The 60,948-nt window shown below is 36.8% G+C and overlaps 1 protein-coding gene across 1 annotated transcript; it reads right to left on the bottom strand.

The window, feature by feature from the left end:
- Positions 1–13,130: 13,130 nt before the first annotated feature.
- LOC145031798 (uncharacterized) lies at positions 13,131–16,983 on the bottom strand. The gene is made up of 6 exons (XM_078980430.1): positions 16,847–16,983; positions 16,645–16,756; positions 15,292–15,789; positions 14,887–15,018; positions 13,964–14,604; positions 13,131–13,869 (listed from the first exon to the last, which is right to left on the bottom strand). Exons 2-6 carry the CDS (start codon positions 16,754–16,756, stop codon positions 13,246–13,248), a joined length of 2,007 nt encoding a protein of 668 aa, XP_078836556.1. The 5' UTR covers positions 16,847–16,983; the 3' UTR covers positions 13,131–13,245.
- Between the last annotated feature and the right edge of the window lie 43,965 nt (positions 16,984–60,948).

Raw genomic sequence — 60,948 nt, 5'->3', positions numbered from 1 at the left:
TATGGGACCCACACCCTACAGTGAAGGGTCAACAATCCACGACTGTTATAGTTGAAGGAGGAAACCTGACCTACAGTATGCTCGCTCTTGCGATGTTCCTCCTTCATGGCCTCCTGTTGGGCCTCCCAAATCCTCTCCAATAGTGGAGTCACACCCGTCATCCTCATACAGATATCCCTAATCGGTGCCGCCTTGCGGTTAAGTGCGTCGGCCACGACATTGGCCTTCCCCGGGTGGTAGAGGATCTCACAATCATAATCCTTTACCACATCAAGCCATCGATACTGCCTCATATTTAGATTTGGCTGATCCATGAGATACCTCAGGCTCTTGTGGTCCGTGTAAATGGTACAACAAACCCCATAGAGGTAATGGCACCAAATCTTGAGGGCGAAAACAACAGCCCCAGCTTTAAGTCGTGTGTCGGATAGTTCACATCGTGAGGCTTCAACTGCCTCGAAGCGTAAGAAATAAATGCCCTCTCTGCATCAATACCGCACCCAAACCTGAGATGGATGCATCGCAGTATACTATAAAATCCTCCATGTCCTCTGGCAGGGCTAAGATTGGTGCCTAGCACAATCTCTGTCTCAACGTCTCAAACGCGACCTGTTGCTTAGGCCCCCAGTGAAAGATAGATTTTAGGACTCGCTGTGGTCATTACGAGTTTGTGGTGATGCTATTTGGGCTCACCAATGATCCATCCACGTTCATAGACCTCATGAACCGCGTGTACCGACCGATGTTGGATTGGTATGTAATAGTATTCATTGATGACATCTTGGTTTACTCCAAGACTCAGGAGCAGCACGAGGAGCACCTGAGAGAGGTGCTAGAGACACTGAGGAGTGAGAGACTTTTTGCGAAGTTCTCCAAGTGTGAGTTCTGGTTGCACCAGCTGCAGTTTCTTGGGCACTTCGTCAATCAGAAGGGTATTTTAGTAGATCTGGCCAAGATAAAGGCTATGATGCAATGGGAGATTTCGAGGTCTTTAACTGAGATTCGGAGTTTCCTGGGTCTAGTAGGGTATTACAATAGATTTATCTAGGACTTCTCCAAGATTGCTGTTTCGTTGACCTGACTTACCTAGAAGTCGGTAGTTTTTTGGTGGGCACCTGAGCAGTAGGCAGCCTTTGAGACACTCAGGTAGCGATTGTGCGAAGCACCGATTCTGACATTTCCAAAGGGAGTTGATGACTTCGTAGTTAATATTATGCCTCAATCACCGGTATGGGTGCAGTTTTGATGCAGAGGGGTCATGTGATAGCTTATGTGTCGAGGAAATTGAAGCCTCACGAGGCTAACTATCTGCATGATTTAGAGCTAGGGGTTGTGGTTTTCACCATCAAGATTTGGCGGCATTACCTCTATGGGGTCCTTTATACCATTTACACCGACAATAAGAGTTTGAGGTACCTTATGGATCAACCGAATCTAAACATGAGGCAGCGTCGGTGGTTAGATGTGGTTAGAGATTATGATTATGAGATCCTTTATCACCTAGGAAAGGCCAATGTAGTGGCCGATGCTCTGATCCGCAAGGCAGTAGTGGCCTCGATCCGAGACATCTGTTTGAGGATGACAGTGATTACTCCATTGCTAGTGCAGATTCAAGAGGCGCAGGTCGAGGGCCTGAGGGAGGAGCGCCGAAAGTGCGAGCGGATTATAGGCTAGGTGGCCTCCTTCGATTATGAAAACCGGGAACTGATGACCTTGCATGGGAGGTTCTGGGTGCTGTACTGGGGTGGAGTGCGGTAGATATTGATGGATGAGGCCCACAAGTTCCGGTTCTCCATCCTTCCGGGAGTGACGAAGATGTACATAGATCTTCGACCTTGTTACTAGTGGCCCTGCATGAAGCGAGACGTACCTTGGTAAGTGGAGAGATGCCTGGCCTGCAGAAAGGTTAAAACAAAGCACCAAAGGCCTAATGATAAGGTGCAATCATTAGACATTCCCGTGTGGAAATGGGAGGATATATCCATGGATTTCATCACTAAGCTTCCTAGGACCGCATGTGGAGTCAATTCGATATGGGTCGTCGTGCATCAGTTAACCAATAGTGCTCACTTCATAGTGATCCAGGAGAGCATCCCGGCTGAGAAGTTGGTCGGGATTTATGTGCGAGAGGTAGTGGCATGTCATGGAGTGCCTGTCTCGGTGGTGTCAGACCGAGATGTCCATTTTACTTCCAGATTTTGGAAGCAGTTTCACAACGAAATGGATACTCATCTCCACTTCAACACCGCTTTCCACCCCCAGATGGATGGACAAAGCGAGAGGACGATTCAGACTCTTGAGGACAAGCTTCGTGCATGCGTTTTGGATTTCGGTGGCAGTTGGGATACGTTTCTTCCGTTAGCATAGTTTTCGTATAACAACAGTTACCACGCCAATATAGACCGACCTCCCTTCGAGATGCTCTACGGGAGGAAATGTAGAACCCCAATTTGTTAGGGGTGAAGTCGGTCAGAGGGTCATGGGGAGTACGGAGGTAGTACTCAAGACCACGGAGCGGATCTAGTAGGTCCGAAGCATTCTACAGACTGCTCAGAGTTGGCAGAAGAGTTACGCTGACAAGAAATGTTTGGATTTAGAGTTTCAGGTGGGCGACATGGTCCTCCTGAAAGTGTCATCATGGAAGGGTTTTATCAGATTTCGGAAGCGGGGCAAGCTAGGCCTCAGGTTTATTGGTCTGTTTAGGGTTTTGGCCTGGGTGGGTCGGGTTGCTTACTGGTTAGATCTCCTAACAGAGCTCAGTCAGATATCTCAAATCTTGGATCTAGGGAGGGTTCCATGGCATAAAGGTGAAAACATTATGACCATGGAAGCCCCATGCAAGCATATGAGCAAGTTTATGGTCTTTTTGGCCCCAAAAGACTATGAATGGAAGGAAAACTCGAAACTTTATGGGTACAACAGATGTTAAGACCCTAGATCTAGGTTTGTATGTGTGGATTTGAGACTCTAAGGCCTTTTGGACAAGATCCATGTCTTATAGGAATTAGGGTTTGGTCTAAACCCTTTTTGAAGAGTTATGGATGGGTAAAGTTGGAAACTTTACCCTTAGAAAGGCCTTTCCAGTGGGAAAACGAACTAAGAACCTTGGATCCAGAAGATAGGGGATTAATCCATTAAGTTGGCCAAACAGACAGAAGGGCTCGTCGAGTCCATAAGGGAACTCGGCGAGTCGTGTCTTATTGTCGTGATTTTAGTTAAGTAGAACTCGATGAGTATATAGAGGTACTCGACGAGTGGATGAGCCAAGTTGCAACTGAACAGCTCGATAGAACTCGATGAGTCGAAAGGTTGACTCGGCGAGTTGGTCAACCCAAAATGTTGACTTTGACCAGAGTGTTGAATTTGACCAAGGGTAAAATGGTCATTTTACCCTATGAAGAGTTATTAGTTTTTGATTAAGTGTTATTATGGAAATTATAACCAGAGAGTTGCTGGAGCAGTAGAGAGGGATTCCTCACTTAGGTTTTTAGCAGTCAGTCATACGAGGTGAGTTTTCCTTCAGTAGGAATGGGCCGAAGGCACCAATGTCGGCCCGTTTATGTATGTAAGTATATGTTGGGCTTAGGCCCGATTCCAGGGTTAGCTTGATGCATCTTATATGTTCCGGACTTCGGTCCGATGCCGGGGTGGTCCCGAGAAGAGTATATGTATACTTGTTGTCTTTGTGATTCATGCATGTTATGTGTTATGTATTTCGGGGCAAGCCCGATGCCGGGGTCAGCCCGATGCAAAATTAGCTTATATGTGTTATGTGTATTGGACTTCATTATGATGCCAGGGAAAGCCTGAGGAAATCTGTTATGTTTATATGTTGTATGCTTATGTGTTATGTGTTTGTCGTTATGATATCTATTCCGGACTGCGGTCCGATGCCGGGCGGGGACCGATGCAGTAGACGAGGCCCAATATGTGTTATTGTATGTTATATGATAGTTTAGAGGAGCTTACTAAGCTTCATGCTTACAGTTTTCAGTTTTGGTTTTAGGTACTTCCACTAGCAAGGGGAAGGGCTCGGGATGATCGCATGGCACACACCGCAGTTTCAGCCTGGGATTGTTTTAGACTCTAATATTTTCTTACTTGATTTTTATACAGTATTTGACATGATGTTTTGAGATACATGGTTATTGGTTTTCTTTATGTTGATGGATGAATTATGGTTTTATTAATGATTTTAAAAACAAAAATTTTGGACTGTATTTATAGGATGTTACAGAAGAAGTTATACATATAATATTATCAAAGGCAAGTTACAATATTCAATTTGCTGACTTTTTTTAATATATTATATATGTCTATCATATATATGCGTACTCAGAAATATTTTTAACCTATTTTGGATGTCGAAAGTATTTTTGTCACGGTTCTAGTCCGTGGACCATTTTATTTACGAATGTTAAATTCATTGAAATGACCATTTTGCCTCTCTCGCTTCTGCTTCTGCTTCTCATCTTCATCTCCATCTCCACAAGAAAACCATTTATTCTATCCTAGAATTATATATTTTTAAAGTAGTCTGAGCCTTTGGATCATCTCAACTTCTAATCGTGTCCGTTTAAATTGCCCTATTTTTAACAGAAGGTAACTCCCTGCTATAATTTTGAGATCCAGGTACTTAGTTGGGTAATCAACCACAGAGCAGAGATATGGCGACACAAAAAAGAGATAGGATGTATTTTATTTGATCTTGAATTGAAGGAATTAGGGCTGAAGAATTGGTTACTACATCCAATTGTTTTTTCTTTATGCAATCAAACAAAAATTCTATATTTGTAATGAGTCGAGATCTATGCAAATAGAGTTGTGAGAAGGGCTGTAATGGCCGTAGACTCAGTGGAGAAAGTCGTATTGGAGCAGACTGATGGTGCATTGTGTCGACCTAGAGGATGGATGGTAGTGATGGTGCTTCAGAGGTATAACTAAGATTAAGAGTCCAGATGGAATATTAAAACAATGGGGCAATTTCCATCTGATATTTGTATAACTTACACCATGTAGCAACAAAATCAAGATAAAAAGATTGCACACATCACTAAACCTTTCTATAGTTATCATTGAATAGAAGATTCCATTAACCAATTACCTCTTTGATAGGTAGCAAAAGTAATACATTGGAAAACTGATATTTCGTGTACAATGTTTGGACGCCTCTTAAAGAAATGGAGGAAAATATAATGAAATGAAATGGAACTCAGGAACATATTTCACCTGTATTCTACTTTCATTCCCTTTCATTTCACTCCTTAAATTAACTCGAAAACAGGGTGTTAGTCAAGACATTACAAGTGAGTGTATGAGTAAGTATAAGTGTGTTTTGACCGCGAGAAAAGCCTTTTCCAAAAGAAACATCAAAGTGATGAAAGCAATTTAAAATTTGGGGATAACCCTGAAGATTCAAGCTAGGGTAAATAGCACAAAAGACATTCAGTTTACACCAAAATTCTAATTTGAAATTTTTTTGTTTAAATTTGATACCATGTTTTCCAATTTGTTACAATTCTGACCACTTGACCGATCAACCAGGTTACATGCTGATGTGGCATGATGACGTGTCAATTTTGATGATATGACATGCTGACGTTTCAAAATTAAAATTTTGTTTTTCTACAAAAAACACTAAGTTTTTTTTTTTTTTTTTTTTTTTTTTTTTTTTCGATTTTGACATTAAGTTTAATTTTTTCTTTTAATTTTGGCACTATTTTGTGTTGTTCTAAATCGAACATCATTTTTTCCAATTTTATTCGATGTTAACAATTTTCTATTTGAAACCATTTAAATATATTTTTTAATACATTTAAACCGTATAAATACATTTTTTTCAATTAAAAACCATAGTTTTGTATAAATACAAATGGAAAAATAGTATATATATGCGGTTTCAAATGGAAAATGGTCAAAATTGAACAAAATTTGATAAATGATGTTTGATTTGGGAACAAAAAAACATAGGGATAATGTCATAAAAAGCCTTAATTTTGTATAAAAAAAAAGTCGGTTTTACCCTCCGGCGGGTTTTTGTGTTGTTAATGCCGCATACTTGTCTCACCTTTTGCGTTTATGCCAAATACTCGGTTGCAAGAGGGTTTACCGGTTACCCCTCTACTTACCCATTAACTTTTCCCCCCGTTTCTTAACCCAATTTACCAAACGATGAAGATGGGTTTGTGAAGAAGAACATCACGAAAACAAAATCAGATTTCTTCACGAAAACAAAATCAGATTTCTACACCAAATGACAATGTCAAAATCAAATTCAAGCTGGAGTGGCACATCAAGAAGGAAAAATCGGGAGAAAATCTGATGTACCCGTGGTGATATTTGCCCTATTTATGTTTCACGCACTCCAGAAAACCCAGGATGAAAGTTTTGTGGCTGCCCTAATTACTAGGTAATTGTTGTGATGTTTGCCCTAATTATGCTCTCTCTACTATCGTCCCTTCTTTATGTAATTTTATTCTTCTTTTTGTAGGATGAAGAAGGTGGTTGTGGTCATTTCAAATGGGTTGATGAAGACGAAGACGAATTTAGGGCTTTTAAGAAGCAATAAAACCTTCAACATAAAGATATCGAATCTGTGATGTTACTTAAACTGATTGTAGGGCTGCTAGTGAGTATTTTGGTATGTCTTGTTGTTGTGGTTATTAAGATGTAAGTTAGATGAAATGATAACAAGTTTGTAGTGTGGTTTATTACATTGGTAGATGTACTGAATATGTAAAAGTTTGAATTGGTAGATGTACTGAATATGTAAAAGTTTGAATGGTGCAATAGTATAAAAGTTTGTATGGCTATTATCTATTTTATGAATGCTTTTGTGAAAATGGTAATTACACATTCGGCAGAACACAAATGCAAAGTAAGATGCATAAAATGGTAATAAAATGTGCCAATAATGGTAAACATGTTCACCATAACACAAATGCAAAGTAAGATGCATAAAATGGTAATCAAATGTGCCAATAATGGTAAACATGTTCACCATAACACAAATGCAAAGTAAGATGCATAAAATGGTAATCAAATGTGCCAATAATGGTAAACATGTTCACCATAACAAAAATGGGAAGTAAGATGCATAAATGGTTATCAAAGTTGACAATACTGGTAAACATATTCAACATAACATAAATGAAAAGTAAGATTCTTATATGGTAATAAAAATTGACAACAATGGATAACACATTCATCATAACACAAATAAAAGGGGGTGTATTAATTGCATAAGGTTTTTTACATTTCACTAATACGCAATAGCCATCCAATTGTATCCAAAAGCCTAAATAAATTATCAAAAAAGGCAACCAAGTTTATAACATAAAACAAGTGGATGTATGCTACATTTAGTGGATGGAATGACAATAATATTTAGCAAAAGGGGTTTCATCTGCCTATGTTTACCCTCCCCACTACACCCCCAAAACACTTAACCAACTACTCCAACCTAACTGGATAGCTAGCAAATGAACCACCTCCATTTTTTTCAAGCACCGTCTTCTTCAACTTCTGCAAAATGATCCTTTCAGAGGGTTTTCAACCTTGTCAATCGAGGGACATCATCAGGACCTTCATCATCACCTCCTTCTTCTTGTTCACCTTCATCATCACCCAAGTGACCATCATCACATCATTCTTCTTGTTCACCACCGCCATTAACCTCAATAACAGCATCATCAACAATACCATCAACATCATCAATAATAGCCTCATCAACAATACCATCAACATCATCAATAATAGCCTCATCAACAATACCATCAATGTCATCAATAATAGCATCATCAACAATACCATCAACATCATGAATAATAGCATCATCATCATTATCAGATGGATGATCCAATACATCTTCCATATCTTGATATTGATAATTACATAAATAAATTAAATTGGAGAATAATAATGAAAAACAATAAAAAAAGTAATTTCTTACCAACTCAACGGGTGGCATGTCATCTAGTTCCAGTTCTACCCCTTCCATACCTTCAATTTCTTCCATGCTATATCCTGATTCCAACATCGATGCAATTTGTTCAACATCCAATTTTACCTTATCTACAAGGACACCATCATCTTTTCCATCATTAAACTCAACATCAGCCCTATAATCTAATTGAGTAGCATCATAGGTTTCTGATTGTTGTTGAAAACTACCCTCCCCTAATATTTCGTCCAACCCCTGCTCAACCTCATCAAGTACTTTGTGTAGATCTAAACCAACCCTTGGAAGAAAAACATCTTCTTTTCCAACATCAACCACTTCAACTTCTTCAGCAATATGACCATCTTCAACAATAACATAATTAACATCACCAGTCTAAATATCATCACCATGACCCCCGGTCTCAATACCACCACCTTCCCCAATCTGAATACCATCACCATGATCCCCAGTCTCAATACTATCACCATGATCCTCATTCTGAATACAATCACCTTCCCCAATCTGAATACCATCAACACGAAGTTCTTTTTGAGTTGCAGAAACATTTTCTTTCTGAGTTGAAGTAGCCTCTTTTTTGGACCTTGATGCTTTTAAAACCTTGGAACTTGATGCTTCTTTCTTTGACTTTTTTTTTCATATTTGGAGGCTGAGTGGATTGAGAAGCTCTTAATGATTCATCAAATTCAGTAGCCTCTTTTTTGGACCTTGATGCTTTTAAAACCTTGGAACTTGATGCTTCTTTCTTTGACTTGTTTTTCTGCATTGGAGGCTGACTGGATTGAGAAGCTCTTAATGACTCATCATATTTAGTTAACAATGGATCTTTCCTTGGTTTGCCTCTTTTCTTTGGTGGCAAGGGTACTACTGGTTTTTTCTCATTCTTAAAACTTTTTTGATTATGGCCATACTCTAAGCACTTCCCACATCTTACTGTTCTTGGTACAAATACCCTTGTTGATGAAAACCTCCCCTCTTGTTCACGAGCATGCCTCTTCCTTTTGGTAGTAGGCCTACCTGGCATTCTCCTAGCCAAAGGAGGCAATGGCTTTATGAATCCAGTTTGGCTCCAAAGATTACTCCCATTCACTGGTTTGATATTAGAGGAGTAAGACTTTTTAAAATTTTCCTTTGAAAAGTACCCATCAATATATACATCCGGTGTTTGATTGATGTAGTTGATGGCTGCATTTGCATGTACACATGGGATCCCAGACAAATCCCATAATCTGCAACTGCAAGCCCTGCTATCCAAGTCCACCATATAGCTGTCACATCCTCTTCTAGCTTCAAAAACATGTCCTTGACTATGAACTACAACCCATAACTTACATAAATTGTTATAGTAAGTAAGAATAATAAAAGGAAACAACAAATGTTAAATTTCTTTTATGCATACCTCATATTTTTCCCAAACAACTGCATTTTCCTAAGTATAGCAGGACAAACATTTGATTTCCATTTAACATTTTCCTCTGTCATGTGGGAAAACCTATCCATTATATATATATATATATATATATATATATATATATATATATCCTAATCTCCTCAAGCATTGTGATAAGGGGTGTTTTTTCCTAGCATCAACAATGATTGAGTTGAAACACTCTGAGATTCCATTCTCAACTGCTTCACACGCATAACCCCTATTAAAGTAAGTTCTACACCATGTTTTTGGTTGTCTTGACATCAAGTAATCATATGAAGATTGGCTCAACTTCTTGATGGTTTCCATGTGCCCCATAAAGTCACTTTCTACACAACTCATTGATGCAACCCAAAATAATTTCTTGAACTCCAACCCTGTGTATGCTTTCTTGAAATTGGCATAAACATGCCTGGCACATTGCCTGTGCTCAACATCTCAAAGTATATCTTTTATAGCTTCAACCAATCCCTACAAGACAAGAACATTCAAGTCAATATTCATCCCTTTTAAATTGTATTAACATTTATATAAAATGGAGCATTGAAAACAAACCTTATGTTGGTTAGATATCACCACCAATCCTCTGTCATCATGAAGGTGTACACTCTCTCTAAGAAGCTCAATAAACCAAGTCCAGTTAGGCTTGTTTTCAACATCAACAACAACCCATGCTATAGGATATACCTGGTTATTAGCATCTCTACCAATGGCAGTCAACAACTCACCCTTCACCTGTCCTTTTAGGAAGCATCCATCCAAACCAATTACTCCTCTACACCCTAATTTCCATCCATCACTTAGAGCTTTGAAACCTACGTAAAATCTGTGGAAGTAGTTCTACCCATCTGGATTGATAGTGACACTAACTTTGCATGTTGAACCTGGGTTGGACCTTAATAATTCATCAGCATAATCCCATACCCTAGCATAATGTTCAGTTAGTTTTCCTTCAATCAACTTAGTGGCCCATTTTTTTTGCCCTATTGACTTGCCTAATGGATACTACACATCTCAACCTTTGTTTAATGTCAGCAATCATGTCCCTAAGTTTCATCTTAGGTGTGTTTGCAATTTCAGTAATGTAATGCCTACCTATCCATTCAGGGGAAACAAGACTTCCAAATTTGAACTTCCTACTACAACGATGCTCTCCAACCAAATTTTTAACTTGAAATTATTTTTCATTGTACATCCATCCAGCATACAATCTGAAAGGACAATCATTCATCTATGTCCTCTTCCCACATCTTGCAACTAGTCTAGTTTTATCACATTTTTCAAAGTATATCTGATATCCATTTGACACCCCATAATTTTGAATACAAAACTTAATTTGTGCAGGAGACTCAAACATATCACCTACCTTAGGTTCCATATGATCCCATGGTGTGTTTGGATCATGAATTATGTATTTATTCTTCACCGCCTCTTGTTCACCTTCTTCATCACTTTGCCATTGATTAGCTTGATAAACTTGTGCTCTGATTTCATCAGCCATGCTTGAATTCCTTAAGTTTTCATCACTAAGTAGAACATTGAGAAAGACGTCCCTACATTTATCAAGCGCAGTCACGAACTCATGCTCTAGTTCGTGATCCATATAAATACCATGGAGCTCATAATCCATCTCATTTAGTCCAGAGAAGGGCTCGTATATACTAGCAAAGAGTTCTTTGAAAACGTCATCCATTGAAGCCATTACAGTTACCTGCAAAATCAAAAAGATTTTACAAACAAAATCAAAGAATTTTAAATAGATAATTGCTTTAATCATGGATTTGAGAAACTTACTGGTTCAACAACTCAACGAGACTATCACCCAACTATCTTCCTGCTAGAACAACGATGCCAACAGTGTAGACCTAATCCTCTTCAAATACCCAAATTTCGTGATGATTCCCTTCCAAAAGCCCAAGATTTTTCTTTGTAGACTACGATTTACGTAGATTGAGTTGACGCTTCGGAGAGAGGGTGTGGAGCACTATGTCTAACGTTTACCAAACGGGGTTAATTTCTTCGTTGGTTAAGAAACGCGGGGAAAAGTTGAGGGGTAAGTAGAGGGGTAACCGGTAAACCCTCTTGCAACCGGGTATTTGGCATAAACACAAAAGGTGACACAAGTATGAGACATTAATGACACAAAAACCCGCCAGAGGGTAAAACCGACTTTTTTTTATTACAAAAATTAAGGCTTTTTATGACATTATCCCAAAAACATAGTGTCAAAGTTGAAAGAAAAAAATAAACTTAGTGTCAAAATCGAAAAAAAGTGAAAACTTATTGTTTTTGTGGATAAAAAATTTAATTTTGACACATTAGCATATCATATCAGCAAGCCAAGTCATCAAAACTGACACGTCATCATGTCACGTCAGCATGTAACCTGGTTGACTGGTCAAGTAGTCAAATTTGTAACAAATTGGAAAACACAATATCAAATTTGTGATAAAAAAACAATGTCAAATTAGAATTTTAGTGTAAACTGAGTGTTTTTTTGGCTATTTACTCTTCAAGCTATTTGCCAAAATTTAAAGAAATCAGAGGTATGGTTTACATTATGAACCCTTGTTGTGGTTTTCTAAGAATTGAGCTCAAATGGGTATTGAATCTTGGATCCTTGTTGAAATTATTTGATGGCATATATTAATTTTACATACAGTTAATTTAGTGTGTAGTGATCAATCACTGTTTGTTGAAAAGTTTGTTGGAATCCTAAGTCGATGAGGACTTGGAGACCAAGCAATCTAATTTATGGAAAATTTAGTTTATGGCAAGTTGGTCATAAGTTTCCTATTCTAATACAAGTTGGTTTGTTAGTTTTTCCATTTAATAAAAGATTGAATTTTGATTACTTTTTTGTTTTGCGTTCTCATTTTGTAAACTAGAATTGGTATCAGAGCGAGGTGAAGACGGTGCCGGTTTGAGAGTCGGTTTCAAGAATACCGTAGCTTTTTGCTGTGGGGCAGACGCAGCGGGAACCGGGTTCGTTTTAAGGGGGTGTAGATTGTTTTTGATTACGAGTTGAAGCATCTCAACAGCAGCCTCAATTTTTCTTGATCAGGCTGGTTCTAAGGTAGAGAGAGATCAACCGGAGACGCAAAATAAACGAACGAGAAGACGTCAAAGCGAGTGGCTTTGATTCGGTTCGTTTTGCAGGTGACGGAAGACGGTAAATGTGGTCGTGACCTAGTCTTGTTGTTAGGTGGAAAGTTGCTCTCAGAACAAGCTTGATAAAGAGGTCGGGGTGGTGAAAAGAGATAATAGGATGTTGATCGGGGTTGAAGAATTCTCTAGAAATACTTAGAGATTTGGGGGTGATTGTTGGAATCCTAAGTCGATGAGGACTTGGAGACCACACAATCTAATTTATGGAAGTTTAGTTTATGGCAAGTTGGTCATAAGTTTCCTAGTTTAATACAAGTTGGTTTGTTAGTCTATATATACCTATCTATAATCGAGTTTATGATTATTAGAATAGATTGTAAAACATCGGTTTTGAGTTAGTTTTTCCATTTAATCAAAGAGTGAATTTTGATTACTTTTCTGTTTTGCGTTCTCATTTTGTAAACTAGAAAGTTATATGGGATGGTAAGAAAAGTTATATGGGATGGTAAGAAAAGTCGTGGCCAATGTGAGGAATTTATTTATTTGATTAAAGTGGGTTTTTGGGCTCTCATATCATTCATGGAGAATCTCTCCATTTCTTGTCTCCCTATGATGTGAATCTAAACAAAGCCATTGCAACAAACATGAGTGAATCATATTACAATTAAAAGTTTAAACTTACAACAGTTACAACATTTTCGAAGTACATCTTGAAATGAAAAACATTGTGAATGGGAACAAACGGCGATTAGTTTTCATAGTAAAGAATATGTTTCTTGGGCCGGAAGAGGTACCTAGAAGCATATGTTGAGAAAAAGACGTCTTTTAACAGAGAAAACTGAAGCGAAACATATAGGATGACTGGCAAGGCAGAAAAAAACGCGATAAGGATCGGTATCCATTTCAGTTTGTTGTGGTATAGCACGAAGAAGCTAACACTAAAAGCAATCATCATGGTTGTTATGGAGAGGAAAAGTGTTGCTAGACCTAACATCAGCTTTTTGGGTAATGACTCCTGGAAATCACGTTCGGCATAACGTGATGTGAGTATGGATAAGAACATGAGGATCGAAGCTGATGAAGAGAACAAAGAAATGGCATCTGCCACTGCGAAAGTGATGAAGGGTAAATTTTTAGAAAAAATGGGGATGCCATCATTCTGATCATAGCCACCTGGAACTGTGAAAGCTGCAGCAAATACAATGGTGGCAATAAGTGCGGCAACCACCATACATTGACTAGCTGTATCTTTCATCCAATCTTCACCTTGTTTGACTAAATCTTTGTGTTCCTTGGTGAATAACTCGTGTGGTGTTAATCCATCTTTGTTCCTACGTTCCCGATAAGAAGGAGGGATCATCTCCTCCACTTCCTGTGACAACGTGTTTTATGTCAATGTTAGATGAAATGAAGTGATGTAAGTGGAAAAAGAAAGAAAGATAGTGTGGGGAAGAAAACATATATACCTTGAACCATAATAGTTCTCGTTGCATTTGAAAAGCAACTCCAGACACATCCTCAAGTCGCTTTTTCTTAGCACTCTTCCCAACTAGGTGCAACATGTTGTTCTCATTTGTATCTTTAAGGGGAGTTATGAGATCCTTCATTGAGCCTATCTCGTACAATAAGTTGTAGATACCCTCATGACGATGTTTGACAGCAGTGTGAAATATGCTTTGATTGTCATCATTTAGTTTCCATATTATATCAGGATATAGACGGATGAGCTCAATAACAAATCTAGTATTCCCCATTTCAGCAGCAATAAACAGTATTCGGGAAGAGTACTTTGGTCTTGCATTTTCCTGCAAGGCTACATTCGTATTGTTTGTAGTTATAGCAGCATGCTCTTTGTTTATGATCCCACTTCCATCGTGCTTTGTGGAAGTATTTTGTGAAATTTTTTGTAGTAGATGTAGAGTTTTTTCTGTGTCAGAAGCTGGCTTGTCATCTTTCTTAACGGGATCAGGGTGCCCTCTGATTATGTTATCAATTTCATTCGTAGGCTTCTCCGCAATTGCTCCCCAAATAATATTTAGTAGTTCCAATGCATTAGCTTTACTTTCCGTTTTAGAAGGTCCCACCTTTGGATGAATGCAAGTCCAAACTGAAAGCAACAATGGGAAAAGAATCCGAAGATGGGCTTAGCTAATTTCAGTTATCAGAGCCTACCAGATATTTACAAGTTAAAAAATGATGGATAAAGTTGGGTTATAGACTTCAGTTACTCTGGATAAATATAGAGGAATATTGTTATTACTAGCAAATTTCTGGCATATCACATGGTTTAGACTTTAGAATTAATATGTTTATTGGTGGTCTTAACCTAACCGATCAAAAATAAGAGAACAGAAAATTTTATAAAAAGAAAAGGAGTTGAGATGCTTACCCCACTCGATAGTTTTCCTGATGATATTAGATTCTGTTTCAGCAAATACATTTGTCTTTGGAGCCAAAGCTCCAAGTGCACTCCCACTAGAAGCAAGTTTTGAGTGCTCTTTCACAATATCCAATGCGATATCTAAAACAAATTCAATAGTCACTTTGTTAGCTAGGGAATATTACTGCTATACAACGAAGCATAACGCTCGTTGGCTTTATATCAATCCGGAAATAAATCATCAAATCTAGTTCAAGAAAGTTAAAACTCATGGTTGATATTAGTTGTGTAAACAGTAAACCTACCCCGTTAAGCTAATTTTCAGCAAGTTTAAGATATATAAAAAGGATTATTGCCATAAACAACATAGAGAATTTGTAGGTGTAATAACTACATACATGCTAAAACACCTACCAAACATATCAGTCTCCACACATTTGAGAAGAAGCCAACTACGGGTCTCATCTGTCCAGCAATCGTCACGCAACTTCTGGGAATATCCATACAAACACTTCACCATCTCATAATGGCCAAACAAGGCTGCCATATACAGTGGTGTCATTCCTCTACTACCAGTGATTGCCACCAAAGCCCTGTTGCTTTTAACCATAATCTCAACTATTTTAACGTTGCCAGCTGCAGCAGCTAAACACAGGGCAGTGTTGGAACTGCTATTTTTAAGTTCCAGGTCCTCCTTTTTCATCTTAGTGATCAGATTTTCCACAAATTCTTCAACCTTTTTGGTGCTTATTGCAGATGCAGCAACATGAAGTGCTGTTTCATTATTTGCAGTGATACTATACCTAACCAACTCTGGCCTTTCATCAAGAATCTTTTTAGCAGCTTTCCAATCACCTCTGATTGATGCTTCATATAGAGGGACAGCGATTGCAATATAATCTTTTCTGGTTCCTTTATAATAAAATCCAATGCAAAGTTAGCACCAATTCATCCAGGGACAATATTTGTAATATTCTTTTAACTTTTCAACATGATATATTAAGCATCAGTTATAGTTGCATACAACTACTTTGAATCCTTCAATTTGGTTTAACACATTAAAATTAAGCACAGTATAATTTTGATTTTAATTACTTGTTGGTGTCTTTGAATATTGAAATAACATTATATAGAGTAAATTACACAAATCTGCTTGTTTCGTCTGTATGTCCTTTTTTTTTTTTTTTTTTTTTCACTTAGTTTTAAACGTGACTTATCCCTACCAAACGTGAAATGACTATGTTGCGTTTACAAATTGAGAAAGTAAATATCATCCAACTTTTCTTTCATACCCATCTTACCAATTTGTTTTTAAAATTTTATTTATTTATTTTTAATATATTTTGAAAAAGACTGAAAACCAAAATAGATCTCATTTTTTTTTAAACGAGGTTGAAAAAAAATAATAAATAAAAAGAAAAAAGAAACTGATAAAGGCAATATACTCATTTCAGGTTTGGTCGGAATGAAAAACAAAACAAAGATATGAAACTAAGATTGGGTCAAACTTTGTGTGATTTACTCTATTAGATATGACAACTGAAAATCAATTCATCTAAATGTAGACTATCTAGGAAACAGCAATGGCGTTCCACTGTTGATTTTAGCCTTGTTTGCAAAATTTGCTAATTTTCCCGAAGGAAACGGAAAGGTAGGTATAAACACTTATCTCAACCATGGTCAAGCGTGGGGCACTAGTGCAAAGGAATAATGTGGTGTTAAATAGCAGTAGACGAAGTAAAGAGTAAAATGGGTAGCAGAATTTACCGGTGAGTAGATCTGGAATAGGTTTTGTAGGATGATTTGAACCAACCGAAATACTGATATCCTGCGGATCAGGGGTTAAGGTTGGGGCTAAATGTCCATCTATTTGCGCCATCTGCACAGGGACAACATTCATGATTATAACCCTACAAATTCCTTTACGCCATGAATAGAAAAACAGAGGATTTCGTGCAACTAACAATACCTCTGCGTCAGCGAGCGATTAGTACGTATGAATGAATGAATTTGACAGAAGACTTGAGATTGATTATTTGAACATGCAAACTACGATTTATATACACCTTACCTTGCATTAGTCAAGGTTGTAAGTCTTTAAAAATTAATTCTTCTGCCAATCAATAAATATGGACAACTAGCTGTTTCCAAAAAAAGAAACTAAAAAACAATATATATATATATATATATATATATATATATATATATATATATATATATATATATATATATATATATATATATATATATATATATATATGGGTTCAATTGAGAAAAATAAAAAAAGGTTAAGAATGGGGGAATCATTCTCAGTCACTCATTTAATCTAAAACATAAAAGACACGGTGACAAACTTATAAATATCGTAATAACCTTCAATCTCAAATACGTAACTATAGAGAATTCGATAACTGTTCGTACATCATCAAAAATTTTCCTCTAACCTTCAATAATCATCAAGATTTTTTCAACTAAACTGGAATTTCTTCGCTGTTCATGAAATTGGAATCGGAGTTTTGGACTCGCAATCACAGTCGACATTGAGGGACTTAGAATCGGTACTCATAGGTTCCCAATCGGATTTTCGGAAATCAAAATCAAATTGAGAAATCGATCAGAGATAGGATGTCGCATCTGAAGTCGAAATCGGAAGTATATGATGATTTGGAATTGATAACTTGATGTTTTTAACATTTTTAAAATAGTTAACTTGTTTGCACTCCAACTGTTTGATGAAATGCATAAACTAAATTACCACATTATATTCACATATGAATATGTTTTCTCACCTAAATCAGTATATGATTATTAAAAACACAAAACAAATATGCAAGTCTGTATGTTATTCATATGTGAATAACATATAAAAATTATATATATTTGTCAAAATACCTTCAATATTCATAAGTGAATATACCTTGTAATATTCATATGTGAATATACTGTGTAATATTGATAAGTGAATATATCATCTAATATTCACAAGTGAATATATTATGTAATATTCACATGTGATATACCATGTAATACTATGTAATATTCACATATGAAATATCATTTAATACTCATAAGTGAATATACCATATAATATTCACAAGTGAATATACTATGTTAATATTCACAAGTGAATTCATCATCCAATATTAAAATATGAATATACTATATTTATTATATGCTATATTCATATATGAATGATACTTAAATTGTAAAAAAAAAAAATCATACTTTTTATTCATAAGTGAATAACGAATGTACTGTAATAAAACCTGATGCATTGTTATTCATTTATGAATAAAGATAGTTGAAAATATAAAAAAAATAAAATTTTTATTGTATCTTAAAACTATATCAATATAGATGTCTATTTGTAGAGAATAAAAAATCATAAATTTTGGTATATTTAAAATCATTTTTTGATAAAAATAGCTTATAAAAATTAAAAAAAAAAACGAAAAAAACTATGTTTTTGTATATATTAAGGTAATGATTAGCATAGTTTAAGGAAATATGTTATGTCGAAAAACACATGTGCATTCGTTTCTCATTTCCGCCGGTACGTTGGAGCCTTTTGCGGCAAAAATAAATGATTGGCTGAGAATGATTCCCCTATTTTCAACCTTTTTTTTTCTCAATTGAACCCTCCCCTATATATATATATATATATATATATATATATATATATATATATATATATATATATATATATATATATATATATATATATATATATATATATATATATATATATATATATATATATATAGAGAGAGAGAGAGAGAGAGAGAGAGAGAGAGAGATGTTCAAATGTGGATTAAAAAATATTGTGTGAATGTAGGAATTAATATGAGCCAAGTATTATTTAATTTTAATAAATAATTAATTAAAACATCTATCCTTTAGTTTAGGCAATTACTTTGTTTAAAAACCTATTGCCTCTTTCATCCACATTCACAATATGCCTCCAGTCTCGTTCAATCGACGTGTGATGAAGGATTCCGCGAGATTAGATGATCCAACTCACCAAATTCCTAAACGAAAATGGATCTCCATTCACTGTCAACATCTACCCCTTCATAAGCCTCTACATCGACTCTAATTTTTCGGTGTAATACACATTCTTCGATGGAAACGCAACTTTGCTGAACGACGGCGGCACCACCTACACAAATATGTTTGATGTCAACTACGATACCCTCGTCTGGGCCATACAAAAGAATGGATTCACAAATATGGGAATCATAGTGGGTGAAATTGGCTGTCCGAGTGATGGAGATCGAAACGGTAATAATCAATTAGCTCAATGGTTTATGCAAGGATTCTACGAGATGCCCTTAATACACAGAAAAAGAACGAATTTTATCCCACCTGCTCGAATTTTCATCACCAAAACCCTACAGTATGATGTCCCTCACTGTCTCTCTCATTCTTTCTCACAATTACACGTTCTCATCGATTCCAATACGCAATCGATTCCCCCATTTAGTTTTGATTGGAAATTCAACTGGGTTTCCATAAATGTTGTTCCTTTGGAGAGAAGATGGTGTTCCTATCATAAGAAGTTGCAAAATTTGTACAACTTCTTTTGATTTATTTCAGTTTATTCTTTTGATTTATTTCAGTTTCTAATTTTTTTTTTCTAGATTCTGTAACTGAATCTTTGAATTCCAATTCTATTGGAATGGAATCACGAATTCCAATTATGTTGGAATGGAATATGTATATTTTCTCACTGATTTATGCATGTTCTACAATTCTTGGTTATTGGTTTTGGTGCAATTCATAAGTCCGCATATTTTCCAAAGTAATTTAGCTTTTTATTTTTTATTTTTTTATTTTTCATTTGCTAATGCATTATTGGATTCTAAACTACAATTTGGTTTTGTTTTCACAGAAGTTAATGCCTGAAGAACGGACCACAAAATTGAAAGTGATTCTAAGCAACATTATTATTTTAGAATGTATTAGTGTCTTTGTTAGATTTTGATGTTTTCTTTCCCGATTTGAAAGTTTTTTTTAGTTTTATTCTTTAACAATAAATGTAATTGTTAGTAATTGTACCCGTATTTTATAAGAATTAATATAATTTTTGTTATTATTCTTCAACTCATGGTTCAAAATTTTGTAATTTTTCAAAATGTTCATTCAATCAGAATATGTATTCTGTCCGAATATCATTCTATCAGAATCAGATCATTTATGATTGAAAAAATATGTTCGATTTGAATTAACTAAAAAAAATCATAAGTTTTAAATTTAATAAATCAATTATCACTTGAAATCCGATAATTTTCATTTTTAAATATAATTTAATTTAGGAAAAATGCTTGGACCACAAAGGATCCTTACATCCACATAATAGTTACAATCCACATTATAACCTAACCATATATATATATATATATATATATATATATATATATATATATATATATATATATATATATATATATATATATATATATATATATATATATATATATATATATTTACAAGTGCATGGTGAATAGTAACTCTTTACTATTGGCTAATTTTTTTTCTATTTTCTTTTTGTCTATTTTGTGTTATTTATCTATTTATCCAATTACATAATATACTAATTCTAAACCCTATATGTCTGATTTCACCGCCACTTTAACCAGTCACAATGGGATTAGTGTGCGTATCACCACTTTATCAAATATTTATTCAGTTTCATCCGCTAAATCGATCTACCTTCCATCACTGGTCACCCAAATCGACTCTCTTCTGTACTTAACCGATCATCAACCATCCGGGCTCGACGTCCCACCAGTGGAGACGAGGCTGACGATCGTCCCACCCCCATGCATGCGACACTTCATTCGACTTCTCTTTGAGGTTGATGGCTACTGCCTACCTCACCAAAACACTTCAAGTAAGTCGATCACCTCCTCGCCTCTTTTCTTTTCTAATCAGAATCTACGTACCACCTCCATCGATTGTCGAGGTTTATTTGGTCTTCAATCGACAAAGCGGTTTTGTTTGGTATTTCATGTTTTCCCAAAGTCGTTTTGGTTTTTCTTGGAAATATACGAATGCCTTCGAAGGAAAGGGAATACGATAGAGGAGGTGGAAAAGAAGTCGGAAACAGAAGGGGTTGACTGTAAAAGGAATGCAGTGACTGCAAAAGGAATTAAAGTCCATTAACAAAATTTATCTTCATATATTCTATATCTTAGTTCATATAATGCTAAAAAACCCTAACTCTTCAATAACCTTTTTTCAGCATGGACTACCCAGTGGTCTCTACAATGACTGAAGATGAAGGTTTTCAACTATTCCACCTATTTTCCTCAAATTCTTAATTATATGTTCATGTTTGTTTTTTGTTTTGATTTTTATAGCTCAACATCACCAATGGAACTATCTGATGCCACATGAATCTTGAAATTGACGATCAAAAAATGTTTTAAGAGTTTGAATACAGTTTTTTAATTGATTTTTAGACTCGGTACAATGATATTGGATAGGGATGGCAAAAAAACCCGAACCCGACGGGGAAACCCGAAACCCGATCATTTCGGATCGGGTAACGGGTCGTTATCGGGTTTTTTATCGGGTTCGGGGCAGGGAGTGGGTTATCCTCGCCCCGACCCGCCCCGCCCCGATTATATATATATATATATATATATATATATATATATATATATATATATATATATATATATATGTTCAAAAAAATTTGCTGTTAATTGTACACGTTCAAATATAAAATACTTATCGTAGACAATTTTTTAGTTATTAACAATCTAGTGTTAATTATCATTTTTATGTGTTTTGACGTATTAAACAAAACTTAAATCAAATAATTTTTTATATAACGTCCAGTTTATTTTATTAAAGTGATGCATCATGTTTTTAATTTAAAAGAGTTGCTAGAACATGTATATTTTATAAAATATTGGGGTACCCTAAAAGAGAATAAAGATTTCGTTATCAGTTGTTGTAAACCTGATAAGATACCCGAAACCCGACGGGGAAACCCGAAACCCAATGGGGCGCCCCGATAAGATACCTGAAAGTTATCGGGGCGGGTTTGGGAATCCATGCCCCGCCCCGAACCTGCCCCATTGCCATTCCTAATATTGGAACTTTTTTCTATAGAATTGCTGGTTCTCGGTAGTTCCCCTCTCTTTGTAGCAATTTTATTTTGCTCTATTGAATGGTATCCTTGTGTTGTCTTGGTGTAGATATTCTTTTGTAATTAACACGCCCCCCACCCCTTCGATTTGGAGTTGAAAAAAGGAAGCTGCTTTTATATCCATTGATATCGATTTTGTGTCAGCTTCTTTATTCCAGTCTACCCCTTTGATCGACTTTCGTCTGACATACACGGGTTCATAATTTTTTTTTGTTATCATTGCAATGACGATCCAAATTTTCTTTTGAAATCAAGGGAAGAAGTTCCCAGTGTTATCTCCCACCTTTAGTACGGTTAATGTTGGTTGGACTAACAATAAGTGGGGAGTTTTGCAGCATACAAACTCTTTCGAAGAGAATAAGGTGTGGCTGAAGGCGTTAGGAAGGAAGCAAATTGATGAGAAAAAAACATTTAATATGACACTATGTTATCCGATAAGACCTAGGTTGAATTTCAGCTCAAAACTCACTTCATAACTAAGGTAAATACTATCTTTGATTTTTTTTTTTTTTTTGCTACAGTAAAACTATTCTTCTGAAATTGTGAAGTGTTCTTATATCTAATGAGTTATGATTTCTAAAATTATGATATCTGATATATTGAAATTAGTTTTTTTTATATCATTAGTTTTTCAATTTCTAGTGACTTCTGGACTTAATCTGAATTTCTTTGATATGGTGAAGTTAGTTTTCAAAAGTCATATGCTTTGTGATTTCTGATGATTTATATTTCTGAAATTAGTTTTCTGAATTGTTTATTTTTTGTAGTGAGATTAGTTTTCTGAATGCATAAATTTTCTGATGTATGATGACTTTTCTGAGTGTATAACTTTTGTGATATTGTAAAACAAAGAAGTAACTTTCTGCTATCTCCCATTCCGACCTTATAAGGCTTTGTTATTCTAAAGTTAGAATAGTATTGAGGTAACTTCTGATAGGTGTTCATTTTCTTTTTCTGATTTCTAATTGAATACTTATTTGGTTCATTAGTCTAAAATTACGATGTTTTATTATGTAACGACCTAATTTTACAAAGAAAATTTTCATCTTTCAATAATCAAACCATTTACATAAACCATAAATTTCCAAAAACATCTGTTTTCAAATTACATTCATTATCTTATTTTAAAAAACATCAGAGCGTCCCAAAACACACTAGTAGAGGAGAGATAGAGTGTACGTCGCGCCATCACGCTTTGCCCTTGGCCTTGGGCTCAAATGTACCTGAAACAAATCCACAAACGGTAAGCTTGAAAGCTTAGTGAGTTTCCCAGAGCACACCCACACACAAATGCGTATAGCATATCATACTAGCTAAACGACTATCCAAAACACATAAACCATGCATGCCAATCACATAAGGAAACCCTGGAAACCCTCCAGGTCTTACTCTGTGTTCCATGGGAACCCCACATGGTCTTTGCCCAATGCCTCGGGAACCCCCCAAGGTCTTTGACCTAGGATGCCAAGGAAACCCTCCATGGTGTTACACCTAAGTGCCTCGGGAACCCCCTGAGGTCTTACATACAAACACAATCACATAGCATATCGAATCACAGAATGTCTAACACATGTATCATAATCACATAATGGGTTGGCCTTGGTGCCTTAGACCCATTAGCATGGTGAGGAGACTCACCTTAGTCTGTTGAATACAAACACTACCCTCCTAACAGTCTGTAATCTCCCGAGCTGAATAATAATAATAGTAATATAATCAATGTTAGGAATTTAAATTAACCAAGGGGAAACCCAACCTCCAAACCCCTCCCCAAGGCCCAAATACCCTTTCCTTATTAGTGACCCCCAAAGTCCAAGTCCAGTATCCTTAATGGGCCTCTTGGCCCAATAAGGCCCAACCATTGCATCCATTGCCCATACAAATGAAAAAGCCAATAACTCACAAAATACAACCAAGCCCTATAACCAAATGAGACCTACAGGCTTAAAGGCCCAAAATAGATTAAGGCACAACAGTGCTACGTACGCTCGGCGTACCATCCTAGTACGTGCAACGTACTGAGGGTTTGGGGACTACACACTGCATATAACGGGCTACGCCCAACTTACGACCGGATTAAGCACTTCCTCTATTAAGTGCTTAATGCTCGATTCTTTCACTTCCAAAAGTCAGATCTAGGCTTCTTAAAACGTCATAAGGAATAAAGTTGCCAACTTTATGCCCTTGCATGCCTCGTAAACTTCCAACACCTCCATTAAGACCTTTCCAAGGTCTTTAACCCATGGATGAGACTAATACATCCACCAAGACTCCATTTTTATGCTTCTAAATGACCAAGGGACCCCAGATCTATCATTCCCATCTCATGGAGTTGCTTAACTCACCAAAAGAGGTCCAAAACCAACCAAAGGGACAAAACTAGAAAACCCTAGCTAGATCTAAGGATTTAGATGGAAAGGTGCATGCTTTTTACCTCCAGAAGCCTTGCAAGATGACCACAATGCAGATTCTTGAGGCACCAAACTGTCCCAAGCTTGCCTAGCAACTCTCCTTCTTGAAAGGACTCCAAAATGGCCACCAAAACCTTCTTCTTAGGCTCAAACTCTCACTGTCACACTAACTTAGCTGAAAGTAGACGAAATGGGGCTAAAGAGGCTGGTAGGGTTTGTTCCAAGAGGTTAAAAGGTGTTTAAATAGGTAATCAAGTCCGGATTTAGGGTTTTGGCCTTCAAATGTGTACGCCCGACATACCCTTACCTACGCCCCGCGTACGTGAGATGTCCGCACGATCACTTATGTAGAGTACGCTAAGCATACCCATAAGTATGTCGAGCGTACTCTAAAGGACCAGGACCATTTGTGCTAAAGTTGGAAATCATGGAGGGTTTTCAAGTCATACCTGATTTAGGTCGTTACAACTCCCCCCCCCCACTTGGACTAGACTTTGTCCTCGAAGTCCGCAGATGTAAATAGAACAGGATAAAATTCCCGCATCTCCTCCTCTGATTCCTAAGTCCATTTAGAGCCCTTTCGGTGCTGCCAATGCACCTTCACCAATTTCACCTCCTTGTTTCAAAGACTCTTCGTCTTACTATCTAAAATGGAGACCGACCTCTCAACAAAATTCAGGCTCCCATCCACCTAAATGTCATCCATGGATATAATCGTGGACTTGTCAACAACACACTTCTGAAGCTGAAACACGTGGAAGGTGTTGTGAATCTGACTAACTGCCTCTGGCAGCTCTAATCGATATGCCACCTTGCCCACTTGAGCCGTGATCCTAAACGGGCCTATGAACCGAGTCCCCAATTTTCCCCGCTTCCGAAACCTGATAATCCCTTTCCAGGGAAACACCTTCAGCAGTACAAAATCCCCCACCTGAAACTTGAGATCCAAGTGCCATCGGTCAGCATAAATTTTCTGATGGCTCTGTGCGACTCGAAACTGGTCATTTACCTGCTGAATCAAGCCGGTGGTCTTGAGCACCACCTCAGTGCTCCCCATGACTTGATGCCCAGCCTCGTCGCAACACACCGGGGTCCTGCACCTCCATCCATATAACATCTCGAATGGAGCCCAATCAATAATGGTATGATAACTGTTATTATACTAAAACCCTGCCAGTGGGAGGCACGTATCCCAACTCCCTCCAAAATCTAGCACACACGCTCACAACATGTCCTCTAGTGTCCGGATCATCCTCTCACTCTGACCGTCAGTCTGAGGGTGATATGTCGTACTGAAATGCAGCTGAGTGCCTATTTCCTTGTGGAACTTCTTCCAAAACTTGTATGTAAACCAAACACCCCTATCAGAAACCAACGACACCGGCACCCCGTGCCTTGCCAACACTTCTCGAACATAAATGTCCGCCAACTATTCCGCGGATATACTCTCGGAGATCGAAACGAAGTGGGCACTCTTTGTCACTCTGTCCACGATAACCCATATGGAATCCATGCCCCTTGCCGTCCTTGGTTGCTTCGTAATGAAATCCATAGTGATCTCTTCCCACTTCCACATGGGAATAGGTAACAGTTGAACCTTTCCATGAGGTCACTGATGCTCAACATTAACCTTCCTGCAGGTCAAGCACCACTCTATAAACTAGGTGATCTCCCGCTTCATGCAGGGCCACTCTATAGAAAACTCGGGGACCCCATCGTCTTGTGGCTCAATGCATTGGCCACCATATTGGCCTTCTATGGATGGCATAAGATCTCGTAAATATAATCCTTCAGAACATATAACCATCTCCTCTTCCGCATATTGAGGTTCTGCTGATCCATCAAATACTTTAGACTCTTCTGATCAGTATAAATTGTGAACTGCACACCATACAAATAGTGCCTCCAGATCTTGAGGGTAAACACCACCGCCCCCAGCTCCAAGTAATGCGTGGGGTAGTTCGCCTTGTGAGGCTTCAACTGCCTTGAGGCGTAAGCAATCACATGCCCCCTATGCATCAATAGCACCCAACCCTGAAATCGATGCATCACAGTACACCACTAAATCATCTAACCCATCAGGTAGTGCTAGAATCATAGCCTCGCATATCCTCCGTCTCAGTGTCTCAAATGCCATCTACTGATCCTCATCCCATCAAAAGGTCACATTCTTCTTGGTCAAGCGGGTCCATGACACAACGATCTTGGAGAAATCCTAGATAAATCTTCGATAGTAGCCCGCTAAACCCAAGAAGCTACGAATCTCTGAGGCATTCCTCGGTACCTCCCATCGCATCACAGCTTCCACCTTGGCTGGGTCGATCGAAATTCCCTCCTGATTGATGACATACCCCAAAAACTATACTTCCCGCAGCCAAAAATCACATTTGGAGAACGTCGCATAAAGTTTCTACACCCTCAGGGTGTCCAATACCTCCCTCAAATACCTCCCTCAGGGTGTCCAATACCTCCCTCAGGGTGTCCAATCCTTGCGAGACTCTCTCACCATGAATAATCAGTTCTTCCCCCTTTGGGGTTCGAACCCGGATCAACTGATGCTCACAATCAGTCATGGCCCTGTTGGCCCCCAACCAGTCCATCCCAACAATCACCTTCAATCCTCGCAATGGTATGGGGACTAAATCAATGCGAAACCTTTCGCCTTGCACATTCAGGACACAGTCGAGATATACCCTTGCAGCACTCATAGTGCGATCATGTGAAATCTCCACCTCGAGCGGGGTATCCAAAGTCCCTGATGTGTCTTGGAATTTCTTGTTAAGTGCAAGAGACACGAAAGATCGGGTAGCACTCAAATCAAACAAAACATGTGCCGACATACCATTGACCAAAAAGGTCCCTATACATCATAATACATACATACATATATATATATATATATATATATATATATATATATATAAGCACTTCAAATATATAAATATAAAGCTGAGAAGAATACACACTTACCAGCCACAACGTCTGGTGCTGCCCGAGCCTCCTAGATAATCAGCTGAAATACGCGGCTCTTCACCGCTGGAGCTTCCGCCTTGACAGGGCGGCCATCAATAATCCTCATAGTGGCGGGCGCAGGAACCAACACTGGTCCTCCCCTTCTGTACAACCTAGGACAACCGGCCTGTTTGTCGCCGGTCTGGTTGTAATGAAAACATATCAAGCCCTTCTTAGGGCAATCCTTGCTCACGTGGCCCAACTGACCACAAGTTTAACACATCGTGCCCTGGCCCCTACATGCTCCTCTATGCGATCTCCCACACTTGGCACACCAGCCCCGGATCTGCTGGCCCTTACCCGAAGAATCAGAGGTCTTAGGCTTCTTAGCCTGAGCCCTTGCTGCATGTACCTGCTCAGTCTCCCGCTTTGTGCGGGACTCCATCTCCATCTCCCTCTCACGGGACTTCTCCACCATCTCATTCAGGGTTTTGGACCTCGTAAAGCTCACAAACTCCTGAATATCATCCCTCAGTATGGAATGATACTGGTTCCGCCTTAACTCCCCACCAGTAGCATACTGTGGAATCAAGAAAGTTCGCTCCCGAAACTTGGTGGTGATCCCCGCCACAGTGTCGGTGGTCTGCTGTAACCCATGAAACTCCCGCATCATTTGTTGAACCTCAATGGGTGGTGAAAACTCCAAATAAAATCGCCGAACAAACTCGGCCCATGACATCTCGGCCACTCCGACTGGCCCCTCCTGCCCAGTAACCTCGCCCCACCAATCTCTGGCGCTATCCCTCAACATACAAGAAGCAAACCCAACCTTTTTCGTACCGGGCAGGAACTCGTGTGTTGGGAATTCTTGATATCCTCTATACAACGTCGATTGACTATGGGATCCCTGGCCTCAAAAAACTCCGGCACCCCGCACGCCTTGAACTCCCAGAACAAGGGAGTTCGGGCCCCAACCTGGCCCGCAAAAATCTCATCCATGAATGATCTGATTCTCTCCTCCATGAGATCCATAATACCCTCCTTGACCGTCCCAAAGATGACTGGTGTCGCGTCAAGGATGCCCCTAGTAACCTCGACTGCAATGAGCTCATGCAACCTCTCATTTATGACATCGGTAGTGTCTCCTTATCCCGCCCCGGATCCAGATCCCGATCCCGATCCCCCAGCTCCAAATCATGTCACCACCATGCTGAATTGAAATATAATAAATTACAGTGATCAGGATTACTATATAAGGGATCTTCCCACACTAGTCCTCCTTGAAGTCATCAGATCCGACATTGGTTCAGGTATTGGTCCTGTGCTTCCAGTAGTACGAGCCCAATACTACCTTCCTCACCTACTTGTACCTTTCCACACTGCTCTACCTGATAACTCCAAATCGTCCCTCAACCAAACCATATTCCACAACTACCCCGCAACTAATCTTAGGTTGTCCTAAGATTTACCATATTCATATCAATTAGACCAATCATAACAGGTTGCCTTAATGCATGCAAATTATACACAGAAAAGGATCAAATAAACTTTCGAATAAAAGACTCTACCCTAGGACCCCAACCATACAAGGAACAGGAAGTAAGGCCAAATCAATCATTATGAGGCTATAAGCTCCTAACCGTATACAATTTTAAAAGCATACACATAGCAAGTTTCCACATAATCAATTAGGCGTGAACATTAGTATAACATGGCTAACACATTGGGGAACTACTTACTTGGCTCGGTTGATCACACGCGTTGCACTCTCATATTTTCATTTTCAGAAAGAAAACTTGTGTGTTACTTTTGAAAACAGTTTTACCATTTCCTTAGTTTGAGTCCTGACACACTTAAGAGTGTTCCCAGATCCCTCAAACCAAGGTTGTGATACTAACTTGTAACGACCTAATTTTACAAATAAAATTTTCATTTTTCAATAATCAAACCATTTGCATAAACCATAAATTTTCAAAAACATCTGTTTCAAATTCACATTCATTACATCATTATCTTCTTTTAAAAACATCATAGCGTCCCAAAACACACTAGTATAGGAGAGATAGAGTGCATGCTGCACCATCAGGCCTTTCCCTTGCCCTTGGGCTTAGATGTACCTGAAACAAATCCACAAACAGTAAGCTTGAAAGCATAGTGATTTTCCTAGAGCACACCCACATACAAACACGTATAGCATATGTTACTAGCTAAACAACTATCCAAAACAAATAAACGATGCATGCCAATCACATAAGGAAGCCTTAGAAACACTAGAGGGTCTTACTCCGTGTGCCATGGGAATCCCTACATGGTCTTAGCCCAATGCCTTGGAACCCCCCCCCCCCCCCCCCCGCCTCCGAGGTCTTTGACCTAGGATGCCAAGGAAACCCTCCAAGGTCTTACACCTAAGTGCCTCAAGAACCCCCTGAGGTCTTACATATAAACACAATCATATAGTATATCGAATCACATAATGTCTAACACATGTATCATCATCAAATAATGGGCCGGCCTTGGTGCCTTAGACCCATTGGCGTGGTGAGGAGAATAACCTTAGTCTGCTGAATACAAGCACTACCCTCCTAATAGTCCGTAATCTCCCGAGCCGAATAATAATAATAGTAATATAATAAATGTTAGGAATTTAAATTAACCAAGGGGAAACCCAACCTCCAAACCGCTTCCCAAGGCCCAAATACCCTTTCCTTATTAACGAGCCCCAAAGTCCAAGTCCAATATCCTTAATGGGCCTCTTCATAAGGTTCAAAAATTGCATGCATTGCCCATACAGATGAAAAAGCCCATAACTCACAGAATGCAACCAAGACCTATAACCAAATGAGACCCACAGGCTCAAAGTGTGACATCCCCATTTTCACTACCAGAAAAGACCGATTTTTGTTTATGCTTTATAAAAATTAGAGTACCTTTTTTAATAAAAATATTGCGGAATTTGTTCCCAGTAAAACATGATAAATAAGTTATCAAAGCATTTCCGAAGAAAAGTATTTTTATTCATTTTAAAACATTTGGGATGTCATCGTCAATATAGAAACATAAGCATAAACAGAACTTACATTCATTATCACTAGTGATTTATATCTCCTTAATCTCTCAGTATAATGTTAATTAATATCAACACCTGTGATATAAAGAAACTGAGTGGGTCAGGTTGGGAAAACTGGTGAGTACATAGGGTTTTCAAACCCACAATAATACAATTATTATGTTTAATTTTCAAACAATTAATCAACCTAATTACCCATCCCCATTATCTTCTTTACTCTTAAGGATCTACCCTAAGAATCAACTATTCCTCAAACATTTATTCCTAAGGATCATCCTAAGGAATTGGCACGAAGTCCATCATTACCAAGGTTTATAGATTACAACCGGTGAACACGTAGTCCAAAACATCTGGTGAACACTTAGTTCAAAAATAACTAGTGCACACACTTAGTTCAAAAATACCTAGTGAACACACTCAGTTCAAAATACCTAATGAGAACCTAGTTCAAAAACACCTACAGGTTACGAGCTTGCTAGCGTTCCACTGGACTGTCTAGTATAGTCCGTGGTCATCATCTGTACTCCACTCGATGACTGGATCACTGTCAACGTACATTGATGTCTTTCATCGTGTTATCACACAAAAACTATTTCATCTACCCATGTTTTACCCAACACATTTTGTAGATATAAAATACATATATAGTTCAAATCATTAAAAACATGTATAAAAATCTTTCACCCAACATAGACAGCAAGTATTTAGACAATATGCACACATAGCACATAATTTATTTGAAACTACTTAATATCTATGTGTAAGATGAAAGGGACTATGCACTCACTTGAAAAGGTGGTGACTCGACACTCGGACAGCACGTCGTTACTCTTAACATAATTTTCCTTTGACAAAACCTAGTACCATTACCAATAGAGTGTAGTCTAATATTCACCAAGACTAATTAATAGTCTTACTATTATTAGTATCATATAAGCACATAATAATATTTCTCAACCAGTATATACAGACCGGGGCCAGACATAAAACACCGGAGGGCAGGACCATTTTGGTATATAGCACTTCTGAAATCCAAAAACCCTATGTGGCCCTCCAAACCAGATTCCCGATACCGCGAGTGGTTAAAAAAATATCATAACGACATTTATATAACTCATAATAATAGCCCAAATAGTTACTATAAGGTCCTAATAACATTACTATATTTAAATAAAATCTATATTTAAAATAGCGTAGGCGTATCTTACCTGCGAGAGGGTTTGGCTAGAAGTCGGGCTCTGCAGGGGAAGAACTTCCGAGCCGAAAGCTCTTCTTCTCGGAGCCATGTCGAGCACTCCATGGCTTTCTTCTAGCGCTAGGGGAGTTTTGGGAGGTTTGGAGAGAGTGTAGAGAGAAGAAAGAATGGGAAAGGTGTGAAGAAAACGAGGGTGGGAGGGGTTCTATTTATAAGGTGAAATATGGCTGAACTTGGTGCCACATGTCACCATCTGGTGGCAAAACTTGGGGATAAAGCAATGGCCAAGATTGTGCCACGTCACTTATTTGCGCACAACACACTTCTGACTTCTAAAATCCGTAACTTTCGCATACTTGCTCCATTTTTGACATTATTTATATCCATGTGTAGGTAAAAATAAGATCTACAACTTTCATATTGACTCCGTCGGCTAATTCTCCACCGATATTAAATTTACCAGTAGGAGGAGATTATACTGTTAAATGAACGCGAAAAATTTGTAACTCTTTCAAAAGGTCTCCATTTTTGTCTGTCTTTTTATCGTTGACTTCCTATTAATGAGATCTTCAACTTTCATTTAGGTCGCGTAGGCCAAAAACCGTTCAATCTAAAATTCAAGTTTCGGGTCGTGCACTGCTATGCCAAATATTAGAAAATTTATAATTTCCTCATACGAAGTCAGATTTGGGCGTTCTTTTTATGCACACCCTTAGTTTAACGTATGATACAACTTTTGTGTAGATCACTAAGCCCAAAAAGTCCTCTGTCTTGAATTTACTATTTACATCTTCCGATGTCGTGTCAGTTTTGCCGTAAAACTTCGACAGACCATAACTTCTTCGTTATAACTCAGATTTTGGCGTTCTTTATATGTACGAACCCTTGTGACATATACTACCACTTGGTTAAGATTACTCCTTCTAAATAATATTACATCAATAACTCATTTTTTATTCTTATTGTCTCTAAATTTACTAGCCCGAATCTGTGGGTGTTACAATTAGCTCCCCCTTAGGATGATTACGTCCCAAAATCATCAACGAAATAGAGATGTAGAATGACTCCATACATGATCTATTCATCCTACATAATAACCGTAACATCCATGTTTCTTCGAATGGGTATCTAACTCCTGGTCTTCTTGACTGCAAGTAGTACTTGATCTTGCACCATTCTCTATGTCTTGTTACACTTTCAATCATGACCTTCATGTCACAAACTCGCTCTTTTTCAAAGACTGCTTCTTCTTCTTAACAGACTTAAGATAAGTTTTTTTGATTTCCACGATAGACCGATGGGTCACGTTCTAATGAACTCTCATCGCATGTTGCAACGCTCAAACTCGGGTCTCTTAGAGTCCAATTCTAGAATGGAATATACTTTCCTTCATGTTCTAATGTGATATAATCACATTTTAACATGTAGCATTTCTAGCTACAAACTTCTTTAACTAGCGCGATACTTCTATTGACCGCTTTGATTATCTTTCACTTCAATCTTCTAGCTTAAGTTAGATGCTACATCAAACTTGGTTCTCTGAACCACGTAACATACTCATCGTACTCAGATTCAATTTTATACGACCACTAGGTTCGAAACAACAATCATTTTCTTAATCATTACCGAAAGGATGGTAACGACATACTTGAATAAAACGAAATCAATTACTAGCTTCTTAGTAACCTTGTGACTTTCCCTGATCCAAGTGCGAGTCCCGTGCTTCCGATAGTATAGACCTATACTACCTTTCACACTAACTCATACTCGTCCCAAGTATTGTCTCGCAGTTCTCCGAGTCATTATCGCAAAAAAAAAAAAAAATTAACACATACAAATGTGTCCAAACAATCATATAATTTTCCCTAGACTCTACTTGGACTTCTTCCAAGCGTATCTTCAATAATCGATTCCGCTTAACTTGGTTGGTGGTGGAAATTTTAGATGATGGGATAACTTCATGGATTCTACCAAAAATCTTTTTTTTTCTGCTAATCGAACGTGTACTTCTCCCATACTAGACACACTATTTATTAGACGCATTCTAAAGGAAAGATATCACTCTTCCGATATCTTCCGATAGGTATCATTCACTATTATAATCCTTTTCATTTCCTCCATTTACTCAATTCACTATGATTCTTCACCATGATGTTCTGCACACCAAATCAGTTGTTTGGTGTATTGTGATGAAAATATAGATAGAGGAAGGTTTAGACGCATATTCTTCCTTATTACTTCGAAAAATTACATGCCAGTTCTAATATCGTAATGAAAAGTTTAGAAATCTGAACACATAAAGTTTCCAGCTCCGGTCGGCAACAAACCATAGATCGGATCAAACGATAGCATCATAAAGCATCACAAACCATTTAGCACATAAAAGCAATTTAGGCATCTTCCCTAAATGAGCTAGCGTTCATTTCTATTTAGGCGTACTTCCTAAAATCTATTAGACACACTCCTCACGATCATCGCTTAGCATTCTATGTTTAAGTCTAGAAATAAATCCTTATTCCTAGTTCGCTTAAACTAATTCTCTAATACCAATTGTGACATCCTCATTTTCACTGCCAGAAAGACCGATTATTGTTTATGCTTTATAAAAATCAGAGTACCTCTTTTAATAAAAATCCCCTATTTGCAGGTTTTTGAGTTTTTTTTGCCAGAATTGGATTAGGATCATTGCCACAAACTATTTTGTATCATAAAATTCAAATTTTCTAATATGGTAGTGATTATCCTCTTCCAGTTAGAAGACAATTATCAAATTTTAAGATAATTTGATTATATGATAACTTGATTATTATTATTTGAGTTTGAATTATCTTGCTATATGAGTTGAATTAGATCAAATTGGTAAATGATAAAAATATGTGATTATTTTACTTGTTTAAAATTTGATCTAAATGGATTTGAAGAGTTACGAAACTTGTCATCAAGTTTTGGAATTCAAAAGGTCTTGAAGAGTTTCAAAACTTGCCATCAAGTTTTGGAATCCAAAAAGGTTTTGAAGAGTTTAAAAACATGTCCTCAACTTTTAAAATTTAAAAGTCTCATTGATGAAACATTAAACTCTAAAATTAATGAGTTTTTGAAGAGTTTCAAAACTTGCTCTCAAGTTTTGGAATTTGAAAAGTTTTAAACCCTGGAATTTTAAAAGTTTAAAATTCAACCCTTATATTATTATAATATTAAAGAATTAATACTTATATATATATATATATATATATATATATATATATATATAAGCCAACTCAGTCTCACCGTTAGTAGGCCTCACTCACAAAGCTAGTATATAAGGGGTATAAGGAAATTGCTTATAAAATGACAATTGAATGACTGTCCACTCTCACCCACCGCTTCCTTGACTGGTGGAGGGTCGTTAGCCGAACGGGTAGGATATGACATTAATATTCGTTAAAAAGTATAATGATAATTATAAATGTAACTAAATGTTGTTATAAATTCTCAATCTTAGTTACTTTAGGAAAAATGTGAACTTGGTCCTATTCCAAGAAATTTTACTTTGCACCTTGCCAAGTCGTTAGTGGTGCGTGTGTGGTTAACCGGCACACTAATTTGGACTAGCAAGGGTGGAAAATGGTAGCTTTATGTTTGTCATAGATGAATGGAGCGTGAGTGGTTAAACGACACATTGATTAGATTATAAATGACATCAAGAGTACCATGCATATTTGCATGGTTATTCACACCTTGTTTGTGATCCTCGGTATCCCAGTCACAAATTGAAGGGCATAATCGAGATTTAAACATGGCATTGAAAATTTCAATGAATATCAATGATCTACGAATTGCACTTCATTTAAAACTTAATCCTAAATTTCGTTTTTCATGGTGGAAATTGGTAAATCGTCATTTACCTACCTTCAAATATTTTGCAATTAGACTACGACATCCCTCTTCCGAATTGTGAAATTTGTATTGGGTCATAGCCTTAATATTTCATTTGGGTGTTATATTAAGGAGTCTTATCTGATCTAAACTTTGTCTTTCTTTTCATATGTGTACCCTAAACGCTGCTTGCTCCAACCCTTCCAGCTCTATCTCCCTCATGAACTTATGTGGGAGGGTGATTTTCGATGGGTCAAATTTCATTGATTGGATTCGAAACATATAGATGGTCACTCGTTACGAGGATAAGGAATATGTCCTCGATAAAGAGCTAAAGGAGGTTGATGAAGCGGTTGCTACTCCTAAAGAAATTTATAGGGCTCATGAGAAGGATGCAACAAAAGTGTCGTGCATCATGATTGCCACTGTGACAACTAAACTCCAAAAGTCCTATGAGGACTACTATCCGATGAGACTCTTGTGATCCCACTCGAGGAGATCGAGTTAAATGAGAGCCTTAACTTTATGGAAGAACCCATAAAGACTCTAGACAGGGAGATTAAGAAAACCAAACAAAGTTGTATCCTGATAGTGAAGGTTCGCTGGAATGCAAAACGGGGACCTGAATACAATTGGGAGTGGGAGGATCAAATGCAACGGAAATATCCACATCTTTTTCCCTAGTCTTTCTATAACGCTATAGTCCTAATTTCAAGACGAAATTCTCTCTAACGGGGGGATAGTGTAACAACCCGTTATTTCAAATCTATGTAATAGTATAGATCAATTTGTAGTTTTTTTTAAATAATAAAGAAAATTTTCCGTATACTATGTGTATTTACATAATCGACCCTCAAAAATGAAATGTTAAACAAACTTAATTGGGATGAATATAGTTGTAGAAATCGTGTCAAGGATTCCAAAAATATAAATAACGCTCAAATCCGAGTTATAACGAAAAAGTAATCACCTAGCGAAAATCCGCAACAAAACCGACAAAATATTGTTTAACGTAAAAAAGTGAATTTTCAATAAAATACTTTTTAGCCTTAACTATCTAAATGAATGTTATAGCATATGGTAAACCAAGAGTGTCCATAAAAAGAACGTCTAAATATGACTTCGTATGAAGAATTTATTATTTTTCTTAGTTTCGACACATCAGTATACAGCCCGAAACTCGAAATTTAGTTTGCTCAACATTTGCCCAAAAAAATCTAAATGAGAATCGGAGATCATATCAAAAGAAATTCAACGGTAAAAAGACAGACCAAAATGGACGTCGGATGAAAAAATTATGAATTTTTAATGGACTTTTCCTATCCTGGCATGTTAAAAATATAATTTTAAAAATAAATTCAAAATTAGCCGACGGAGTCTAAATGAAATTTTTAGAGGATGGTCTCACCTACGCGTGGATATAAAGAACATAAAAAACACAGTTCGTGTGTAAAATATATGAATTTTTGAAGTTTGAAAAAGAGGAGTACGCCATGCGTACATGATTACGACCAACGTACTCAGATGCAAAGTCCTCAGATTGTCCACGTAGCCTCTTCTTTGCAAAGTGACACGTATCTCACACAATCAATAAGTCCGAAGCTAGGTGGCCAATACGCCCAGCGTACGAAAAGATTACACCTAGCTTAATGAGACTAGCCTTGACACGTATCTCGTAGACTTGCCACCTCCGAAGTTTGGATAAGGACTTAACTAGTATGCCGTGTGTACACGAAGTACGCCCATCGTACTAAGGATTTCAGTAGTACGCCCAACGTACGTGAACTTTACAGCCATCGTACTGAGGTCAAAACTCTCTTATAAATAGGATGCAAGAACTCCGGGTTTTGTTTACATTTTCAAATCCTCTCTCCTTTCTACACACATTCTAGCTACTTTAAACTACCCTGAAGCCCTAGTGACATACCTAACACCCGAAGAAAGCCCGGAGCCTTGAAGTCCCCGAGAAAATAATCTTTTCCAGTTGAAACTTTGGGCGCGTAAACGCCGGTTTTTCATCAAAAACTCTTGGTTACATCAAGAAAACTCTTTTCTAAGAAACGAAACGTTGCCCAAATCACCACCTATCATGTGAGTTCATACCCCCATATTCTCATAGATTTTACTGTTTAAAAGGGGGGGGGGGGGGGGGGGGAATACAAGTATAACACAAGGATTTTGTGTTACAAACAAATGATTTCAAATTGTGATAAAATGACATCAAGTCATCAAAATTATTTCAAAATGTTAAACTCTTTTATAAACTTATATTTTTACCCAAAAATAATATATATATATATATATATATATATATATATATATATATATATATATATATATAAGATTTAAAAGACTTAGGACTGATAACTCACTTTATTTCCTTTTCCTTGTTTGGATGTGGATTAGGGTCTCGGTTATTTGTCCTACTGTCGTTTCAATTTTAGTTATATATATATATATATATATATATATATATATATATATATATATATATATATATATATATATAAAGGTTATTTCATTCAGTTTCAAATACTCTTTGTAACATGTAGAGCAAGGGGTTGCATTCATGAACAGTTAATATCAATACATAAAGTACATATACATTATAATAGGTATAATTTATGATTCAAGAACACTAACTCACGAGTCAAGTATACTAGCATACACTATTTTACAAGAACATGGATTTATACTATTGTATAAGAACAAGAGTTTGCTTTAAAACTAAACAAGTGTATAAAACTTTCAAGTACATTTAGAGTATACTAAACAAGGAAAATACTATCAATCATTTATTTCAGAATGATTGGGTGTTTATTATACACGTAACGTTTATATGCTTTTTATGAGACAATATGCTAAGGTTGTTTATTCATTTAAACAACATAGTTAAAGTCTTGATATTATAACCAGAATCTCCAACCGGGGATCGAAACAAGTGTGTAGATCTATATTGGGATTGACAACCCTGCACTTGGGTTGGTAGTTACAGTCGGGCATACACGCCTATGAGTGACAATTGTTATCAACAGTTTAAACGAATTCAAAGAATTTGTTTCAAGCCATCTAGTCATAATATAGTTATAATAACTCATTAAAAAGATATTAACAATATGTTAGTGTATATTTAACTAAACATGAGTACATTTTCAATGTACTAGTTTACAGAGATACAGTTTACAGTATTACAATCTAGTTTACAATAACAGCTGGTGGAGCCAGGCGCATTCAAGTTTACAGGTTTTACAAAAAGGGATACAAACACAGAACAATGGTTTACAAACATAACGGTTTTATGAATTTAATACTACTATTCACATACATAAAAAAATATGGAATTTTCAGGAATCGTTTACATATTCAAGGAACAGAAAACATACTTTTAAACATAACTAGTTATGCACTCACTCAACTTTATGTTAATACTCTCTTTTCAAATTACTTTTATTCTCAAGGAAACAAAAACAGGTACTCCCCGAGCTTTTGAGAAGATAGAGCAATTTTGAGTCATATTTTTTTGTATTTTACTATAACTATTTTGGTGTCAATATACAGAGATTGAACATTTGTAAATATTTTTACTTTTTAAATACAATGGTTGTTTGTACTTTGATTACTATGATGTATGTGTTGTGATACTACAAATGAAGTCCTCCACCCCAGACGTTTCTGCCGTCTGGTTTAGGGGTGTGACATATATATATATATATATATATATATATATATATATATATATATATATATATATATATATATATATATATATTTAAATGACATTCGGACAAATAACTCTACCATAAGACCACATCTAACCAAGGAAATGGAAATAAAGCGAATTATTAGTCCAAAGCCTTTTAAATTATATATATATATATATATATATATATATATATATATATATATATATATATATATATATATATATATATATATATATATATATATATGATTTTTTTAAAATATGTTAAAAAGAGTTTATAAAACATTTCAAATTGTTTTGGAAATATTTAGAAATCATTTATTTGTAAACACAATATTATTGTGTTAAACTTGTATTCCCCCCATAAAATAGTGAAAAATAGTAAAAAGTAAGGGTGCGAACTCACTTGATTAGTGGTGATTCGGGCATGCAGCGTTTTGTTTCTAGAAAGGATTTTTCTTGAGAAAACGAGAGTTTTTGATGAAAAGTCGGGGCTTTACCCGGGCGGAGTTTCGATTGGAAAATATTATTTTCTTGAGGACATCGGGGCTCCTGGATTTCTTTGGGTGTTAGGGTGTATTCTAGGCTTCCGGGAGGGGGAGGGGGGGGGGGGGGGGCGGTTAAAAGTATCTTTAAAGGGTGTTAAATGTGAGAGAGGATTTGAAAATTGTAAACCAAACTCAGAGGAATCGCATCCTATTTATTGGAGGCTGAGGTCCAATATTATGCTAAGTGTAATTGCTTGGTACGTTGGGCGTACTAATTTAAACCTCAGTATGTTGGGCGTACGTCTCCTACGCATGGCGTACTTATTTGATCCTTATCCGAACTTCAAACGTGGCAAGACTACGAGATAAGCATCAATGCTAGTCCGATTATGTTGGGCGTAATCATTCTTTACGTTGGGCGTATTGGATACGTTACTTCGGACATGTCGATGATGCGAAATATGTGTTTTATATGAAGAACGAGGCGACATGGTGGATCCGAGGCCTAGCTTCTCAGTACGTTGGGCGTACTCTTGTACGCGGGGCGTAGTCCTATTTTTCAAAATTCAAAAATTTGTAACTTTCGCATACGAGCTCCGTTTTTGACGTTCTTGATATCTACGCGTAGGTGAGACCATGCTCTACAACTTTCTTTTAGACTCCATCGGCTAATTTTGAGCGAGATAGGAAAAGTCCGTTAAAATTCATAACTTTTTAATCCAATGTTCGTTTTCGTCTGTCTTTTTACCGTTGGATTTTTTTGAAAAGATCTCCGATTCTCGTTTAGGTTGTTTTGGCCAAAAGTTCCTCGATCTAAATTTCGAGTTTCGGGCTGCATACTGTTATGCCAATTCTTAGAAAATTCATATCTTCATCACACGAAGTCATATTTGGATATTCTTTTTATGCATGCTCTCGGTTTGATATATTCTACGACTTTCATTTAGATCTTTAAATATAAAAATTATTTTTAGTAATTTCACTTTTTACGTCATACAATGTTTTGCTGATTTTGTCGCTGATCTTCGATAGGTCATAACTTCTTCATTATAACTCAGATTTCGGTGTTGTTTATATTTTCGGAATCCTTGTTACAATCTCTACCAATTTATTCATCCCAATTAAGTTTATTTAACATTTCATCATTGTGGATCAATATGTAAATCCACAAAGTATTCAAAGATTTCTCTTTATTACTTTACAAACTAATTACAAGTTAATATAAATAATTACATTGATTTGAAATAAAGGGTCATTACAATTAGTCACCCAAACATACCTGAAATCCTATAACGCTGATACTTCGAAGCATATTTGGGTGTTGGCCTCCCCTTTGGTCCATTTCAATCGGGTACTAACCGGAACACTAGAACTGCCTAAAACACTGAACTACCTCCTCGGTCTCCAAAATCTTCTGAGACCTCCCCAGTCTCAATTTGTTTACTGGTCAGTAGGGATACCGGGTTCCAACCCTCTTGTGAACGCTACGGCTACACTTGCACACTTACAAAACTTTCTCATACTACTTGGCTGCTAGTGAAGGCTATGGCTACACCTACAGACTTACAAAAGTCTAGCACTATCTGGCTGCTTGTGAAGGCTATGGCTACACCCATAGACTTACAACACTCTAACACTATCTGGCTGCTAGTGGATGCTACGCCTACACCCACAGAAATACAACACTTTCTACACTATCTCAATTGCTGATTACTAATTCGAACACATCCAAAGTCGAGCATACACATGACCTATCATCCAAAACTGAACCCATATCTTGATTGGAATCCCCACCCAGATTTCCAGAAGCCGACTATCAAACATTCCAAGAACGCGATCTCATTATTGCATGTTTTTCGAACTTCCAACTCACACTATCCTCAATCCATGTAGTCGCTTGGTCTATTTTTCCTTTCTAACATAGATGTGAAACTTATCCCAGTTTCAAAATTGCTCTTGCTTTTGGATCCCTAGGTGATTCTCCCTCACTTTCATTCAACTAACATCTTACAACACATAATATTGGAAGGATTCTAAATCCTTCTTACCATCCCATGTCCAATCTACTAGAAACCAGGTTTACCATGCTAGTTTTCCAATACTAGCTAATCCAAAAGATCACACAACTTATAAGAACCCGATGAATATTTCCCGAATCCACAATTAGGGAAATGACCTTCCGCTACTTGCTAATAATTCTTGATATGAAATTGGCATATGACATAGCTTGAAAATATAATTCAAACACAAACCGAGGATAAAACTAGAGTTACACTTACTCAAACCATTGGAACGAAAGGCTTCACCGTGCAGTTTCCCGCACGTGGTGCACTGAATCTGGCCCTGTCGGCCTCTCAAAAGCTGATTTGAAATCTTGGGTCTCCTTTCGAGACCCTTCAATATAAGCAACTATTCTGGTTCCCTCTTCCCAATCTAAACAATCGAGCATTGGCCTGCATACCTAATTCATCAAATCTATAAATACCGTAGGCGCATTGGTGAGCCCTAATGGCATTACAACGAACTCGTAATACCCATAACGAGTCTGGAATGATGTCTTCTCCATGTCCTCCTCTCTGACCCTGACCTGATGGTACCCGAACCTCAGATCTATCTTGGAGAACCAAGATGCACTTTGAAACTATTCAAAGAGATCATCAATCCATGGAAGGGGATAACGGTTATTCACGGTTAGCTTGTTCAACTCTCGGTAATTAGTACACATCCGGTGTGAACCATCCTTCTTCTTGACGAATAAAATTGGTGCCCCCTTGGAGAATTACTCAGTCTAATGAACTGCTTGCCTAGCAGCTCCTACAGCTGAGATGACAACTCATGCGTCTCAGGCGATGCCAAGTGGTACAATGCCTTCGTAATTAGGGCTGCACCGGGAAACTCCTCCGGAAATACATCGACAAACTCGTTGAAAACCTGGACCTATGAAACTGAAACCTAATCCCCAAAATTCATATCCACCACATAAGCCTAATAACACGCACACCCAGGTTAAATATAATACCGAGGTCTAGCTGCAGAACAAAACCCTGAACCCATCCTGGTGCCCTCTCCATAGATAACTAGTTCTCCTCCACTTAGGGTTTGAACTACCACAATCTGGCGATCATAATTAATCATAGCATCGAAACGACTCAGCCAATCCATACACATAATCATGTAGACATCCCCCATGGGGACAGGGATCAAATCGATCGGATAAGGTACCTCGAAAACCTCCATAATACAACCCTGATATACTAATGATGTAGAAACCCCGTGTTCGTTGGCGATAGATACTCGCAAAACACTCTAACTCCCCAATGGGCATATCAAACTCCCTACTGAACGATCGAGACACAAAAGACTGACTCGAAGCCGATTCAAACAACACTAGAGCAGGCAAAGAGTTCACTAGGAACGTACCTAACAGAGGTACAACCATAAGCATAATACAAAACATAATCAACAAGATAAGGGATGGAAACACACCAATCACAAAATTAGGAGCTACCCTGGCCTCCTCGGTAGTAAGATAGAGACCTCGAGCCCTCAGGGGCTCCACCCTACCTTGACTCCTATCTATGATCCTTAAGGTAGCCGGAGCTAGAGCCTGTGCTGACCTAGCAGCAAGCGATAGATAGTTGGCCTTCACATCGCCCACCTATTCACAATGATAACAAATCTTGGAACTAAGTGATAGGGCGTGTTGGTGGAAATCCCTCACCATATGGACCTGTGGTCCATAATTCTGGCACCTAAAAGACGATCGTCAAGCACCCTCATGCGCCATGCTGCATTTCCCACAAGTGCGGACCTTCGGGCCCCTAGATCTGACATTAGTAGTCTTAAGCCACTTTAGGTCAGGCTGTGACTGTGTTGGGGCCAGTCTCTGCTCCCTCGTCTGCCGATCAAGCTCAATCTCAAGCCGCCTGGCGGCCTCCTGCATCTCCAACAATGTACCATAGAGCTGAGTAGAAACAAATTGTCTAATCTCCGTCTTGAGCATGCTCAAGTAACAAGTCATCTGAGTCTTATCAGATGCAGGAAACTCAAGACAGAACATATCCCTCTCCATAAACATCTTGGTGATCTCTGTCACCATCTCAGAACCTTGCCTCAAATCCAGCTACTTCTGGTCCAACCTCTCTCGCTCTACCAACGGAACCTATTGAGAGTGGAACATCTCATAGAACTACTCCCAAGACACAGTAGCTCTCTGTTCATCAGAATAGGAACTAGTAGCAAGCCTCTACCATTCCTTCGCTCCGGTCCTGAGAAGGTTTAGAGCGCACCTAACCTTTTGGTCAGCTGGACATGAACAAGTGAAGAAACATTGGTCCACATCAGATAGCCACCTCATGGAGATGATTTGGTCCTGCACCCGATTGAAAGTAGGGGGATTCGTATTATTGAAGTGTCGGTACTGAAAAAACCGACCTGATCCAACCCCTATAGCCCCAACGGCTGTTGCGGCTGCAGTTTTACACATAGCAACATCACACTCATCAAAGTACCCAACCATGGTGGTCTTGATAGACCCAAACATCTTTGAAAACTGAGCTTGGAAATGAGCAATAACCTTCTCCTACAGGATCTCCCTGATTCTGTCATTCAACGCAGCTAACTCACCCTAACGGCCAACTCCTGATCCCGAATCGGATCCTGCCTCAACTCGGCGCATAGTCACCAGACAAAAAAATAAACCACGAGATTTTTGTCAGGCCTCTAGCCTCTTTCCCAAAAAAATTAAACCTGGAGGATATCAAATAAAACACATATCATAATGGGGAACCAACTCCCAACATTGCCCTAGGGGTTATGACTTCCTTGCTAAGAGTACGTGTCATGTGCTTTCAGTAGTACGGGCTCATACTACTTTCCACTCCTACCCATATTTGTCTCAGAGAATCATCACAACACCCGAAAAATACTCTCTTGCATGTTTATACGCTCAATCCTCACATCCTAGAGGAAGGCTATATATCTCAAAACTGGTCGACTGACCCCACACCACTCATCCATGAAACTTCCACCAACTCTGCATCACTCGTGTATGCTAGCCATACATAACACTAAACGCTACAACCAGTTGGATATCTTATCTTACCCTAAGACCGTCATCAAACAAGAATAAGAAATAAGGCCAAACCAAACATTCTCAGGCTATAAAATCATAGTTATGCATGACCATGTTGTATACACTAAGCAACTATAGTAATGATGTCAATTACAATAGAGAAGGACCCTATGCTATCAAGCATCATATAATGAGACAATTCTATCATGAACAATCCTGAAGATCCCTAGCCTATCACTAGCATGTTGTTCTAACATATCATAATATTAAATAAGACTATGGTATCTTTAGGTCTACTTACTGGCTCCAGTTGATCGTATATATCACATCCTCCTTGATTATTTTGAACACGATTTGAAAAATCATTTTAAAAATACTTTTCCTTAGTTTGAGATTAGATTCACATGAGTGTTCCTCCAATTTACTCAAACCAAGGCTCTGATACCAACTTGTAACATCCATGAATGTCATGAAATATTTTAATTTTTATAACAACCAAAAAATCATCATTGTTTACAAATAGTTTTCCAAAAACATGTCAATATTAGAGTAATCCGAAAATCATGAAACAAAACATTAGGAGGTGCACGATCATGTCTTTTCCTTCCCGTGATCCTCTGAGGTACCTAAAACATAATCCAAAATTGTAAGCCCAAAGCTTAGTGAGTTCCCCCAAATACCAATACATAAAAAATAGCACAAATATAATAACAACATGCAATGGGCCCATAGCTAACATACTGGATTACCCCTGAGCCCATAGCATAAGTCTGGCTTGCCCATGCACCCACAACTTATGTTAGGCTTGCTCCTCGGCCTGATCAGTCCTCAGACTGAATACCACTAAGCCCTCAATGCGAGTCTAGCATGCCCCTCTCGACCCTCAGCTCGTCTCTGGAATGCTCATGAGCCCCCGGTATGAGTCTAGAATGCTCTCCCTAGCCCTCAACTTATATCTAGTATGCTCTAGGGTTTGTTGGCTATTGCACAGAGAAGTACAACCATAACCCAAACCACACAATATGTCGACATATAACAGATAATATCATATATAGATAAACATAAAATATCGCAGGTAGTTCTACAGATCTACCAAACTAGCATATCAAAACTAGCATGTATATCTATTCCATACTTAGTATATTCACAATATAAGGTTATCAAACCAATGGGCCGGCCTGGTGCCTTCGACCCAAATGTACAGTGTGAAAAACTCACCTCACAAGCATCACATAACCGATAAGGTCTAACTCAGAATCTCAGCTCTCAACTCAAATTCCAAAACCACCAAGTGACCTATCTGTCAAAACCCAATGAGTTAACCCAGCTGAGTCAACCCAGTCAAGTGAACTCAAAAATGGCCAAACCATGGGAGTATACGGGGCGTACTCTGGAGGTACGCTCAGCATACGCAATGCATTACGAGGACGCTGACCGAATAAATGGGGTGTACTCTCTTCTACATGGGGCGGACCCTCGCAAAGACCAAAACTTGAATAAGTGCTTATTAGCTTAAGCACTTAAGTCCAAAATTCAAATCCATGGTACAAATGCACCCCAGAATCATAATGTCTCCAACTTTATGACTTTAGACGTCCAAAAAGTCCTTATTACATGGTCTTAATCCATTAAGTCCTTCTACAAGAAGCATGGAGCCAAGCTAGCTCAAGGGACTTCATTTTTATGGCTTAGAACCCTTCCTAAGGTCTAAAAGGATAACCCTAAACGTCCAAAACCAAACATACATAAAAATGGGACTTTTGGGAAAAGAAGAACACCATAAAACTTTCGAAATTAGATCCAAGAAAACAAAGCATAAAGGTACCAACTTCTTTTTAACCTTTTGGAGCTTTCCAAGAAGGTGATGATCTAGGATCCACAAGCTTGCTTTCCCTTCTAATCTCCTTGATGCAACTCATTTTACCTTAAGCACACAAAGAACACGCTTTAAGTTCAAAACACTCTCTTATGGGGTTAGGGTTTCCCAAAAACGAATCAAAGGCTTGGAGGCTGAAAGGATGAGGCTAAATGATCCATAAAGGTCTTTAGATACCCCTCAAACCCTAAAAATTAGGGTTTCACTCGGACATGACTACGCCTAGCCTATATATGTGTAAGCCCAGTGTACTAGGGAGCGCCCTAGTACGTTTAGCGTACTCACATGTACACTCAGCATACCACTCAACATTACCATTTTTCCGCTAGGGCTTCTTAGGGATATATATTTACAATCCCAGGACCAAAATGACATAATTTAAAACCAAAAGAAGGATTTGATAATACCTGAAACCCAGGATGTTATAGACAAGGGAAGACCTTGCCGAACCGTTGATGAGTATGTATCTTCGGAACCGTCATCGGAGGATCCCCACTGGAATCAACTCTGGGAAGATGAAGAGACACATGTGAGTAATTCTATACATCGTGCCGAGGAGTCCCCTGAGTTCTCCAAAACTGATAACCGGTGGTGGGATAATACAATACCTCAGATAAATGAATTAGGTTAAAGGTCAAATGCGACCTCAAACTCAAAGTTTTTGGGCCACAATCCAAGGTAGAATCCTCAAGACTTGGAATAAAATATACCTCATCTCAGGCCCAATAAATTAATAGACCTAAATCAGACCCCTTTTCGTTATAGTCATCATAATATTATCGACCTCTCTGCTGAGGGAAGAAGGACGCCTCCTGATGTGCGTTCTAATTTGGATCATCACCCAAACCCCAACTTGGGATCATCACCAACCCCTCCGTGGATCCTCCTCATGTAAAGTTGGTACCCCCTTGTAAGAAAATCAATGTACATAATCAAATTCCACATCTACACCCATGGAAGTTGCTAAAACAGTCGAGGTTGGTGTTAAATTGGGATTTCAGGTCAGCTACATAGCAAAGTAGCTCAAGAAAATGATTAGCAAATGGGGAGTAAAAATTTTGGTATAAAGAATATACTATCAAACAACATTCATGGGATTAGTTGTAAAATCAAAAGGATTTGGTTAAAGGAAGCTCGTATCCAAAATCATTCATTTTTTGTTGGATTACATGAAACTAAATCGACTAAGGTAAAAGGATTTTTGGATATATATATATATATATATATATATATATATATATATATATATATATATATATATACATATATATATATATACATATATATATATATATATATATATATACATATATATATATACATACATATATATATATATATATATATATATATATATATATATATATATATATATATATATATATATATATATATATATATATATATATATATATATATATATATATATATATAAGGTTCCTCAAATTTTCAGTGTGATGTTGTTGATCCTTTGGGTTTATTGGGTGGAATTGCTTCCCTGTGGGATCCTTCCCTTTTTGAAGCATATGAAACAATTGAAGGTGTTGGATTTTTAGCTATTAGAGGTCAGTGGCTCATGCTAAAGAAATAATGTTGTTTTATTAACGTATAGGGAAAGACCCAAATAAGAAAAAGATCCTCTGGAATAACGTTTTTGATCTTAGTAATGTGGACATAGACTGTTATTGGTTTGTTTTTGGGGACTTCAATGCAGTTCGTTTCCCAGAAGAAAGGCTGGGCTCGGTTTTTTGCCCAAGTACTAAATTTTATTTCAATAAATTCATCCATTCCCTAGGTCTGATAGAAATTAAAATGGGTGGTCGCAAATTTACTTAAATGAGCCCATTAAGTGAGAAGCATAGCAAACTTGATCGATATCTAGTTTCCATAAATGTAATTGATACATGGCCACAACTAAATGCCCTTGCCCTACCCAGTGTACATTTGGATCAGTGTGCTATTATCCTTTCCTTTAATTACCTCGACTTTGGACCATATCCTTTCCGATTTTTTAATTCATGGCTGAAAGAGTCTGGCTTTGAAGTTGTATTAAAAAGAGGGTGGACTTCTTGCCATGGTCCTAACTTATGTATGCATATCTCTCGCCTCTCTCTTGTAGCTGTAAAACTAAAGAACTTGATGAAATATATCAAATCTTGGAGGAAAGGAATTATTCATAGGAACCAAAGGAATGTGATTGAGCTTACACATAAAATCAATTATACAGACACCCAAGCTAAAAAAGATATGATTAATGATGAACAAAGGATGAGCCGTAAAAATGCTTATCAAGAGATTATGAAGATTAAATCCTTACATATTGAAGACCTACAACAAAAGTCTAAAGTCACATAGGCCTTAGATAGGCACGAAAATAGCAGTTTTTTTTCATGGGTTGATAAATAAGCATCACATGTCGCAAAGGATAAATGGGCTTAAGGACAATTGGATTTGGATTACTGATCCTGAGGAGATTAAAGAGGTGGTGGTCAAGCATTTCTCTGGTAGATTCGTTAAACCAATAAAATGAAGATCAAAATTCATCTTCCCCAGTTTCAAGAAGTTACTGTCCGATATGGCTGCGTTTTTAGAGGAACCATTCATGATTGATGAAATAAAATCGTCTATCTGGGCTTGTGGTTTTGATAGGGCACCGGGACCGGACGACTTCACCTTCTCCCTGTTAAAGACACATTGGCAGCTGATAGGAGGTAATTTTTACTTTGTAGTTAAACACTTTGATGCAACAGGGCAGATTTATAGGGGATGTAATTCCTCATTTATTTCTATTATTCCTAAGGTCCAGAATCCAATCATTATCAATGAATTCCATCCCATCGGTTTAATAGGATCCTTATAAAAAACGATCGCAAAGGTCTTGGCAGAGCGGTTAAAAAAGGTGGTTCATTTAGTGGTAAGCCTAGATCAGACTACGTTTATCAAAAATAGATATATACTAGACGACCCTTTTATACTAAATTAGGTAATCTCTTGGTTCAAGAAAGCTAAGAGGAAAGGCATTTACATTAAATGTCGACTTCGAGAAGGCGTTTGATAGCCTTAGCTAGGAGTATCTAGGCTCAGTGTTGCAACAAAAGGAGTTTGGGATTAAATTCAGAGGGTGGATTCTAGGATGCCTTTCTTCTGCAAGAGTTTCAATGCACATAATTGGATCTGGAACATCAGAATTTGGCATGGAACAAGGGGTTAGACGGGGGGATCCCTTATCACCATTCCTATTTATCATTGCAGCTGAGGGACTTCATATGGCGATGGAAATGGAAAAAAGAAAAAGGGTTATTTCAGGGCATTAAATTACCTCGAGATGGTCATGTTATATCACATCTTCAATATGCAGACGTTGTGATTTTTATGGGCTCTTGGTTGATTGAGAATGCAAAGAACTTGATCAGAATCCTAAGATGCTTCGAATTGCCTTCAGGACTCAAGGTGAACATATCTAAAAGCAAGATTTTTGGCTTTGGTGTTCAAAGTTGCGAATTGAATTTGGTATCTCAAAGCTTCAATTGTTTTATTGGTTCACTTCCATTTATCTATCTAGGACTTCAAATGGGGGCATCTATGGCAAGAACTACATATTGGAATCCAATTGTCGACAAATTTTAGGCGAAGTTATCAAAGTGGAAAGCAAACTGTTTGTCTTTCAATGATCGCCTAACTTTATGGAAATCTATTTTAAGCAGTCTCAGTTCTTTCTATTTTTCTTTATTCAAATCTCTAGTTAAAGTTATTAAGAGTCTTGAGAAAATCAAAATGAGATTCTTTTAGGGGGTGATATTGCTTCGAGGAAGATGGTATGGATTGCCTAGGAAAAAGCACTTGCAGCTAAAGACAAAGGAGATCTTGGGATTGGCATTCGAAAGGCACAAATCATAGCTTTAATAGGAAAGTGGTGGTGGAGATTTAAAAACTCATATAATAGTATATGGGCATGAGGGGATTAAATCTATTTATGTAAATGAGTGTGGTTTTCACAGACCCTCGGTTGCAAAGAGAAGGAGCGACTGCTGGGGATCAATAGTTAACATCCCTAAAGATTTGGAAAAATAAAATGTGCCATTTTTAGAACAATTCAAGCTGGTATCAAGCAATGATAGTTTAATTAGATGGGGATGGTCACTAGATCCATCTAGGATTTACATTGTTTCCTCTCACACAAATTTTATAGATAGCTCAACTCTTCCTCAAAGTGATGATAAATGGTCTTGGAATCCATTAGTCACTGGGAAGCTGAATATTCTAGCCTGGCAGGTATGTCATGGGAAACTCCTAACCATGGTTTATATATTTAAATTGGGTATCAGTTAATCTAATGTATGCATGTCAAGTAATGATGCCCCGGAAACCGGGGATCATATTTTTGTGGAATTTCCAATCTCAAAAGGTGTTTGGCAACAGGTATGCAAATGGTGGAAACAATTGGACTGCTCTTTCAATTCGTCCTGTGATATGCTAAATTATAAAGCAGAATTAGAAGGTCATCAAAGGATATCCAAATTTTGTAAAGCTGTAATGCTGGTGTATTTGTAAGTACTATGGAATTATAGAAACCAAATAGCTCATGCTCCAAGTCCATGTTCAAAAACCCATTTGGCGTTAGCTTTTGAAGTAAAAACACTGGCTTATTTATGGATCAATGCACGAAATCGAAATGGACAAAAATTTAGTTGGCCGGAGTGGTGTTGTGACCCAATTCTAGAATATTATTGTAGGATTTTATTAGTCATTTTTTAGTTGTTGTTTTTGTTTTGTTTTGTCCATTTCATACTCTCTTATGTTATCTTTACCTCTATCCCCTTGCTAGTTTCTCTAGTTTAATTCTATTGTAGCTTGTCGTTCAAAAAAAAACAATTCCTTTCTAAAACAATATTTTTCAGTTATGATGTTAAGTTACTAAAAGATGTATCAACTTGTAGCCTCAAACATTTTTTTAAACGGCAAAAATATTTTAAAAACCGAACCCACGAATAGCAAGTAACTGGCGAGGGAACGAGGGCTACAAAACGATAGCAAAACAAAAATTAGGAAATTAAATGATATAAGGCGTAGAAAGGAGAGTGCTTTTAATCCACCCACTTAAAAATACTCAATTTCCTCTACATTTTATCCAAAAAAACATCATAGATTTTATGTTTTCTGCACCAATCATCGGGCTGATAAAAGTACCATTAAACACTAGTGACAACCGTCAACATTTGAAACAGATCTAGATTTGAATAAACTTAGTTGCACATATGGGCACGACACATACTAGACTTTGTAACTAGGAACTATGTTATTGTTGGATATGATGTCTAATCCCATAACTATATTTGGTATGTACTTGACCCGGTTGTAGCATGGTCCTTTTGGGTTGCCTTCACCAAAGTAGCTTGGCTGGATGAATAATAGAGAAAGAGGTTATTATGGTTTATTAATATATTATATGAATAATATATTAAAAGAGAAATCATATTGTTTAGTTAATATTGGTCAATAATTAATTAGGACTTAATTCTGTAATCAAAAGATATTAATTAAAACCCAACTAATATTGTAATTATTAGATAGTTGCAAAATAGGGTAAGTAAACCCTAGAGATAGGGTGGACTAATTCTTGGGGATAAGGCCTTAAGAATTCGTTCAAGGTATGGATTCAAGAAGATTCTTATGGGATGCTTAGATCCTAAGCAACCGGATAAGTGTTTGATTGAAAACCTAAGTCCTCACCTATATAAGGACCCTTCTTGCTACCAATTTTCGGCTACACCATAACCCTAAGAGTTCTAGGAACTGATTTTTAGCCTTCCCCTCTCTCTCTTGCTTCTCCAGTTGTTTTGGTGTTTGTGATCTATTAGAGGCACATCATTTGAGGTGATAAGGTTCTCAAAGGCTCAAGTTCTTCAAGAAGCTATTAAGGTAACTTTCTAACTAGTTTATTATATATGATTTCAATTTTTATGATAAGCTAGATTAGGGTTTATGCAAGTCTTCGACAATTATGCATGTACAAGAACAAAAACATAGATCCAAGCCTTAAGGTTTGCATGAACACCATAGGAATGTATTTTTGCTTGAAACCCATTAGTTATAACCTACTAGAAACATGGAAACAAGTAGAATCGAAGGATAGTGTACTTAGATTTCACATCGGTATGTGAATTCTACAACTACTTAACCATAATGACTATCCATATTTAGGTCATTCCTTAAATTGAATATCTCTGCATGAATCATGTAGATACATCATGCACTTGACCTGGAAGTAGAAATTAGGTCAAAGTCTCGTAGAAACTTAAGTCAAAGTTGAAACTAGGACTAGGTTACTTGATTCATCAACTTTACTTACATCTCGGAACCACTACATAGAAATGTCAATAAACCGTGAAAAATAAATTACAAACGTTATTTCTAACTTGAAGAAGAGTTATGAAACACTAAAATAGTATGAAGTCTCAAAATTCAATTAATTTTGATATCCAAGGAATTATAAAATTCCTTAAAACCTTAGAAGTCCTAAAAATTTAAATTTATGAAGTTTTACATTAAAATCCCATGAAAAATCTTATAAACTCTATAATATCAAATTAATATATTTAAAATGTGGAAATATAATCAAGGAAACTAATTTAATTCATTAACATTAATCTTACATCTATAAGCTAAAAATCCAAGAATTATGAACACAATTTATATAAAATACACTTTATATATAAATTGAAAGAAAGTTTATAAAAAATTAAGGAATTAATAAATAAAATAAAACAAAAAATTCTTTCTCCTGTTCAAATTTCAGATTCTCTCTCTCTTTCTCTCTCTCTCTCTCTCTCTCCCCCATCATTTCTCCTCCTAAAGTCAATCATTTTCACTTCTCATTCACTCAACCTCCTACTTTTCTCTCTCTAAAACTTCCCTCTTCATGTTCTCTGTAAATGACGAACCTATAAGCAATATCACTAGGAGATATTTTTACATTCAATTCTTCATAAGTTCATAAGCATCTCTTTATTTTGGTGGAGTATAACCCTAAAGAGATAACGGGAGAGATGTGCTATCCACAGATATATAATCTCTCTTTTCTTCACTCTAAAACCCCCACTCTTTACCTCTATGAATTAGCTCCAAAACCTATGAAATTTCCAGAAAATATCCCACATTTTACTCAAAATCTTCATCATTTGAAGTTGATATACAAGGTAAAACTAATTTCCTTATATTTTCTTTACTTTTCTTTCAAAGATTTCATGTTTTCTTGCATTTTTCTCCCTCTTCTACAATTTTCTTTGATATTATTCACATGAATGTTCATACGTGTCGAATTTATTGATGATGGTGGTAGGATTTCACCCAAAAACAACATGCATGTTGTTAGAAGGTGAAATCTAGTGTTCAAAACCTAAATCAAATCCATCAACTTGAGTTTTACAAGTTTTAAAGATCCAAAACCACATGCATTCAGGTTTTTCATTTGGAAACATTATTTTGAACAAAATAAGTTCATGCATGGTCTTCAAATCATAATGCATGTGATTCACATCAAGCTTAAAGGCTTGATTATCAATGTACAATGTTAAGAATGCTGATAAATGAATTATTCATAAATAAATATCTAAAACTTCTTTTCTACTCAAATCTGATTTTTCCAGAATCCAAACAACAAAATGAGACGATCTGGAAAATTTCAAAAAATAAATCGTTTTTCTCAATTTATTGTAATTTTTGCAACGAAATAGAGCAACAATTCATATAAAATACTTTTGATAGTTAATAAATTCTGGTAAATTTCATATATCACATATGAAATAATTAAAGACTTTTCATGAAGTTTTATGCATTTCTAAGACTGTTTTCTGTTGATTTCTAATTTATTTATTTTGAAGAGAAATAAATAGAAAAATAAAGTTATGAATGTCCAAAGACATATTTCAGAATTTTCTCATCTTCTAGAAATCATAAATACTCTATGAAAGGATTTACAAATTTTTCGAAGACAATTTCTTATTTTTTCCAATTTAATGAATGTTTAAGGCATTAAATTGATGAAAAATAGCTACATTTATCCAAAACTTATGAAACTTCATAAGAAAATCTTATATTATATATTATTTGTAAATAAAAAGTTTAGTGAATTTTACCTACATTTTAATAAATTTTCACGAATTAATGATTACTTAAATGAATAAAACGAAGAAAACTTGTTAAACTGTTTGAAAACCAACTTCGATATTTTGCACAACTTATATATGTTAAATAACAGTGGAAACAAATGTTTGGAGAATTTTATAAACCGATTCCTTTTTATTTGGATTTTTACTATAATAAATATACAAAATCATAAAATCGGGTTAAACTGTTTGAACATCAATTTGAGTATTTTTTTGAGTTTATATACATTTTATAATAATTTTACAAAGAGATTGGGAATTTATTAAATGTTTATTATTTTTCACGATCTTATGATTTTTTCAAGGAATTAAATGGTGGAAAATTGGTTAAACATATTTAAAAATCATGAAAAAATACAAGAGAGTTCTAAATTATAGTTAGAACTGAAATGTAAAGTTTGGAAACTCTTAGAACTGATTTGATTTAGTTTTGGATTTTTAGTTTGTAAATCCCTTTCAAAAGTGCTAAAATGCATTTCAAACAATAACACAAAAATGAGATTTGTCACTTGCAAATGTTAATAAGTCAATTGGTATATGGAAATCTAAATTTTCATAAAAGTAATTACAACTTATACAAAACCTAATTTTGACACAATATTTGTAACACCCGTAGATACGGGCTAGTCAATTTAGAGATAATAGGGGTAGAAAACGACTTTTCGATAGAAAATTATTTAGAATAAATAATGTTAACCAAGTTGTAGAATACCTCTCAAGGGTTCTGTACATATAAAGAACACCGAATCTGAGTTATAATGAAGAAGTTATGGTTCATCGAAGTTTTACGGCAAAACTGACATGATACCGGGAGACGTAAATAGTGAATTTACGATGGAGGAATTTTTAGCCTTAGAATTATAAACAAAAGTTATAGTATACGTTAAACCAAGAACATACAAAAAAAGAACGCCAAAATCTGACTGCGTATGTGGAAGTTATGAATTTTTCTAAGATTTGGCTTGCCAGTGTACAGCCCGAGACTCAAATTTTAGATCGAGCGGTTTTTCGCCTGCGTGACCTAAATGAGAATTGAAGATCTCATTAATAGGAGCTCAACAGTAAAAAAAAGTCAGACAAAAACAGAGCTCGTACATTTTTTTGGGGTTTTAGTCAAGAATCAGGTCAAGTCTCGGTTCCTATTTCCAATTTATTTGAGGAATATATGCTACTCTTTGAGGAACCAGAGAAAGCAGTCCACTCATAAGTGAAAGCAGAAAATAACAAAATCGACCACTTGAAGAAGGTCATCGAAGATGTTGCGAAATACATGGAAAGCGAACCTTAAGTCAACAAACAGACACCAAGTGAACCTATCGAATCAGGCGAAAGTTCAGGTTCAACTGAACCTCCAACAGAAAACTCTACATTCCAGGGTGAGGGCTCCTCTGCACCAACATCATCCGAATTGCCTTTCTAGGGGGAGAATATATCACAACCCTCAACCAATGAAAGTCCAACCGAGGGGGAGGATTCTGATCAAAATATGAGATACGCTTCGCCATTTGAGGGGAGAATTAAAATACAAATGATGAAGGCGATCAATCAGAACCTGAAGAAGAAATTAACGCTGAATTGGATCCTGTTTACGACCCAAATTATCCTCCTCTCATAAAATGGACAAAGGATCATCCTACAACTTAAATCATTGGTGAATCATCTGAGGGAGTTCCCACACGCTCTCAACAGAAGGCGAAACAAGCTGCTTTATGCTCTCAAGTAGAATTTTGCATGTTTAATTCAGTTGTCTCTAAAATTGAATCGAAAATGGTAAATGTTGCTCTTGATCACTCTGATTGGGTACAAGCTATGCAAGATGAACTTCATGAGTTTGAACGCAATCGTGTTTGGAGGCTGATTCCCACACCAAAGGATGCATCAGTAGTCGGTTTGAAAAGGGATTTTAGAAATAAATTAGATAAAGAAGCCAATGTGATTCGCAACAAAGCAAGGCTCGTGGTGAAAGGATATTGTCAGGAAGAAGGAATAGATTATGAGGAAACCTTCACTCCTGTAGCAAGATTGGAATGTATAAGAATCTTTCTACTATATGTTGCACATAAAAACTTCAAAGTTTTCTGATATTAAATGTTCTTTCTTGAATGAGGAACTAGAAGAAACGGTTTATGTTGAACAACTACCTAGATTTGTGAGCGAGAAGTATCCTGATCATTGTTATATTCTGGATAAAGCAGTCTACGACTTGAAGCATGCCCCAAGAGCCTGGTATGAAACACTAACACACTTTCTCAAAATGTCAAAATTCAAACAAGGTTCGGTTGACCCAACCTTCTTTCACAAGAAAGAGGGCAAACACTTAATGATAGTTCAGATTTACGTCGATGACATCATCTTCAGCTCCATGAATCCTAGCTTACCGGTTGAATTCAGGAAGTTGATGGAGACTAAATTTGAAATGGGCGCAATGGGTTTAATTAAGTTTTTCCTAGGACTGAATATTAGACACAGCCCAGAAGGCATCTTCATTAATCAGGAAGCTTACACAAAGACTCTATTGGCGAAGTTCGGCATGATGGGAGATTCCAAAGTAAAGGTTCCAATTGCATTTGGCACAAAGCTGACTCCATCTCTTGAGAAATCGGTTGTGGATATGACTCTCAATCGACAAATGATAGGGTCACTAATGTATTTAACGACTAGTAGACTGGACATAATCTTTTCTGTCAGTTATTGTGCCATGTTTCAAGAACATCCAAGAGAACCTCATATGGTCACAATGAAAAACATCTTTCGATATTTGAAGCGAACCTCGTCTCTCGGTCTCTGGTATCCTGCTAAATCCGGTTTCTTTGTTCAAGCCTTTTCTGCGCTGATCTAGGCGGGTGTGGATTAGATCGAAAGAGCACAACTGGTGGGTGTCAGTTCCTTGATGGCAAACTTGTCAGTTGGCAATCAAAGAAACAAACATGTGTGTCTCTTTCCACAGCCGAAGCTGAGTACATCGCTGCAAAATCATGTACATCTCAAGTAATTTGGATACAAAGCCAACTTAGAGATTATGTCCTAAGTATGCAGAAGATTCCCCTCTAATGTGAATCTGAAAGTGCGGTTCGAGTATATCATAATCTAGTGCAATATTCGAAGACTAAACATATTGCACTAAGATACCACTTCATTAAGGACCATGTTGAAGATGGAAATGTTGAAACGCACTTCATTCGGTCCTCAGATCAACTGGTTGACATCTTCACTAAGGCCCAACCAGAAGCGAACTTTACTAAAATTCTGCAAGTCATGGGAATGATGGAAGCTAAGTTGGTACCAAAACCACTTCCGTTTCACTAAAAATTGGAGAAACGAAATAGAGTGAATGCTCGGTCTATTTCAGTTTCGGAATTTTCAGGAACCGAAATGAACCGAACACTCGACCCATTTTGCTTCATCTTTATGAAGTTTAGTTTCGGGTATATGTTTTGTATATCTTTTCACTTACATTTAATGTCTCTTTTATCTTCATTTCAAAAAATCCAAAAATATTTTATTTTGTATTTTTATTATTTTTCAGAAATTCATAAACTTCCAAAAATATTTTATTTTCTGTTTTTATTATTTTTCAAAAATTCCAAAACTTCCAAAAAGATTTTATTTTCTATTTTTATTATTTTTCAGAAATTCGAAAACTTCCAAAAATATTTTGTTTTTTGTTTTTATTATTTTTCAAAAAAATCCAAAACTTCAAAAACATTTTCTTTTTGTGTTTCGTTTCGTTTTTGTTTCTTTTCTTTCTTAGGCTGGATGATCACATCTAATTACATCATGTGGAGCTAGGGATGTATATCTTCTTTTATCCATGTACTAGTTAAGAGTCGCTAGAAGCATGTTGTTGTATGTAGACCAAAGCCTCCTAGCCTCTGGGTGAAGCCTTAATGATTCGATCCACACCTATCGGTTCTTCCTAATTAGGCTGCTAAATTCACTCAAGTCATGAGCTACCTTACTCTTCTCACAATGAGTTAAGAGTTTCCTTCTTTGTCATTCTTAATTAGCAGAGGTACTTTCAACTCTTTAACCATCTTATTTTTCTCCATTAAGTTTTGCTCCATAATCGTAACCCTTGAGACTCTCAGAAATTACCAATGAGGCTTATGGTTACACAACATCTGTGTTGATGATCTTAGATACGTTCACCCCGTGCTAAGTGAGATCCAAAATCCAACACCTTGAATGAATTGATGGTGAACGCTAAAATGTTCAAGCTATTACTTGTTACCTTGAAGAAATCTCTTTTTATTATTGAGTGGTCTTTATGAAATTGTCTAAAACTAAGACGTTTCTTCCCATAAGATCCAGTTTCATTTTTGTTTTTGAGATTTCTCATAATCACCTTGTCACTTTATATTTTCTCAAACCTACTTGTTCAACAGGCGACATCAGTCTCACAAGTACTTCATCATACTTTCGGTCTTATTTTAAGTATTGAAGCTCGGTTGAAGATAAACCACCCACTAAGGACTTTAGATGAAAAGATGCCTTTCAATGTTTCTTAACAAACATTTGATCGTATTTCACAGGAAACTACACAGACACTTCTCAGTCTTTCTTGACTTTAAAGGAAGAGATTCGTCCCCGGGATCATTCGTTTCATGTCTTCAAAGACATCACTTATATCCCATACACGTTTTCTTTATTTTTTTTTTCTTTAGCACACTCTTGCACGAAGATCTTTATGATTTTCCAAACTTTTGTTTGTGGTACTAATGGTAATTTTCAGATTTGTGCTTTGGGTTCTAATAGCCAAGGTGGTTCATTTTCTTATGGCGGAGCGAAGGTCGTTTAATATGAAGAGAATAATTGAGTCTTGTTTGTAGCTGGTTCTACTTGACTTTGAGGCATTGAGGAGACGGTAATCAGATAAGAATTCTACATGGGAAAAGATATGGGCACGTGAATTTGAAACAGTTCCTATACCCACGCTTGTTGACGTAAATCTAGGAATTCCAAAGCTGTCAAATCGTGCTTTTTCATGCGTCGTTTCAGAGATCATATCATCATCACAGTGGATACATTCTCTCTCCAGGAAATGGTATAAAAGGGGGTTCTCACACGTACTATACCTCCTCACTTTCTTCAACCTCTCTCTCGAATCCAACTTTTCATCTTCTTCTTCACTACAACAATGGCGGAATCATCCTCTCTTCAAGAACAAACAGCTTCATAAACTTTGCTTTCAAAAATTGAATTTACGATGGAGGAATTTTTAGCCTTAGAAATATAAACAAAAGTTATAGTATACGTTAAACCAAGAACATACAAAAAAAGAACGCCCAAATCTAACTTCGTATGTGGAAGTTATGAATTTTCTAAGATTTGGCTTGGCAGTGCACAGCCTGAGACTCGAATTTTAGATCGAGCGGTTTTTGGCCTGCGTGACCTAAATGAGAATTGAAGATCTCATTAATAGGAGCTCAACGGTAAAAAGTCAGACGAAAATAGAGTTCGTATGTAGAAGTTATGAATTTTACGATATGGTAGTTGTACGGGCTTAACTAAACTAATATATAAATTCAATTTCTGAAAGATAAATGCATATGAGGATAAAAAAATGAATAACAAGTATGTTCAATATTTGGACCAAGATTTCCTGTAAAGCTCTTACGTATACTTACATATCAACCAATTGTTTTTAAAACAAACAATTCAATAATCAAAACAATAGACATTAATCATATTTTGTTACCGGTGATACCAAATAACCTTTGATAAAAACCTAGTCATTCTTCATAAACATGAAATTGTAGCTTAAGAAACAATAAACTTGGTAAAAATTAGAAATAACTTGTGCTTCCCTCCCATCTTTTGTATAAAAATGTTCGTTCTCAGCATTAAAAATCAGATTCCACTGTTTACAAATGTCCATCTCGTTTTCTGGCTCGTCTTCATTTTCACTTCTTTCTAATGCCAATTCAGGCTCGGATTCTTGTGGGTTAGATTTTTGAACAAAGCTTTCTACCTTGCTTTTGTCCTTTGATGATGTACTAGATTCTCCTACTTTCTTTCTTGTTTTCTTCCCAAAGAATGATTTGAGATCTTTAAAAGATGACTTCTTTGGTGTTTCGTTTACTCCTGCGTTCTTATCCATCTGTTTGTGAATGGTCGACTCCGGAT

The sequence above is a fragment of the Lactuca saligna genome, chromosome 2, assembly GCF_052625555.1.
Source record: "Lactuca saligna cultivar CGN05327 chromosome 2, ASM5262555v1, whole genome shotgun sequence".
Lineage (NCBI taxonomy): Eukaryota > Viridiplantae > Streptophyta > Magnoliopsida > Asterales > Asteraceae > Lactuca > Lactuca saligna.
The sequence above is the reverse complement of the archived record's forward strand: the minus strand, read 5'-3'. Positions and strand labels throughout refer to the sequence as shown.

Excerpts from the sequence above, each read along its gene's own strand:
- LOC145031798 (XM_078980430.1), bottom strand. The coding sequence starts at position 16,756 with ATGGCGCAAATAGATGGACATTTAGCCCCAACCTTAACCCCTGATCCG. Across the intron at positions 15,790-16,644 it reads TATTCCAGATCTACTCACCG|GAACCAGAAAAGATTATATT; the intron begins GTAAATTCTGCT and ends TTTATTATAAAG. Across the intron at positions 15,019-15,291 it reads TGTGGAGACTGATATGTTTG|ATATCGCATTGGATATTGTG; the intron begins GTAGGTGTTTTA and ends AATTTGTTTTAG.